Consider the following 72089-nt stretch of genomic DNA (forward strand, 5'->3'; position numbering starts at 1 on the left):
TTTCACTAATTAAACAAAAAACTTGCCCCAAACATGCGGAAATAATAACGAAACGACCTCAGAACAATAACGAAATGAATACAATAACGAAATACGAAGCATTTACAAAACGTGTTTAAAAATTCGTTTTTTTAAAAAATTGCTCCAGAATGGTTCGTTATCGTTTTGTAATTGAAAAAATTAACAAATTATTAACGAATTACGAATTAACGAAACGAAACCGCCCAGCCCTACTAAAGATTTTTTGGGGGGATGGGGGAGTTACTGACATTTTCAGTAGCAGCATGTACAACACTGGATGTTTGTACAAGTAAGGGGGACAAATTACATGAAGCCAACTATGTGGCAATAGAGACCTCACACTTTTTGTGGCAATTTATGAATTTGGCAAAACATATTACAAAGACCTACCATGTACGTACTTTTTAAAATCATCTAATATCAACTAGTACAGATGCTGAGGGTACATAGGTGGAGGATGTAAAACTCTTTAAGCTTACAGGAACATGCACTAGTTAGGTGGACCCACCCAATTCCCAGTTACAAGGTTGGAAGCTGGCTTCTGAGTCATGCCAACACTTAGCACCTTAATGTCTTGGGTGACTTACTGACCTCTTTCCCAGTAGTTCTGTCCAGCTGGATTCTCTACCTGCTAGATGAGCATAGAATTCACCAGACTTTCCATTTTGAATTGGTTTTTGCCCAGTGCTTTCCATGGCATCATCATCATCATCATCACTTTATTTCTTAATTAGTCGCTCTCTACCAAGGTGCTCCGAGCGACTTACAATTTAAAACAGTTTATACACTATATAAAACATTCAATATAAAAACATTCAATATAAAAACATTCAACATAAAAACATTCAGCAGTGACTATGGCAAAATTTGATCCAGTTACTTAAATGCATAGCCAAACAGCCAAGTCTTGAGCGCCTTTGCAAAAGATCACAACTCTGACATTGCTCTAATATATGGAGCAATGAGTTCCACAGAATTGGAGCATTGATCGAAAAAGCTCTATGCCTTGTAGCTTCCAAATGTGCCTCCCTAGGACCCGGTATGTAGAGGAGATTTTCCTGGGTGGATCGAGGTGACCACTGATGGGGAAAAGGAATGAGGCGGTCCCTAAGATATAAAGGTCCTTGGCCATTTTGAGCTCTAAATGTCAGGATCAGTATGACACCTGAAGTATGTGACATGTTTAACCAAACTACTCATGTGGCAATAAATATTTACATCAAAATAAAGATAAAAGATGCATTCAACTGTAATGAAGAGAGCAAAAACCTTGGTCAGTGATCCCTACCTAGCCCTATCAAGTGATAGCTAGCATTAATCCACAGCAAGGAACTGGGGCATGGTAATGGAAAAGAAAAAAAAAGTGGATTTCACATTTTATTCCTTCAGATATATTAGGGAGAGAAGGAGACATACAGAAATGATGTACAACCTCAAGAACCTAATTAGGACTCTGATTAATCCAGTCATTCCCATACTTCTTGGTAGCTAGTGAGGCTGTGGACCGAGTAACCTGTGATGTCGGAATCCTTTCTTTTTCATCCCTCCTTGCCAAAAAACAAGAGGGACACATAGAGAGCTTGTATTCAAAGAGTTTGCCTGTTTGGCGATACTATATTTGGACTGAGCATATGGTCAAAAACATTATCTTGTTAAATTTTGAGTATGTGTCCACCCAGCTGTGCTATTATTTTGCTCCTGCAGCTGTTTGATGGATTTCAGAAAAATAATAGATCTAGAATGTTGGTCACTGCACACATAAAACTATGTAATGGTCTCTACTTGATAGAATTCCTTGTGTAAAAATGTGTGTTCCAACATTTCTAGGGCTCTGGATAAGCTAATGTTGAGGTCTAGTCTGAGGAGGCTGACCTTTTAAGTGATGGGGTCTGAAACTCTTGAATTAGAGTCAGAATTGGAACCCATTGCTTTCTCCCTGTAGTCCTTCTCTGAATAATGGGAATTGCTCCACAGAAATATCTGAATATAGTGAGAATGTTTCCCATGAAACACAGCCAGAGTTTCAACCTGACCCTGGGAATGATATGAGGAAGGAGGGGGTGGCTGGTTTTTGCCTATCTCTCAGCACCTTGAATTAAGGTGAGATAACTCTAGGCAATTAAGGTTCTCACATCCTCTAAAAGATAAACAAAATAAATGCCAGTCAGTAGATTGTTAGTGTCCCTATGGAAACGAGTTGGTTTCTTAAGTCAGCTTTGTGAGATGTTCCTTATAAAGGCAACTGTGCATTTTCAAGAGAAGGTTATCCTGTAGTGATGTGCTCTAGGATAAAATATTTTAGGCCTTGCTTTCATGTCATGTTTCTTGGTTTGGAAGTACATTTTGTATATAGCTTTTAGTCTAAGTTCTATGGAGTTTTTGGCTTCATTTTCTATATTGATCTGTGTGGATTGCTGCATCAAAAATTTTATCATTGTAAACTGCATTTTGGAATGTTCCTTGAAACCAGTATTTGGGATATATTCATGCTTCTGCCTTTTATGTATACTTTGAAGAGTTTTTACTTCTTCTTTTCTAGTTTTTTTACTTTGGAATGTATTGTTGATCTAGCCATTATTATTATTATTATTATTATTATTATTATTATTATTATTATTATTCTTGCAATAACTCAGTTGACTGGTTTCTTGTTGGCCAAATGTTATTTTGGGTGCAGACATGCCACATCGCTGGCTGGTCTGCAACAGCTAGGATTGTCAAGGATTACATTAACTCTATATTTTAAAGCAAACCAAATGAATCCTTACTTCAGTAAAATAGTGGGATACATTGTTTAGGGCTCCTGATTTATGAGAAATCTTTCTCAACTGCAAGCCAGAGTGTGTATTTTTTCATGAAAACCTTTGTGAATCTTAAATATCCTTTTATTTGCAATCACTGGTCAGAAATGGAGCAGATGAAGCTAGATGCATATAGAGGAAACCCATAGGCTATTGCTCATTTATGTTCCTGCATATTTAAAAGAATGTCAGAAATTAAATGAGCACAAACATATTTATCAAAGGTTGCAAAGACATCAGTGACCTCTTTTTGTAAGTTATCTATACATCAATGTCATATGTAGATGATCAGTCTTACCAATTCCAGTAGTATCTTTTTAATCGGAGTTCATGTGTTTTCCCCCTCTTGAACAAAAACCTGAAATATTGTAACCATCAATTGCTTTCTGTGACTAAACCTCAGTATTATGAAGACCACCTTATGAGATGATGCTCTGACTCATTTCTCTACTGGGGAAACACATAAATAATATTTTATTTATAACTGATTTTTCTAGGAGTACTGTAGTTCAGAAATCTATTCTTTAGTGTAGCAAAGAAAAGAGATGGCTTTCCAATTTAAATTTTCTCTTCCCCCCCCCCCCCATGCCCCACTAAGTGTTTATACATTTTGTGCCACTGAAGATACATCTAACCATATTATAGAAGCACATAGAGAACTGTTGTAAAGAGTTGGCAATATAACCCATATCAATTGCTACTTTCTACTAAGCTGTGTTTTCTAAATAGTACCAAAGAGAAAGAGGTCAATTAACATCTTTTAAAAAAAAAAGAAAACAAAAAAACCAAGGCAAAATAAAACAGTAACATGAAAAGGCCAAATGTGAAATAAATCAGTGCCTCCTAGGAGAACAAATGCATAACAGAGAAGAAAGCTCACCCTTTGTCATCTGTAGCTTGAAGAGGTGCAAGTTTGCTATGGAAAAAAAATTATAATGTCTCTCAGCCGGCAAAAACAGTGGCCATCTGAGGATACAGCTGACATGACTTTTCCGCACGCACTTGACATGAGAGTGCTTGGTGCTATCACTTGGGAAAGGCAAGAAAGGCTCAACTTAGATCCACTGACAGTTTGCCTTCCTTGCATGCATACATACAACATTTTATGCTCCAAATTAATTGCATGAAGGGAGTGCTTGTTAAACAGCAAGTGGACATTTTGTAATTAACTCTCTATTCAAAGTCCTAAGGGTTTCCTTCCACTTCTGCCTTGGAAACAACCATAAAAAGTATTCTCTTTATCCTTCTGTTTGAATGTTTGTTTTACATAGAGGGATATATGTTGTTTTTAATAGGCTTGTAGGTTATTCAGTTTACAGAAGAGTAAAACAGTTTCTTTTTTGTGAAAAGGTAAAATAGGCAGGTGCCAAGAGTCAGTAACAATAAGAAGCAGTTGGAAACTACGGTTAAAAAGTGCACCCTTGTTTTCATCAGTGAATCATTGTTAATATAGACAGGATTTGACCTTGTCCATCTCAAATCCCATCCATTATACATCAAAGGAAAGTGTTATAATTAATTGGTGATTCACTGGATTTCATTTGCTTTATATTCACTCTAAAACCTAAACTGTAAAGATGTTAAAGTCCTGTTTTTGTTACTGACTCTTTAAACAGTAATATTTCTGTGACTCTCTTGCATATACATATTGATTATATCAGTATCAGCCATCCTCCATTCATAAATATTTGCCCAATCAATTAATGATGGCATTCTTTCTATTATCTGCTTAAAAACTTCATTGGGGAAGGGAAAATGCATTCCTTCATCAATCCCTCTCTCCCAAATTATACTCTGGCACCTCACTCTCTCACAGACTCCTATAGCAATACATCTTTAGTAGGAGGGCTTGTGTGCAGATGCTAGCCATCACAAAACCCATCAGTGAAACCTCTGCAGGAGAATGATATTAGACTCAAAGAATGCATGTCTTCTGAACCCATTTCTATCTAAGGATCTCATCACATTGAGGTCCTCAAGCTGGGTCATCCATGGGCCAAATTGGGTGGGCAGTGGGGGAAACTGTCGTCCCATATTGCTCGCATCACTCCCTTCCCTATCCCAATGGAAAAGTGTGGCTGCCCGGCTTCCCCCCACACTGTACCTGTTCTATACGAAGAGAACACAGGAAGCCTCCCGTGTTCTCAGGGCTCTCTCCTAGGACACTTCCAGGATAGATCCAGGACACAGGATAGATCCAGGACACACTTGTTGGAAGTATTCCTACATCATATGATCTGTTCGGACAACATTCTGGAAGCATCCTAGGATGGAGCTGGAGCCCAATGTGATGATGTCCTTAGATAACTTCTATAACAAACTATCCCCTGCCCCCAGAATGTCAAAAAATTTACAGGACTAATGGAAATAATTTGCTGTCATTCACAGATTTCCTATTGCATTTGCTCTTTTGAAACACAAGCAAAAAAAATTCAAACTTTCCCTATCACTAATCTTCCAAACACCCACTACACTGGCATTGGTTATTCACTTGAAGACAGGTTTATATTATGTCTGAAGTAAACACTTTTTCCATGCTGTATTACCTTAGGCTGTCTTTCTTTCTTTTATAAATCTACCAGCAACTGATTCATTGTTGTCATATTAGATTGGTTGTCCCTGGCAAATCACCTCAATTCTAGCCTGACTCTTTATCACAGTCTTTACTGTATTCGTAATATGATGAACCTGGTCCTGCCACTCCTGTTTCCCAATTTAGCTTCATCGTTCTGTATGTCAGTTAAGCATTGATCTACTTTAGTAGCTGTTGTGTATGCTATTGAATAAATTTCAAGATCTTAATCTCAGAGTATGGTTGGATATGAATTAGCCAACCGGATGGGAAGCATGTGTTAAAAATAGAATTGTGTGATGAGAATTTCTGTCTTAGAGTATATCTGGACCAGATCTTGTCAAATGGTGTGTCATGACACTTTCCTCTGTCAGCTGCAGTATGTAGGTATGCCACATGAACATAATTTAAAAAACCTCTAAAACTATGTGAAATAAGCAAGAAATCATTTATATTTAAAATATAAATAAAATAGTTTCATGAGACATGTTGTGTCCCCATACATTCAATTATTACAATTTATGCATTTTATTTCTGTTACTTATACCCCGCCCTTCTCACCCCCGAGGGGGGACTCAGGGCGGCTTACAAAAAAGGCAGAAATTCGATGCCCATGTCAAATACATACATATATAAACAATTAAAATAATTAAACAATTAACAGATTAAAACATCAGAATAAACACAAGGCACAATAGTAACAATTTCATGGTCAGTGTTTCGAGTTCCATAGGTCCATTACGTTTCGTCATTATTTGCCCATCATTGTGGTCTTTCTTCTAGCTGCCAGAGTTTCCAAACGCCTGGTCCCACATCCAAGTTTTCAGCTTTTTCCTGAATGAGAGAAGGGAAGTCGCTGATCTGATCTCCCCGGGGAGTGAGTTCCACAGGTGGGGGGCCACTACCGAGAAGGCCCTGCTCCTCGTCCCCGCCAGTCTCACTTGTGATAAAGGCGGGGTCGAGAGCAGGGCCTCCCCAGAAGATCTTAGGCTCCGAGGTGGGACGTAGAGGGAGATCCGTTCGGACAGATACACTGGGCCGGAACCGTATAGGGCTTTATAGGTCAAAACCAGCACCTTGAATTGTGCATGTGTCTATATCGCTTAGTTTAACCTCCAGTTTGCTAGTACCACCGAATTACTGTGTCACAAAATGATACATGTCTAAAAAGTGTGCCACCTGCATGAAATGTTTGGAAAGCTCTGATCTAAACTGTGCAGTAATACCACTTTCACACACTTGCGTATTGGAATCGCAAAGCCTTTCATATATTGTAGACTCTTGATTAAGGAAATTTCAAGAAATTAAAACTCTCTAGTCATTGGCAAAAAAATTCAAAGAAATAATAGACTCATAGAGTTGGAAGAGACCACATGGGCCATCTAATCCAACCACTTGTTATGCAGGAAAAGCACAATCCAAGTACCCCTGACAGATGGCTATCCAGGATCTGTTTAAAAACCTAAAAAAGGACCTTCTACCACACTCCATGGCAGTGAGTTCCAATGTTGAACAGCTCTTTCCAGTTCTTCCTAATGTCATTAAACTTAAATGACCAGAGGAATCTGACAAATCCTATCCCATGTGTTTTCCCCCTCTTTCTCTCATTTCTACACACACTGAGAGCTCAGAAGATTTATCCCTGACTCTTCCCCTCCCCCTCCCCTCCCCCTCCCCTCCCCCCCTCCCCCTCCCCCTCCCCCTCCCCCCAGTTTCTCTACACTTCAATTATATTCCAGGATGAAAGGCAAGGGATTAGAACTGGAAGTAGTTTCACACTATGTGAAGGTCTCTGGTAGTTCAACCCTGAAATTTCTGAGAAGTATTTGGAAATGGAAGACCTATGCCTGATAAGTTCTTATATCTCAAAACATAAATATCCTCTTATCTAAGGATTCAGTCCCCATGGTTTCATCTACCCATGCTCCAAAAAGAATTTTTGCCCCTGAAAGTATTTATGGGCCTCTTTATGTACCCACAACATGATTTTATATTATGTTTCTGAAATAAGTATAGTCAAAATATTGTGCTTGTTGCTTTCCATGGTTTCAGTTATCTACAGAGTGCTTAGAACATATCACTATAATTATGAGGGTTGCAGTTAGGGCCATAGCGAGTGGGGGTGGGGTTTAAGGGTTCAACCCGTCCCTCGAAATGTGTCAAATTAAAAAAAACTGGTTTACTTATGATTTTTAACTGATTAACCAATTTATGAGGAAATCCGGGTTTTTCTAACCTGACACATTTCTGGGGTGGGGGGTGACCCCTCAAAACCCCACTTTGATTATAGCCCTGGTTGCAATATCCTGTGATATTTTAACATCTTTTTTTCTTAATTTAAAACTACCACTTTAAAATGTCAATATTAAAATAATGTCAAAGCAGCAGCTCAGCTTATAAGAGCAATGCCAACTTTTACAAGAAGTCTTTCCACTTATTTAAATTACTTTACTAAAAATTTTTCCTCTCTTCCTTGTAATAACGAAATGATCATTCCCAGTGTCTAGTCATTCTAATTTCTTCATGTATAAAGGTTTCGTTTCTCAAGTTTTTATTGAAGGTGGTTACTTCTTGAACATGGAAATTGGAATATATGTTTGAATAGTTTTCCTTCCATACAAAATGGATGGATGGGGGCATATATAATCACAAACAAAAAGTACTTGGCAACAACTCTTCAAATAGAATTTTAAAAAGTACAAAATTGGGAATAAGTTACACACGAAGTTTTGTTCTGGCTGTTATCCCAAGTGAAAAACTACACCCTGTATGTGTAGAGGGAATCTCATACAGAAACCTGCACTAGAACCAGGAAATGAAATAACTGTAACTAAGACTTGTGCCTGGTGTTTTTCTGCAAACAGGTATTTGGGATGGCAGTGAGGGGAAAATGTTGGTTACTCTCTTGGAAAATGGAATTTTGCATAGCTTTTGAACTTAGATAAAATAAAGACCAAAGTTACCCAGTGACAGGAAAATACTAATTGTAGTCTAAAGATTAGTGGATTCAATTTTCAACTTGCAGCTAGTCTTCCACTAACCTTTCTAAATGTGATGGTTTAACTGTGCATGAATATTTTCTTTAATGCTGAATATTTTTTGTAATCCTTCTACTTAGGATCCTATTGCGTGGGGTGGGGTGGAATCTGTAAATATGATACTAGGTTTGTTTCTAGGACATTTTCAGATTATATTTCACTTTAAGAGATAAGAAAAGTTTTTTTTTCATTTTTCTTTTTAAAATATTGGCAGCAAAATTCAAATAAAAAGTGGAAATCTTGTTACTGCACAAGATTAGTAGTTTTTCAGGGGTTCTGCAGTAGTATCTAGGGTGGGTAGAAAAAAGAAAAAGCAGCTTAATTTTCAGCAGCTTACTTGTATTTACACAAACATAAGGCACCATCGAATGTAAAGTACACCACAATTCTGAAGGTGCACAGTATAAACAAATGGGTTTGCCATCAAAGGTAATATGCATAGCAGGACAAGCCTAGTGTGTCAGGGAAGCAGGAAGAATGAATGAAACTATTTGGGATGCTGTGCCCTTTTGTAATGCTAAGAATGCCGAGACTGTCAGCAAAATGCAGTTCCTAACTGGCCTCATTCATGATGCCTTCAAAATGGAGGGGGCCAGTTGAGAATTGTGTGGGACCGAATGTGGGGTGGTGGTGGTGATGGTAGTGGGGGCAAGATTAATGGCTGAACTCCCTATCTCCCCATCTGGCTTCTGGGGCTCTGGATCCTTCCAGGCCTTTTCACACAAGTGGGCTTATGTGTGCAATTCTAATGTGTCATTAAATCTAATGCACACCTCAATTCAGAAATTGTAATTTGGTCAAAAAAGGTGACTCGATTAAATATGGGACTCTCTTTGCAGCTTTATGCCAATAGACTTTTTTCTTCTGCTACCATTGCCTATTGTTATACTGATGTAGAGCACTAATAGAATTTCAGCCATATTTTTAATGAGGTCAAAAGGGGAAAATAATGGTAGTAGTGGATGGAGGGAAGATATCATCCTTTCTCGCAACAATAAGCTTTATAGTGCTGGTATCAAGTTTAATAGGAGCAATCATATCTCTTCCTACCCAAATGTCTCTTATCTGAGATTTTAAGCAACAATCAAGGTGAAAGCACCTTCCCAACTCCCCCCACAGGATACAGTGCTTTTTAAGGGTTACAATTGTACTCCAGCTTGAAGCTACAGAAAGTAGCTGCTTTGTTGATTGAAGGAATGTATAAATGTGGATTCTTAGTTTAATCCTTGGCATTCCAAATTAGAAGGTAAGTTATGGAGCTTCAGAAATATGCTACAAATATGATTTTTTTTCATGTCAGGGGCGACTTAAAAACATGACCCAAGTAATAGGGTGTCATAGATGTTGAACAGACATTAAGGTTGATTTTATACGTTCAGGAAAGCAGAAGTACTATAAACATTACATTCTGTAGAGAGGAAATGGAGACATTGAACTTTGCTATTGGTTGTTGGTTTTGATATATGTTTTATATACTGTTTAATGTTGTTATTTTTATTACTTTATATTACTTTTTGTTATTTTGTTGATATGCATTTTAATGTGTTATGTTTTAACTGTTCTGTTGGGCCTGGCCCCATGTAAGCCGCACCGAGTCCCTTCGGGGAGATAGAGGTGGGGTATAAAAATAAAGTTGTTGCTATTATTATTATTGTTGTTGTTGTTGTTTTCATGTGATACAGAAGCCATTATGAGGGAGGGGAGGGAGGGGAAGGAAAGCCTGTATTACTAGCAGATGTTTGCTCCTGTAATGACAGATTTAAGCCATTGGCTACAAAGCCATTTATCTAGTTTTTATCATTGTTTTTATTAAAGAGGTGGTTGAAATAACAAACATTCACCTTAGGGTTACCATAGGTCAGAAATGTCTTGAAGGCACACAATAAGAACAGCAACAGCAACCTGATAATTAAGTGCCATGAGGTGGAGAAAAAAGGGAGGCACTGCAAAATGATAATCTATTTCTGTGAGCATTAGGAAGACAATTATAAAAATCAAGAAATTTTTCTTAAAGGTAACATAGAACTGACCAGAGAAGTGGGACCTCATATCTATTAAGGTGAGTCCTTGAATACAATAAGCTTGAATACAGAGCCAGATGGCTCTGATGTCAGTGGAATGATGAGTCCACAATGGGGTTTACTCTTTTAATTTTTTTATTCATACTTCTGTAGCCTATCACCAAAGTAATAATAATTACTTTGAGTGAGTCAATCTCTTAAAGGAAGCCTGCAGTTACCCTATATACACAGCAGCTCCTCCTCCATCGGGAGTTCAATAAGCCTCTCCTCCAAACCAGCAATTTGGTTTCTGCCTGGTCCTTGGGGGAATACCATAGAGGATTTGTTGCATACACCCAACAATAACTTTGGTTTCCCTTGAAACTCGGGATGCCTATACAGCAGAGCAGCTGCAGCTGAAAGCTGTCTCAAGGCGTGAGTCAATCTCTTAAAGAAGGCCATCAGTTATGCTAAAGCCTATAACTTTTGCTTTTCCCTGAAACTTTTGCTTTTCCCAGCCACTCTGTCCTTGACCTCCGGCCATCCTGGGGGTCTCCTCCTTCCTTCTCCCTCCCCTTTCCTTCTTTAGGGAACTGACTTGCTCTTTCAGGGGTAGGGTGCTGGCCAGCCAATCAACCACTCTGCCTCTGGGGGTCAGGATGCCTTAGGGCTCCTCCCTCCCCTCTCTCCTCTTTCCTTCTTTAGGAGATTAATTTGCTCTTTCTTGGGTGGGGTGGCCAGCCGGGCCAAGACATGTCAGCAGAATACACCTGCCCCACCATGTCCCACCACCTGCTGCTACCTTTTACTTGTTTGGGAAGCTGTGGTTAATTTAAGCGGTGGGTGTCAGCAACCAGCCAGCAGCATCTAGCCACAACCTTAAGCCCCAGACTCTATCTTGCCAGCCACTTGCCTGCCTGACTTGAAGTCATCCTTCTCCCCTTGTCCCTGAGCCCCTCCATTGCCCTTTTTGGGGGCTGTTACCACCTTGTCTTTCTGAATCAGTAAAATTGATGATGACCAGCTCTGAACCACTATGACTTGAAATAATATAATATGATCCAAAGCCACTGTTTTTTGCTTGCATTGGATGGTGGGCTGCTGGCCTCTTCCAGTACGTTGTGAGAACAAAAATGCAAAAGCTTTGGAAGAAGTTGCTGTTGGCTTTTTTATTAGTAAAAAAGTATAATAGCAGACTGTGTGATGTGAAAGTGCATCTTTGACATTTGGTAGGAAGGAATGGTGCCTTGCTGCTGCTCCTGGGGAAGTTACAGGGTGGGGCCAGCAGAGGATACCTTTTTGGCAATTTTAAAAGGAGATTTTATTTCTAGAAAGAAAAGAAATTCATAAAAATCGGGGGATCACCCAAACATTACGAAACATGGTGGGACAGCAGTGGTAGGTGTGTTCTCCAAGCGTGGCCATTTTCATCATGATAAACTCTACAAATGACAGGAAGGGGAGCCCATTAAGCCCCCTCCCCATTGCCGCCAATGGGCCAGATCTAGACACATTTTCCAGATGCAGACCAAATATGTCCTTTTGGACATCTGCCCATTTTTGGGAGACATGCAAAAATGGTTATGTGGTTCCTGCAAAATTAGAATAGGAGAAATGGCTTGAGGTTCAGCCAAAATGCACAAGCCTATTAGAATGGTTTCAGTAAAGCTCCACTCTAATATTGTTCTCTTCTCATTTTTTTAAACTAGAAACTGGAAGTCTTTATTGCCCATCTATGAATCTCATTTATTAGCTTTTTATAAGCTCTTATAGTTGAAGTCTGTAAAAATATTTAGTACTCATTATGGATATGTTACATCATTCATGTATTGTGTGTCTGTAGGGTTTGTCTAGCAATAAGACTCTTGCAAGCTGTAATTTGCATCTAGCACTTTAATAGGCATTGATTTTCACTTCTCAGTTCCGAATGCAGCAATGGGACTTGAAATGTCAGTGCTGAGTATGATACTCCTTTTGGGATTCAGCTCATTGCTGCTGTTCTTTAAAGCAGGCATCTAATTTCTGGGAAGTAAGGCACAATTTATGGCACAATCTCCATATAGTGTTTGGTATAAAGTGACAGCTGGGTTCACAGTGGCCTTGTTGAGTAGTAGCCATACTAGTTATTAACAATGCTTATGAACTATGAATAAATAATGTTGCAAAACTGACTGTATTCTGGATATCCTTTGTATTAAGGAAGTCCCGGCATCCTAACCACATATATATGTCCCAAGCTGCCAATAAAAAAATAATTGAATTTCCCTAGTGTTAAACAACAATTGCTATTATTTTTGTGCTTAAAGTGTTTTTTACATACACCAGAGAAAGTAGTTACTGTGGCATCTACTCCTGCCACAGAATATGAGAGTGTGTTTGTATACAACTTCTTTACCATGGAAAGCTTTGCTACTCTGCTGCTGAGTACACATGCCCAGTGTGAATTATATCTTACCATGTTAAACAGTGGATATGGCTCTTAATGAGACATGCTGCATTACCACAGGATGTCTATAACCTGTACTGTTTAGCCAGTATTACACTACCTCATACAGCAGCCAGTAATGAAAGGACCAAGGCATTGACATCTCCAGTCAATCATCTGTTCGGATATCAACCAGCTTGCTAACGTCTTAAATCAAGAAATAGCTTTCTAAGATCTACCGATATACTCACAGGAACACCTCAGCAAGTGAGTGTCCAAAAGTGGCAGGCTAAAACTCAGAACCTCAATCAGTGATGATACCCGATGAGAAAATCCCTTCTGGGCACACAGAAGACAGGGCAACTTGGAAGGCACTGACCAGACTGCTCTCTGGTACCATAAGATGAAGAGCCAATCTTAAGAAATGGGGCATCAAAGTGGATTCCATGAGATACAAGTGTGGAGAAGAACAAACCACAGATCACCTACTACAATGCAGTCTGTATCCTGCCACATGCACAATGGAAGATCTTTTTACAGTGACACCAGAGGCACTGGAAGTGGCCAGCTTCTGGTCAAAGGAGATTTAGTACAATGTCTTTCGTTGTGGTTTTTTATGCATTAGAACTGTGTTCTCAATTTTCATCTGACACAATAAATAAAGAAAATACCATGGAAATGTGAAAAGCTTTACCTTGAAGCAACATACTGACACTCTTTTTTTAAACAGGGTATGACAAAAAGTAAAAATTAACATAGAGGAAACAATGATTTACCAGATACATTATGACCCACAAGGGATACCATGCAAGATCCCCCATGAATGCCTGAAACCATGGATAATAGCAAACACAATATTTTGACTATACATGAGCTGGAAAAATTGCATTAGAGGAGTTAGGAAGATCAAATTCCTGATTGTGATATTTTTGGGGAGTGCTGGTATCAAAAGTGGGGACATTAAATATGTGGTAAAGGGAATATACTGCACCAGGAGACATAGCAAATATAATTGTATAATGAGTCCTAATCTGATTGAATTCATTTTTGAAAAAATGAATTTTTGCTAAAGAACACCAATCCAGTTTTCTGGGCCAGTTTTTTTTGTGTGCAGCTTGGTATATGTATGCAATTTACCATTCTGTTTGGGTAGAGCCTTTTCTTTTCTTTTACCAGAGTAAAAGACAAATCAATTCTGCTTAATGAGAGTATGAAGGAATACAACTGTCTTACACCTGCAGCATTTGTTTTATTTTCCTGAGGTTGTAAAATAAGATTAAATGTGCATATGTGACTAATGGTCTAAAGGTCAAACATTTAGTTAAGATATAAAGGTCAGAAAGTTTAGCCTAGAAAACAGTTGAGTGAAAAGTTCAACCAAGGTCAAAAAGCCAGGCAAGAATGTAGAAGTTTTGGATGATTAACCAATGGGTAACAGCATTTTACTCAGAAAACATGAACTTAATTGGCAGGGCAAAATAAGAATCTACAGTCCAGATTGGTCACAACAGATGAGAGAAGTTAAAAGCCTGAGGCAGACAGGCAGATGATTAGCCTACCAGAAGACCAATGTGTTGGAGAAAAGAAAAAGGCATAGCAGCTGTGACTGGGGAATCCATTGAGAGGACTGACAAAAGAATGGTAATCTAATGGAACATGAAACATATTCTAGTTGTAACAGCCAAGTATGTATTACTGTTTGTTTTTGCTCTCTGACTAGAAATAAAGATAAGGGAATTTATTTTCAAATGGACACACACTTATTGAGTAGAATAACCTACCGTAAAGATGTTTGCTATGCCAACTTCAAATACTTTAGCAGTGAGTTCAAATATCCCCAGGTCTAGAATGTGAAAAGGAGAAGTGTTGTTGTTCTTAAGCAGGTTGTGATGACCCCAACACACTTTGCAAAACTCAATTGGGGATGTAGATTATTGGATTGATCAGAGTGAGCATAGAACAACTACTGGCTTCTGTATGTTTGCCAGTACCAGGAATATTTGCCCACCCATCTCCTAGTTTGCAGGAACAGTCTTGTAACTGGTATATAAATTCCTTGAAGTGTCACCAGAAATTCCAGCTGCACAACAATTGGTTAGGTTAGATGTTATATTAAAGCAAGCAGATTAAGTTGAGTAATAGCCAAATGATTAAATGAGGATCAAACTTATCCCTTAGATATCCAGCTAGCCAAAGACAAAAACTGAATTTCCCTCTTGGACTCAGACATTATGTAATGAAATCTGGAATAGAAAATGTGGTCCAGAATCCAAGGTCTGAGCTAACTCCTATGAGAATGGGTAGGAGAATAGGCTACCAACAAGCATGAAACATCCCAGCAGATGACTGAGTGAGGAGCAGCAACCCGATTCATCTCTTTTCCCTCATAATAGGAAATCAAACAATTATCTTTCTGGGCAATACAGTGATAGCAAAATGCTCTCACCTTGAAACAAGGGAAAGGTACAGTGTGTGTGTGTGTGTTCATTCAGATTTTGTTTCTCTGACTTATTTTCCCCCAGTAAACTTTAAGCTCCTCTCTCTTTGTCTCACTTTTATTTATTTATTTATTTATTTACTTTATTTGTATACCGCAGTTTCTCAGCCCATAGGCGACTCAACGCGGTTAACAACAAGAGTAAAAATTCAATGCCAACAACATACACTATTTAAAAACAATTAACACCGTAATATACTAAGTAATTACATATCAATAAACAACACATTAACATCTCGTAACTAGAATCATGATCCAACTCGTCATCCGTAATTCCGTTTTCCTATATTCATTATATTCATTGCACTGTTTATCCAAACGCCTGTTCAAATAGCCAGGTTTTCAGTTTTCTTCGAAACACCATTAACGAGGGGGCCGATGTAATGTCCATGGGAAGGGCATTCCACAGCCGAGGGGCCACCACTGAGAAGGCCCTGTCCCTCGTCCCTGCCAAACGTGCCTGTGATGCAGGCGGGATCGAGAGCAGCCCCCCCCCCCCCAGAAGATCTCAAAGTCCTGGTGGGTTCATAGGTGGAGATGCATTAGGATAGGTAACTTGGGCCAGAACCGTTTAGGGCTTTATAGGCCAACGCCAGCACTTTGAATTGTGCCCGGTAGCAAATTGGTAGTCAGTGGAGCTGGCGCAGCAGAGGAGTTGTATGCTCCCTGAGTGCCGCTTCTATTAGTATCAATTATCTTTCTGCCCACCATACTTTTCCTGCCCACCATACATCTGATAGTTACCCTGTATTATCTAGATGCCTAGACCTGGAGAATATTGAGCCTGCTTTGATGGAGGTGCTAAGAGAAATAAAATCTTCTACCTAATAGATGCAAAAAAAGGCCACAGAGTTGAAGAAAACAGATTGACAGATTAGAGAGATGGGCCAAAACTAAAAAAATGAAGCCCACCCTCACAAATGCAAGATGTACCACTTAGGCAGAAAAAACGAAATGCAAAGATACAGAATGGGGGACGCCTAGCTCGAGAGCAGTGTGTGTGAAAATGTCTTGGAGTCCTCGTAGACAAGAAGTTAAACATGAGCCAACAATGTGATGTGGCGGCAAAAAAACCAATGGGATTTTGGCCTGCATCAATAGGAGCATAGTGTCTAGATCTAGGGAAGTAATGCTACCCCTCTATTCCGCCTTGGTTAGATCACACCTGGAATATTGTGTCCATCCTGGGCAACACAATTGAAGAGAGATGTTGACAAGCTGGAATGTGTCCAGAAGAGGGCAACTAAAATGATCAAGGGTCTGGAGAACAAACCCTATGAGGAGCGGCTTAAGGAGCTGGGCATGTTTAGCCTGAAGAAGAGAAGACTGAGAAGAGATATGATAGCCATGTATAAATATGTGAGAGGAACTCATAGGGAGGAGGGAGCAAACTTGTTTTCTGCTGCCCTGGAGACTAGGACACGGAACAATGGCTTCAAACTACAAGAAAAGAGATTGCATCTGAACATGAGGAAGAACTTCCTGGCTGTGAGAGCTGTTCAGCAGTGGAACTCTCTGCCCCGGAGTGTGGTAGAGGCTCCTTCTTTGCAGGTTTTTAAACATAGGCTAGATGGCCATCTGTCAGGGGTGCTTTGAATGCAATATTCCTGCTTCTTGGCAGGGGGTTGGACTGGATGGCCCATGAGGTCTCTTCCAACTCTATGATTCTATGATTCTTAAAACACAATGAGAAAAAAGCCTATTTTACTTGTTTTCCCTTCCATTCAAGAGGCAGACATTGCTAGTCCATGACAAGGATAATGCCTTGTATTTTAAAACTCTAATATCTTTAAAGAATTACTACATTGCAACAGTAAACATTTTGGTTGAACAGAAAGGAAAGCAATCTAAGTGAAGTTCACCTGATTTTTTTCCCCCATGCAATTTTCTCCAGAGCATAACTCTCTGAAAAATACTACTTGGAAGCATATTTGTGAAAGCATACTGATTGTGCCTATGCTGTGATGTGGAAACAAAATAAGCCAGCAAGAGTGTGACCCAAGTATTTCTAAATCATTTTTAAATGTTTCTGAATGGGTGTTTTAAACTTTTAAACTGCTTAAACAAACGTAAGCAGACAGACAAGGATTTAATATAACTTCTAATGGAAAATCTTGGGAGCATGGATTCTAATCCATATATAATCTGCAAAGAGCCACAACTCATTGTTGCTTATAGAGCTGGCTTCCCAGAGGGATAAATAAACAAGTGAGTGTTAATATAAGTTGCTAAAGATCCTGTGCCAAAGAAGGAAGTATAATACAAATACACACACATCAGCCAGATGGAATTCAAAAGGCCATTTTTTCACACTTTGTTTCTTAGACAGCTAACCTCAAAGCAATAAACTATTTATTTCTTTAAAAGGTAATTGAATTTATTCAGATTTATGTGCATGGGAGGCCCACAGGATTTAAAAATTTATACTCATTGGAGGAAGTTACAAGATTGAAATTAGAGGTATGTCAGATAGGCAGAAAGTAGTGTATAAGATTTTACTAAATGTGCATTAGAAAGGATCTTAGAAAATGAAAAACCAAAATGGGTTGCATAAAATAATCAATTTAAAAATGAAATAAAAACATCTATCATCATCAAGTGCATTACACAAACACACACACTATACAGGGAAATGAATATAATGAACAATGTGAACCTAAAGCTGTTTGTATGACTCCATCTAGATCCCTTTCAATCTGGTTTCAGGCCTAGTTATAGGACAAAGACAGCTTTGGTTGCCATAGTGAAAGACCTACACAGAGAACTGGACAAGAAGAATGTGTCCCTGCTGGTTCTCCTGGACCTTTCAGTGGCTTTTGATACCATCAATGATGGTATCATTCTGAGTTGCCTTTCTGGGATAGGGCTTAAATTAAAAATTCCTGAAATCACATTAATGTATTTTATTCCCCCCCCCCTCTCCCCATACCCCGCCTTCACAAAAGCAGCTGAAAATAGAAATCAGTGTGATATAGCATGTGTCTTGGCCCCTGAAAATGTGCCAGTTTTGCCATTGAGAGGTGTACAGGGAAGAAAATGGATCCACAAATTAAATAAATGTTTTTTACAATCCGCCAAGAATTACTGTTCAGTTTACTCTAGCCTGACAAACTATTCTATTCTATTCGTACAAAGAACACACATTTCATATAATAATACTAAAATACGTTTTAATACAGAACCCACATAAAAGTATTTCCTTTTCGCCAATCTGTATTCTAACCTTTTCCCTTTTCCAATAATAAATGAAATAATGGACATTCTGAGGGACACCTCTATCGCTCAAGTTTGCTCATGAAACAAAACTTGAGAGGAGCTTCACTAGAAATACGAAGGATCCAGTTATGTAATTTCTTATCTTTAGGGCTCAAATACAGAAACCAGTGCAGAGCAGTATTTAAGTATGAATAAGATCAAGGAGATCAAAGCTCAAATTCCTGTCCAACATCAAAGACTTTGAATAACCTTTAGCTAGAGATTCTTTCTCAGCCTAACCTACTGATATGGTAGCTTCCATATCAGATTTTCAAGATTTTAGTTTTGACTTTCTAAAAGCTATCCAAGGTGCTGAATCATATCTGGTAAAACCTTGGATAGCTCCTTTAAAGTTTCAAACATGTGTGGCAGCGATTGTTCATTCCAAGGTGATCCTAGGTGTTTTTTTTCCCACTTACCAATATGAATTCTTTGTTTGGAAATGTCAACAGCAAAACAGACATTTTATCATATGTGGTAGTTTAGTGAGAAGGCAAAAACGTTCTGGGTTCAAAAACATACTTCAATTCAGGGATATTAAAAGTTAACATATGGCAGAACTCCCCCCACTCCCACACACACACATGTATAGACGAACTACTGGAGAGGAGTCATTGAAGACTTCTTCCATACGGTTGCACAATTGTGTATGTTCAGAATTAGAGGAATGTACTAAAAATATGGAAGAATAAAACTTTATGAGCTAGCAGAAATGGATAAATTAACTATTTTGATTAGAGAAAAATCAATATAGTTTTTTAAAAAAAACAATGTGGAAATTGTTCATAGATTATTTGAAGAAACAAAATATGATAATTGCTGGTTATGAAAACTAATAGGATGTATGGTGGTTATTAGAAGAAGTGAATTTGGTGGCAAATTCAACTGACTGTTGTCAGCATTTTATAGGTAAGGCAAATGCAAAAAGACAGATATGGTTGTGATGTCTACAAGAGATATTTTATTAAATATAATGCTTTGTGTAATGCTAAAATCATAATTCATAATGCATAAATTGAGGTGTTAACATGAGCTTCGCTTAATGCAATAATTATTGCAATTAGAACACTGAAACCATCCACCAGCAGGATAAAATTAAAACTGTGTCCTACTTTCACCTTTAATTATTTCAAAAGGAAAACTGTAATTCCTCAAAATCCATTTTCACTAATTCACCAATTAGGAATATATTCAAGAACAATTACTACTTAACATGCTGTGGAATATTATGTAACAACCCTGTTTGTCTTTTTGTTGTTAAGTACATTCTGATTTTGGTACCCAGATCTCTCTCTCCTTTTTTGTATTTTCCTCTTCTGCTCCCTTAAAAACCTTTCCTCCCATCTCCTCATTTTTCTCTTTACACCTTATGCTTTTTTAAAACTTCAGATTTTCTTTTCAATTTATTTTTGTCTAAGAAATATATTTTCATTAATATACTTTCAAAAGTTAATACATAACTTTTATATGAAGCTGAACTACAACAGAATTCATATAGCCTATTCCCAGAGGACAGGAAAAAGTTCTTTCAGATATATTATGACAAAAATATTGTTAAACAGGTATACTCAGCACCAGGCCCTTAGCCAGGATTTTGTTTCGGGGGGGGGGGGGGTGAGTTTGGTTTGGGAGGGGGGCTGAGTCTGAGTGAAAGAGGGTCTACCCTAGCAAACATTTTGTATTGTTACCCCAATACCCCCATGCAAATAGGATATATTGAGAATGGTATTCAGATCATGATATGAATAAACATAACAGTTTAAATAATGTACCAGTAAGGCCTTCTCGCAGACCACCATCAGAATTTTGGGGGGAGCTGAAGCCCCCAAGCTGCCGCCCCCCTGGCTACATGCCTGCTCAGCACTCCAATCTCATTAGACTGAGTCAAGGAGTCCTTTGCCATTTATCAACTAGTCTGTTTCTTTCTGGGATCCCTTTAGTTGTGATCCCTTTATCACATTTTTTTGCCACCTGAGCATCCAACTTGTGATCCAGCATAATCTGGGCTTTGACCTTGGCAGTTAAGCATTCTTAGCTATCGACTTTCCAAGATATTCACATGGTAGAATGGGCAGGATCTCTGTAAATCTCTCTCTCTCTCTCTCTCTCTCTACACAAACACACGTGCGTGCGTGTGTGTATGAGCATGTGCACGCTTCTCTTATGGTATAAACAAAGAGAAATGTATCCAGACAAAGCCTGGATAAACTGATTCCATTTCAGGAACTCAGAAGGCTAATATCCATAGCATTGCTTTATCTAGCAGCACCCACTACAGTTGTAATGGAAAAGATATCTATTTATCAAGGCCTATTTGAGAGAAAATATTTGCTGTGTTATCGACCTTTGTTTTTGTTGATCAGCATGTCTGGATTATCAGTTCAGAATGGCATAGTTGTTGTCAACAGTGCTCTGCATATATTGGAAGTAGACTTCAGTCACTTGACTTATTTCTCTTCTTGGCTTTTTATAATATCATTTCAGACTATGAACTGACATGTGTAGGCCAATGAAAACAAGAGACCACTTGCTGTACTCCATTTATGTAAACAATATTTCTCACCTAGAGGTGATATTATTATGATGCAGTGTTGGATCTTGCCTTCCATACACCAGCTGATTCCATGCACATATATTCTCCAAAAAGAAGGATACATCCTAGCAATGTTTCAGCTATTCCAAAATTAATTACAAGACACAATTCATCGAGAATTATGAACTACTTGGTGTTGGTGGGCTTATCTCTTGGGTATCTTAATAGATTTGTGCAAGGGTAGGTACTGGTAGCAGAAAGATAATTACTGAGTAGTTCAACACCTGATTAGTTGTGCTTTAATTATCAATTAATAACCAGATAGCTTCTGTATTAAGTATTGCAGGCCTAGTTTAGTGGATGCAGAACTTCTTTGTATGCATATTCTTCATAATGTTATAGCCCTAGATTGCCCACAGAGTATCTATTGCTTTATTGCTAGATCTGACAGCAGACATATATTTCCACCTTGTACTTATACAACATTTGCAACATCTCAGTGCTATTAACTACTGGAACATCCCAATTCCTCCAGCAGACATACTATTCAGCCCACTTACTTCTAAACCTTTTTGATAAACATACAGTGCCAATATCTCCTAATCTAATTTCACATTCTTTTGGATTTTGAGATAACTCTTAACATTAAATATCTGGCACTATGTTAATTCAGTAAGTGGGGGCTAAATAAGTTACAGCAAATAGCTTAGAAATATATTTTTCTTTCAATTTGAAATACACAATTCTAGGCTGCAGTCCAGAGCCATTAGGAAGTAGTTCAAAATATCTAAAAGTGATTCTGTCAATCATTTTTATGACTAACAATTGAACTAAGAGAATGTTGGAAAAACTGTACTCACACAACTAAGACATTATTAGTGTAGCATATATTTTCCTGTAAGAATAGAAACTGCATGGTCTGCCTACAGAATATACCAATTTAGTTCTCAAATAGAGGCTGGAATGACCCCAGCTGGAAACTATAGAGCTGCTACCACTCAAGATAGGCCAGTTGGTGGGAATCTGTCTTGATCACTGATTAGTCAGTTGAGGACTATTTCCCAGATGTAGATTGATCTAGAAATTCAAAGAAATAACGGAGAGGCATAAAGTAAAGAATTCCTGGAAATCCTTACTATCTGAAATTCTTACTATTTTATAACCAAATAAGGATGAAATTTATCCCAACTCTTATAGGCTGATGAACTTTTGTAATGGGGATTCCAAAATATTTACCAAAATACTTGCAAACAGGTTGAAGGAAATAATACCAAAAATAATTTAGGAAGACCAATATGGATTTTTAAATAAAATGAAAATAGCTGACACCATAAGGAATACTCTGAACATCTTGAATCATGCCATGGGGGAAAAAAACCTATAGTAGTCATATTAAATTTGGATTTCTGTAAAGTGTTCAAAGCATTAGATCATAAATATATAACAGACTCTGTGAGGAAAGCAATATGAGGAAGGGAGAGAAGTGTGCAAGGTAATAAAAGAACTATATAGTGGAAATAAAGCAACCATCACAGTAAAGAGGGCACACTTGAGACAAATAAATATCAAAAGGGGAACCAAACAGGATGCCCCCTTTCCCTAGCCCTCTTTGCATTAAGCCATTAATAAATTTAAAAAGGAATGACCCTGTCATTAAATGCTATAAGGTGGGCAAGGAAGAAATTAGGATCAATCTTTATGCAGATGATGCTGTGATAATCTTAGGGGAGGTGGGGGAGTAATTAAAATCAATAGTTAAAATAGCTAAGGATTTTGGAAAAACATTGGGCCTCACAATTAATTTAAGAGCTACTACGTAAGAATCTAACATGGGAAGAACTCAAGAAGTTTCAAAATATTATGAGAGTGAAATGGGGGGGGGGGGGAGAGATAAAATACCTGGGGATAGATAGCCCAAATAACTTAATAACAAATAAACCTTAACCATCTATGGAAAAATATAAGCAAACAAATTAACACATGGGGAGAGAAATTTTGAGATATATCCACAAGGTTTAAAATTTATAAGATGATGCATTTTTTTTACTTTGTATTGTTTTTGTATTATTATTTTCAGCATATTTTATTGCTGTACTTCCTACATTGTATACTTGCTTTGCTGTAATTGTTGGGCTTGGCCTCATGCAAGCCTCCCCGAGTCCCCTTGGGGAGATGATGACAGGGTATAAAATAAAGTTTTTATTTTTATCATTATTATTATTTTACCCAAATTTTTATATTTGTTCCAAACTCTCTCAGTGAATATTTTTAACAATTTCTTTAGGAAGTTGGCTAATTCTATCAAAAAATGGGTAGTGGGAGGAAACAAAAACAGAATTTCCAAATTTTGATATTATGGTAAACAAGAAATGGGTGGTTGAGGGGGCTTTTCTGGGAATATACTATGAGGCAAGTCAGTTAGCCAGGTTATTAGAATTCAAAGTGGAAGGGTTAAAAAGATGGGTGCAAACAGAAAAGGAAGCAAATACTTGGAAACGGGAAATGTGTATGAGATCAAGTATAACTAGAAAGACTAAAGAACTTATCGATGTTGTTACTTTGGAAAAAATGGCAAAATAAATTACAAATAAATAAAATTGACCCTTTCCCATTATAAAGAAACCTTAGAAAATAAGGACAAGACATTCAGGAACCTAATAAGGGCCCTGAAAGAAAATGGAATTAAAAAGGTAGGGGATCTCATTGAACCCAATGGAGAAATAACAAATTGGGACAAGATAAAAGACAAAGGTGGACAAGGGAAATGGATAGCATGGTTAGGCCTGTCCAGTAGAGCTCTGGCCATGAAAAAAGAGAGGTAGCAGAAACTCCACTAGAAAGAATAATTAAAAAGAAGCAGAAAAAGATAAAGGAATTATTGGGTTATTGTACAAGGAATTAATCACCTTATCTTACAACACTCTTACAATAGAGAGTTGGAATCAAGAAAAAAAGCTTTAGCAAGAAATTAATCATGTTTTAGATTGGCAACATTCAGAAAATTAAACATATGATGATCAAAGAAACCCAACCGAAAATAATCTCTAAATGATATAGAACCACCTTCAAATAGCTCATATAATGGGAAATATTTCAACAAATGTTGGCAAAATTGTGGGGGAATAAGTTCATTTCTCCATGTGGTGGGATTGCAGAAAAATTCAGAACTATTACAGTAAAATACGAAGAAATGGAAGAAATAATAGGAAAAAAATAAAAGTGGGATTAAGTCAGATTCATGTCTCTGGCTACAGAGGCAAAGGAAGTTAACAATAACTAGGGAAGAAATCCTAAAATCCTAAAATTCCAGAGCCAGGATTTTAGCTGCTTCCTGAAGGACAGGAGGGGGCAGGCCTAATCTCACTAGGGAGGGAGTTCCATAGCGGGGGGGGGGGGGGGACTACAGAGAAGGCCGTCTCTCATCCCCACCAAATGCGACTTAATCTTAATGTCCTTGATGGTTTATAGGAGGAGATGAGTTCGGACAGGTAAACCAGGCCAGAACCGTATAGGGTTTTGTAGGTTAAAACCAGCACTTTGAATTGTGCTCAGAAGCTGATTGGCAGCCAGTGGAGCTAGTGTAAAAAGGGAGTTGTAAGCTCCATGTACCCCACTCCTATAAGCAACCGGGCTGCCAATCATTGGACTAATTGAAGCTTCCAGGCAGTCTTCAGAGGCAACCCCATGTAGAGTGCATTGCAGTAGTCTATACATGATGTAACCAGAGTGTGGACCACTGTGGCCAAGTCAGACTTCCCAAGGTACGGGTGCAGCTGGCGCACAAGTTTTAATTGTGCAAAAAACTCCCCTGGACACCACCAAAACCTGGGGTTCCAGGCTCAGCGATGAGTGCAGTATCACTCCCAAGCTGCGAACCTGCGTCTTCAGGGGGAGTGTAACCCCATCCAACACAGGCTGTAACCCTATGTCCTGTTCAGCCTTATGACTGACCAGGAGCACCTCTGTCTTGTCTGGATTAAGTTTCAATTTGTTTGCTCTCATCCAGTCTGTTACAGCTGCCAAGCACCGGTTCAGGACTTGAACAGCTTCCTTAGTAGCAGGTGGGAAGGAGTGACAGAGTTGGATATCATCTGTGTACAGATGACACCGCACCCTGAAACCCCAGATGATCTCTCCCAATGGCCTCATGTAGATGTTAAACAACATAGGGGACAGTACTGAACCCTGCGGGACTCCACAGTACAATGGCCGTGGGACCGAGCAAGTGTCCCCTAGTAGCACCTTCTGGGAGTGACCTTCCAGGAAGGACTGGAGCCACTTTGTGTTGTTATATATGTTATTATTTTATTGTATGTAGATTTTACGTGTGCGCGCGTGTGTGTAAGAAAGGAATAAAATAGGGAAGGGTTGGGAAACACTTTATACATTTTCAAACATCACTTATAAAGTACTACATAAATAAATGATTGTGATTATCCAAAAAAAAAAGATACTAGAAACAAAGATACTAGATACTAGGGAAAGATACTAGAGACAAAGTTGAAGTACTTTGGCCACATCATGAGGAGACAGGAAAGCCTAGAGAAGACAATTATGCTGGGGAAAGTGGAAGGCAAAAGGAAGAGGGGCCGACCAAGGGCAAGATGGATGGATGGCATCCTTGAAGTGACTGGACTGACCTTGAGGGAGCTGGGGGTGGTAACGGCCGACAGGGAGCTCTGGCGTAGGCTGGTCCATGAGGTCACAAAGAGTCGGAGACGACTGAACGAATGAACAACAACAATCCATGTATTTGATGTGAGAAGCAATGAACAGGATTTTAGAAGGATACATAAGAATAATCTATCATATGTGGAGCATGATATCATAGGGGAGCAATGATGGAGAATGAAAAGATCAAATGAAAACATTCAATGTGATTTCCATAGCCAAAGATTTCATATACCAATAATTATTCCATAATTCTGTATTCACTTGCTTTAAACCCCCCCCCCCCAAAATCCAAATTTTAAACTATTTTTTATGTAATGTGGTATCTTTTGATATTTCCAAGTCTGCTTTGACTTGAGATTTTTAATGCCTATTAAAAGGAAAGCCAACAAGGATTGCCGGCTTCAGTATTCTCACTACGCCAACTTGTATTTCATTATTGCTAAATTCAGTTCTAATCAAAAAGTTAATAAAATGATGATCATCACTTGCTTTTCAAACACAGCATGTTGCTTACAATGTAAATTTAAACAACTTGATGACTACCTAAGATTTCTCTTTTTAATCCCTTGTGCAAGAGCAAAACTGTCCTCTAATGTTCACCTCCTCTTTTAAAATATTGCATTAAGATTTCAAACAAATAAATGTCAAAAGATTAAAAAATATGGACTTCTAAATTAAAAAATGCATCATTTTTTCTTTGCATATCATGTCTTCCACAAGTCAGGACAATGATATTGAAGTTATTTTCTGAAATGTAAATGATTCAGGTAATCGTATTAGAAAGGATATGAAGTCGTAAATTTATTATAAGATAAGAAGTGACAGCGAAGATAACTAGAGAGCTATTTTCACAGCTTCAGAAACAGATTAAACGAAGCAAACGGGCTAAGAAAATGAGTTATCTGAATTATTACTTAGGACTCCATTCAGTGTTAGCCCTAGACATTTTTCTTCTTTTTGTGGAGCTAAAATAACACCACAGTCCCCTAAGAAGCATTGTTGATACCATTTAGTCAACAGTTGCTGCTTTTATCTGTCCTCCTTCATAGTTCTGATTGAAGCAGGTCACTTCACTTTCATGCAGTCTGACTTTTATGAACCTTTCTTCTATTTTTTTCAAAACTATTTACATGCAATAAAATGTAAACAATGTTTTCAACTGTGGAGAAAAATATGGTGAAATTCTTGTGTGCGTGTTTCAGGGTTCTTTGGCTCACTTTAGTTACAAAGGGATTGAGATATGTGTATGAGCAACCTTTCTTTCATTGTTCAATTATCTCCCTGGTGATCTGCTAGCTCCTCAGCTTCTAATGCTTCACTTAGAGCCCAGGATAAGACATGAAGAGGTAACTAAGTATAAGCATCCAAGAAAGCCTGCAGAATAATAGAGGGAAATACAATAGAAAGGAAGGAAAAGGAAGGAGAGCTCCTAGGTTCCAGAGAAAGTTATCACATAAATAAAATATTATCTCACTTTATCTCTGTGTCATCATCCTCTTCATTATTCATTTATATAGCAGTGTATGTTACATCACAAGTAAAAGGATAACACAAATATAAAATTGTGCATTGCGATTGTAAAACAAATTTATGCACAGAGCAATAGAATAGTAAGAGAGTTTATTTGATGCTTAGACCATAGGTCTTTTACATACAAGGCAATAGAATAGTAAGCAAATGCATATAATAAAATATGTAAGACTATAAAACACTATTAAACTAAACTTTTAAAAGCTTCAGAAAACAAGTAAGTTTTTAGCTGATATTTAATTGGAAGGGGCAATATTAGATGTTTGAGAAGGCAGTAAAAAGGATGAGATTAACTTGGTTGGGTGAAAAATCCAGAGTTTCTAGAATACAACGTGCTAAATCTTAAAAGAAATGGTCAACAGAGATATCAACAACAGGCATCAAAATAATTGGACCGAAAAAATAATCTTGGCAGCAGAATGTTAAATGGGAACCAGAGAAGTCCAAAGAAGTTTATTGTAATCAAGGCAGGAAATATCCAAGAAAGTTGTGTTCATAGAAAGCATTTTCAGATTGATTGAAAAGTCCCAAATACTTTTACCCTTTTTCTGATTTTTATACAAAGTTAAACTGACTTGGGAAGATGCTCTAAAAAGTCACTGATCATACTAGGAGTTAACACAAAATATTCCAGCATAAATAAAATGTAGAATTCCAGCATGATGTTAGAAACATGCTGGAGGCCTAGACAGAACATTTCTTTAGGTTCTCCTGCAGTATTCTATGGTGCACTTTCCTTTTGTGTAAGAAAAATTGGATTCCAGATTATATGTGAAAAATATATTACATGAAGAGTCCAAGGACTGATTCCTTGTGTAATATGCAGGCCCACTGTATTTTAATGTGAGAGTAAACCTAAATTTTAGGGAAATTTCTAGTGTAAACAAAGTTAATCATCATAATCCTTTTCATTTTCATTTTCCTCATCCCTAAAACATCATAATTGCCAGCAATATAAAGTAGTGTTTGTGATACAAGGTAAAAGAATCAAATTGCATTTAATTGCTGACATTTCATTGTTATTGCATAGAGCATTGTGCAGAATTTTTTCCTGACACATCTTCGAAACCAAGATTGAAGGCTGTGATTTGACCAGCAAGCACAATGTCTGTGTATATAACATAAAGAAAGAAAGGGAGAGCTATGCGCGTTTTCAAGATCTACCCACACAATCTAATCACCATTTTTGTCTCCATGAGAGGTAGCATGAGGGCACCAGTGTTTAACAGTCCTTTGCATAGTGATGTTTAGCAGGGATGCCTTCTGTTCTTTGCTGCCAGATAATTCTGTCCTCAGTTAATAGGGCAGAACAAACACATTGAGGGACTCTCTATGGGATTGCAGCAGCTGAACTTGTGAATCTATTCTAATGACCTGCAACTAACCTTGGTGGATTTTTCATGGGGTTAACTTTCCTTTTAATGCTGGCAATGCCCTTTAAACCTTTCACACTCGTCTATGCAGATAAATAATCACCACAAGGCGATTTTCCTGGTGGACATACACAATGAGGTTAATTTTGGGGAAAGCAAAGCTCAGTGAAGCAACCAATTTGAGAACACTAACTCTATAGCATACTGTAATGAAAACTGTAAAAAAAAAACCTGCAAGAACATTCTCACGTTTCTGGCCAGGTGGGGTTATGTAAAGCATGTGGAATGCTAGCTTTCAAAAGAAATATAATATTGTTCTGGATTCAAAAATGTGAAAATATCTTTTTGCCTGCTAACCTGTATCATTGGGAGAGGTTTTTTCTGCTCCTTTACTTGGAGGAAGAAAATGGATGTTGGGAAAACTTCCTTGTAGTGTATGAATAATTGGCCCTGCTGCTTGAAGATCTAGTTTGCATACTTGCTCTTTTTCCCCCATAGAAGTTTAAATTGTAAAAGATAGAAGTTTAAATTCATATGGCTAGTATGTTTGGCTGGGAATCTGCCTTTCTATTTTTTACCTTTACATGGTTCTACATTGCTGAATTGTTTTCACAAGATACATGATCTCCGATTCACCAGGCAGCTGAAATTGAAGCTTGGGGTGGAAGAGGAGCCATGGTGCTATGTTTCTTGGCAACCTCCTCTGGCCCAGGACCTTGCTTTGGGTGCAGTAGAGCCGCCTGTGCTGACAGTGATCCTGCCAGCTTTCATTGGTTGGAGGCTTCCCCAACTATGGGCTGGAGTGAATGGGTTGCCAAGGTTTTATTCCAGTCAGCTAGGCAGTACTCGGAGCCCCCGGTGGTGCAGTGGGTTAAAGCACTGAGCTGCAGAGCTTGTTGACTGAAAGGTTGCAGGTTTGAATCCGGGAGTGGCGTAAGCTTCTGCTGTCAGCCCAGCTTCTGCCAACCTAGCAGTCTGAAAACATGCAAATGTGAGCAGATTAATAGGTAACGGCACTCCGGGAAGGTAACGGCACTCCGTTCAGTCATGTCGATCACATGACCTTGGAGGTGTCTATGGACAATGCTGGCTCTTTGGCTTAGAAATGGAGATGAGCACCACACCCCAGAGTTGGACACAACTGGACTAAATGTCAGGGGAAAACCTTTACCTTTACCTTTAGGTAGTACTCTCAGCTTGAGAATAGAAAATGGAATGTCAATTGACAGCAAAAGAGATTTAAAGATAGGTTTAAAGCTAACCTTTAAAAATATAGAATAAATACCAAGAACTGAGAAGCCCTGGCCCTCAAGCATTCTAACTGGAGGTCAGCTATTACCAACTGCGTTACAGATTTTGAAGAGGCACAAATAGAGGTCAAAAAGGATAAGCGTGCCAAAAGGAAGGCATATCAAGCAAACCGTTGTTGGGATCACCTTCCCTCTGGAAATGTATGTCCACACTACAAAAGATCATGCAAATCCAGAATAGGTCTCTACAGTCACTGGTGGACAAGCCACCAAAACTCTACCATGGAAGACAATCATACTTGGTCACACGTGAGAGCCTATGATTCATGAATGTCAAGCCAGCTAGAAAGGCAGTTCTCTCTAAATCTCATAGAATCATACAGTTGGAAGAGACCACATAGGCCATCTAGTACAAACTCCACCACACATGAAAAGCACAATTTAAAGTACCCCGACAGATGGCTATCCAGCCTTTGTTGAAAAGCCTCCAAGGAAAAACTTCCACCACACTCTGAGGCCCTTTTCACACAGCTGAAAAAATCCCACATCATCTGCTTTGAACTGGGATATATGGCAGTGTGGACTCAGATATCCCACTTGAAAGCAGAAATTATGGGATTTTCTGCCTTAATATTATGGGTTATATGGCTGAGTGAAAGGGCCCTGAGGCAGAGAGTTACACTGTTGAACAGATCTTAAGGTCAGTTCTTCCTAATGTTCAGGTGGAATCTCCTTTCCTGTAATTTGAATCCATTGCTTTGAGTCCTAGGGCCTTTCATGAAGCCCTATATCCTAGAATATCAAGGAAGAAAATCCCACAATATCTGCTTTGAACTGAGTTATCTAAGTCCACATTCAGATAATGTGGAATTTTCTGACTTGATATTCTGGAATAACAAGCTGTGTGGAAGGGCCCCTAATCCCCAGGAGAGCAGAAAACAAGTCAACTCTCTCTCCTTATAAGACATAAGGGATATTGTCTAATATGGGGGGATAAAAAAGATTTTGCATTGTCCCAGCCCACATTTTCTCACTCAAAGATCACATCCTTGGATACATCCAAATTATTGCTTGGCCATTTAGTGTTGCAGAGATTGGAGCAGCCATCAGCTGATTGGGCCTTTCCTAAAAGAATCATAAAACAGTAGGGGGTTTGGCATCTGGGTCACAGGGGATATATTAAGCTGGAATTAAGATGGCTACTTGGAAAATCATTTGGTTTAGTTATACAAAATGGGTGGTTGAGACAATAAAAAGGTGCAAGCAACACAAGGTGGTTGGGAGTGATAGGAAGAGAGTGGTGGCAGGCAATATCAGTGAAACAGATAACTGAGGGCCCTTCCACACAGCCCATCCCATAATATCAAGGCAGGAAATCCCACAATCTCTGCTTTGAACTGGGTTATCTGAGTCCACACTCAGATAATGCAGAATTTTCTGCCTTGATATTCTGGCATATAGAACTGTGTGGAAGGGACTAGAGACAACAAGCTGAAACAGAATGGAAATTCTAGAAGTGTGAAAGACATGGATTGGTTGAAAGTGAGCTGAAGTTTGGGAACTGGCAGGCTCTGGGGCCTCAGTCTGCCACATGATAGACCAGTGTTTCTCAAACTATGCTCCCTAGGGTGTTTTGGGCCCATTCCACATAGCTGGATAAAATCCCACATTATCTCCTTTGAACTAGAATATATAGCAGTGTGGACTCAAATAACCCAGTTCAAAGCAGATATTGTGGGATTTTCTGCCTTGATATTCTGGGTCATATGATTGTGTGGAAGAGCCCTTGGACTTCAGTTCCCAGAAATCCCAGTCAGCTTACCAGCTGTTAGGAATTGTGGGAGCTGAATTCCAAAATATCTAGAGTAGCAGAGTTTGAGAAACACTGTGATACATGCATGTTTTGATTTCTGTTGCTGTCGACTTGGCTGAAGGCAGGCCTAAGAGCATGCCCTATCAGGTACATCTTTTGTGCTCCTTGGCATAACTAATGGATCCAAGAGTGAGTGAGCAGTGGCTATGTGTCATGGGAATCGAATGGCTTTCCCTCCTTAGTATTCAGGGTGTATGACAGGGAGCCGACTGTGCTCAACCAAGGGTGGACGTTTTGCCCACATCCCCTAGTGACTGTGATTACATTGGGGTTCTTCCCAGCTGGCAGTTTGTGAGCCATCCCATGGGATCTGGCAATGGGCCAGATCGGCAGGGTCATCAATCAACATGCACGTTGGTCAATGCCTGGATCCAAATCTATATAGGCATCAATCCTATTTACAGCTAGAAATCAGGATAAAAAGGGGATGATGGCTAAATGACATCTTGCAAAATTAATGCACCTTGACACTACTTTCACTTCCATAGCTCAATATTGTGTGTGTGTGTGGGGGGGGGGGGAATCTGAAGTTAATGAAATTTTACTCCAGAGTGAACTGGAGCTTATTGATATGGTTTATGGGTTTCAGATCAGAGCTGCTGGTGGCAATTAACGGTATTTGGTCATTTCCTAGTTTAGTCTGTCTTGTAGTAGATTGTTCCACCAATATGTTGATGGTGTCTTGTTGTTTGTGAAATACCAGTTCCTACAGTACCTGATGTTATATGTGTGAAAAGGAAATGTACTTTAATTGACTAGGTTTTATGTTTATTTTTTCCTAAGCATAATGGTTTGATGCATTTTTAATACTCTAGATATAACCAGTTAGCTACCCAGACTTAAAATATGTTAAGTGAGATAAAATAGTAAGATTATATTTATGTTCCTTATCAAGTCTGAAGTGATGATAATTCAGCAGTGCTCTGCTGTGTGCCTTCCCCTTTGATTATAAGTATAATTGCTGTAACCTTGATGAATAAAGCTTGGGCTTCTCTCTCTCTCTCTCTCCCATATAACTCTGGCACATGCTGACATATCTAAAGAATATAATTTAGATGTATTTTTCCCTCCTCCCTTATCAGTGGATATGCACCATAAATTTTAGGGTAAAATTCTAATGCAGTAAGTCTTTGTCCTTAGTAAGGACAAGAAAAACATGGTGGGAGGACTTTAAAAATTAGTTAGGAATCAAAAGAATTGCATATCATTATGTTACTTGTCTTTGAACTTAGCTAGTTTACTACCAATTATGTTTTCATTCCCTTTTTTTGGAGAACAAAAAATCATTCCAGCCTAAACATAGATGTGAGGTTCTTTATATCCCCTTTTTAACTTACATCTTTCTTCTTTTTTAAAGGAAGTTATTCTGGCATGGTATTTAGCACATGAGAAAACATAACTGTGGTTGAGATGGGGTGTGAGGCTCAGGGATTGCCCTGCTGTCCCACTGAATCACCATGGAGGCTGGCGAACCGCCCCAGGGAACCTCATCAATGTGATTAGGTCTTTTGTCCCAGGTGTCTCTTTTGCCGAATCAAGGTAAGGCCTAATTAAAAGCATAATTTTCAAATAAATTTTTAAGATGGTTTACATAACCTCCAACAACCTACAGATGAAAACCAGGACATATCTGTTCCAGTAGCATCAGAGAATAATCATGTTGACAGATGTTTTGAGGAATATACTAGCTGTTTGAAGCTACAACAGTAAATCTTTGCCTAAGCCTGATGAATGGGGCATTTCCACCCCACCTTTACTCTTCCCTTTCTAATTAACTTTCAGTTTGTAACAATTTGAATATGCAGAGGAGAAAGGGGAGAAAATGGTATGAGGAGAAAGAAATTTAAATATTTTAAAACAATATATTTCTCCTACATTAAGTTTGCTAAATTCTGACCAAAAGGTAATTGAAATCAAATTCCAATAAATCTATATTACCATCAAACATGATGTCTGACTAACTGGGCAATAGTAGATGTGATTTGGAGTGGGAGTAGTACACAAGTGCTGTTCCCATGGACATAGTTCTCTTCTCTCCAAGGAACCCTGCAGCCCAGAAACACAGCTCTATGTCCCCATTAGGTGCCATACAATAAGTTTAGACAAGCTTGGTGCAAAGTGGCTTTCCCCACCTTGGCCATACTCACCTGAAAGCTAAGACTTTGCTCAAGTCAGCTGGTGGAGCATTTTAATAAGTGCTCAGTGGAGCCGTTTATCTATGAGCATCATCCCACTTTCCCTTCCTATGTTTGGACTAATTTATTTTGCAGTCTGTCACAAAATGGGGAAATGGTTGGCATGGTTCATAGATCCAGCATTGAGATAACAACAACAACAACAACAACAACAACAACAACTTTATTTATATCCCACTCCATCTCCCCCAAGGAGACTCGGTGCGGCTAACATGATGCCAAGCCCATCACTACATTACACAAACAATATAACACAAGAACATAATAAAACCGAAAAATAAAATACATAAATGCAAAACAATATAATAGCAACACAACAATATAAAATCAGACATTAAAACACAAAACATTTCGCTGGGCGGGGCCAAAAGTTAACAAAGGCTATCAGACACTAGAATCATATGGGGACCCCCCCTTTGGGAACTCAGGGGGTATGGCATGGAGGATGTTTTACCCAGTGGACAATTTGCCCACACCTATTGATGGCTGTGAAAAGATGCTGAAGTTTTTGCCAAACTGAAACATCTCAGGCAGCAGGTTCGTTTGGTGGACTCATTAATCAACAGTGATTGATTCCAGGATACAGACCCATTTGTACCAGCCCTATCTACAGTTTTTATCAAACAAAGGTGTGGCTGATTTCTTTCCATTTATTGGTGTCTATCTGGTCTGTGATTAACCATGTGTAAAGGAACTCTAAATTGTGCATGTGTACAGGCCCTTTTCTGTTTTCTGGAATGCACAAAGAATACTCATATGATCATCCTCATTCCAATAAAATACCCAGCACTAGAGTGTAAGGTCTCACTAGTACCATTTTGAAAACAATGTGGTTTTCAAAACACTGATGGCAGTGTAGAGAAGGTAGGTTAAGAGACATTCACGCTGTTGGCAATGTAGGGAAGGTAAGTTACTTACAAGATCTCCTTCTCCTGTACAATCCACCCTACAAACTTAGGTCCTCTGGGGGTGGGGGTGTTTAAGCCAGCCTGCCAGAATCTGACTTACAGCCATCACCCAGAGGACCTTTTCATTCCCAAAACTGAAATGACTTATCTGAAGAGATTTGACAGCTAGATCAGCTGTTGAAATTGAAGAGACAATTGAATACCCGTCTCTTCTGGCAGGCCTACTTAGTCAATATTAAGCTGTGAATTTTAATTTATGTTTCATCAGTGGATTTTAACTTATAGTTTAATTTTGTGTCTCTTGTTGCATGTCTTCTAATAGTGTGTTATCTCTTATTTTAATGATGTTGTATCCCGCCTCAAGCTGCAGGGAGAGGCTGGTAATAAATTTATCATCATCATCAGACCAAAAGATGGGCTGGCATTAGTATGATTGGTGTAGTGTTTATTTATTTATTTACGTCATTTTTAGTTAGAACAATTATGCTAAGGGTTAGACCCCTGCTTGCCCATGGAAATGCACTAGGTGACCTTGAGCAAATCATACTCTCTCAGCTTGAGAGGAAGGAAAAACATCCTATAAATACATTTTGCAAAAATAAAACTAAACGAAGTCAAGACAATACCTATGAACCACCCACCATAAGTTGGTGTTGTCTTGAAGGCTCACAACAACAAGTGTTGTCAAGTCAGCCTTAGGATCTTCCTGCCAAATTATAAAGAGAATTTCACTACACATCACTGCCCATTTTAATTGGAACAGCTGTGACAAACCCACAAGCCAAATGTGTATTTGATATTCCCATTCTTTTTCATGGGAGCACGAGATTTGTGCTGGATCAGAACAAAGTGATTTCAGCCAAATGCCTCTGGAAAGCAAGCAGTAGGGTAAAAGGCAATAGTATTCTACTAAAGCTAACATCATTTTTAATAATTTGACTTATTCAGTCTTTGATTTTGATGACAATAACACACACCTTCCACATAAATATCTGATGCCCATTATAACTGTAGCTGTAGAAATTGATATAAGAAGGATTTGGAAGTTGGCAGAACCATTTGGACAAACTATGGTGGACAGCTACAGATTCTTCAGATGCTTGGTCAAAGATGAAATCTTTGTGGCAATTAGCATTTTATACATGTTAGTATTCAGCCAACGTTCTTTCTGGATTTCACATTAACTTTGGATAAAATATATTTTGAATGAACCTGGTTTGATTATTTATAATCCCACTTTTTAAATCTTTATTTTCTTTTCTAACCATGGGATGTTTTTCTTCCCCTCCATCAGGAGTTGGCCATCCAGTTGCCATTGTGTCAAAGAGATACAACAGGCACCTATAATGACAAAGATATCCTGGGACCATTTTCACCCAATGAGACACACTGTCTCATAGACCCCCATCCCACAGCAGGCTAGCTTGCTGTGGTGTGGGACATCAGTTCCTATCCCCACCGAAGGCATCTACAAGGAGAAGGGGAATTGGCTCAAACGTGATATGCAGCTCACCAAAGTCAGGCATTTTAGTTTAATATTGTTTTATAATCATGTATATTTTATTACATGTATTGGTCTATTCGTTATATATTATATTGCACTTGAAGATTCTTAAAATGGTATGTGGAAAAACTACTGCCAGTCTTGCTCAATTATAGTCTGTTCTCAAAAATTTGCATTTCTAACTAAGTCTGTGCTACATTTACTTGTATTAATCCATGTGTGTGTGTGTGTGTGTGTGTGAGAGAGAGAGAGAGAGAGAGCACCTGCTTAGTGCTAGAAAAATACTGTCTTTCTGCAATGCAAGGATTTTTTATTCTTATCTTCAACCAGCTATCAATGAGATGTCCTGTTTCCTATCCCAGTTCTACAGAGGGGCTGCCTTTATCTGCAGTTTTAAGTAGGATTTCCATGGGCCAGAGGAATCCCACTCCTTTCAGGGTGTAGAATGGTTGCCCCATCCATGCTATAGCCATTATACTATACCAGACTGTGTGCTGCTTTCATGGAGTTAGAATAGAGACCACAAGGGCTATCCAGTTCAACCCACAGTGATGCAGGAAATCAATATCATCTAGACTCTTAAAAACGCCCAGAGAAGAAGATTCTACCACTCTCTGAGGCAGTGTACAGACAGTCCACAAGTTACAAACAAGATAGATTCTGTAGGATTGTTCTTAAGTTATACACATACACACACACACACAATGTAGCTTTGGATAGCATAGGGAAGGTGTTTGTTTTGCTGTCTGTGTCCCTGTTCAGAAGATTTCATCTCACTCTATATCCCTATCATAATAAGATTTTGAAAACCTTGGTTTGTTATGGAAATAAGGTTTGGTGAGATAGCTTTTCCCCTTGATGACTTTAAAGAGTGAATTTCCCTTCTGTGGAATCAATTTCTCTCCTTTCTGTTGTCTGTTCTTAACTATGAGTCATTTATAAGTTTGATGTTTGTTACTTGTGGACTGCCTGTATTCGTGTCAGGAAGTTATTCCTAATGTCCATAATATTTCTTTCCAGCAATTAGAATCCATTATTCCATGTCCTACTCTTCAGATTAGTAGAAAAAAAGCTTCCCCCCTCCTCAATGTGACATCCTTTCAAATATTTAAACAAGTTAAAATACCTAACTCCCTAAACCCGATCTCAAAAGACTTTGCTTCCAGGCATTTCTTTGCAGTTAACATTAGTACAATAGTTTAAATTAGTATAACTTAGGTTGCTCCATGTTAATGGCATCCTCAGGGCCAAGTGTAATTCTACCGTTCGGCAGTGGAACTCTCTGCCCCGGAGTGTGGTGGAGGCTCCTTCTTTGGAAGCTTTTAAGCAGAGGCTGGATGGCCATTTGTCAGGGGTGATTTGAATGCAATATTCCTGCTTCTTGGCAGGGGGTTGGACTGGATGGCCCATGAGGTCTCTTCCAACTCTTTGATTCTATGATTCTACCTCTCACCTGTATATGCTGTGTTGCTGTTGTTGAGGTTGATATTCTCTTCCACAATGACAGAAGCACTTCCTATACTGGAGACTTACTTGACCATTCTGTGGCCTGTATGGTAGAGATACTGAGAAGCATATGTGTACATTTCAATAATTAGTATGAATGCATTACCTCCAGAGTTCTCCAGAGGATCCCATTGGATCTTAGCAGATAGTATAATCATTCTGTGTCTAGCAATGAGAACACAATCAGCTATTTCTTTAGAACTCCTCCCACTTTCACCAGCTATGGAATTGATCTAGCTGGTGGCTGAAGTAACTGAACAGTGATTATGAGAACGTTGAGAAGAAATACGTAGTGTAGTGCATGCTCAGCTATTTTGATACATCATTTATTTATTTATTATTTATTTACTGTGCTTATATACCACTGTTCTCAGCCCGGGGGCGACTCACAACATAGAGAGGACAGGGTGCAAATTACAAGACACAATCTAAAATCAATCCAGCAATAAGAAAAGCATCGTCATCAACAACATCTACAATATCAATATCAATAATATCATCATGTCCTTCAGGATATTGACTATTAGACTTGTGCATGGATTTGTTTTGGCCATTTATTTGCCTTTGGCTTCTTCAGCTTCTTCAGATGCCCATAATGGCAAGGGGTCTGCCACCATGGTTTTTTTTTTAACCAAGCTGGACCGCGTGGCTGCCGGTCATGGCTACCTTATGCTCTATATGGGATCACAGGGCTTGTGGAGAGACTGCCATGTGCTTGCATGGGGTTTCCCTGTGTGAGCCCTGCCTGTTGGGCCAATCAGAATAGAAGAAAGCCATGGCATGTTTTACAAAAGCAGTGTCTATTTAATGGGGTGAGCACCTCCATTGCTCAGTTGTGTCCTGGTTCTAGAAAGAGATGCCTTGTTACTCGCTCTCAACTTTAACTTTTGGCTTGGCACTGAATCTTTTTGATTTTCCTTTATTTTCCTTGCTGGGTGTGCTTTTTTTTAGGGTGGTTCTGAGCTTTGAGTCCACCAACACATAAAATATTGTTATTGTTATTTCTACTATATTCATAAGAATTGTACTAGCAAAACACAGCCAGTCCAAGTTCCACTAGCCTTCTTCTAACAATAGTAACAATTCTATCCTTTGCAATCTGTCTACCTTCTTAATTTTTTTTTTTTAGTGGATCATACAGGAGTGTTTTTCTAATAAGGAACATGCTGCTTTCTTGCTTGCTTTCTTGCTTGCTTGCCTGTGGATGATGGGCTGCTGGCCTCTTCTAGTAAGTTGTAGGAACAAGAAATGTGAAAGCTTTGGAAGAAGTTGCTGTTCTTTTTGTTTTTTTATTAGTAAAGAAAGTTTAATAATGGGCTCTGTGATACGGAAGTGCATCTTTGACATTGGCAGGAAGGAATGGTGTCCTGCTGCTGTTCCTTGAAAAGTTACAGGGCAGGGCCAGTGGGGGATACCTTTCTGGGAATTTTTAAAGGAAATTTTATTTCTCCTTCTTCTCCTTCTTCTCCTTCTTCTCCTTCTTCTCCTTCTTCTCCTTCTTCTCCTTCTTCTCCTTCTTCTCCTTCTTCTCCTTCTCCTCCTCCTTCTTCTTCTTCTTCTATTTATATCTCACCCCCTCTCCCCAAGGGGACTCAGATTGGCTTAGAAAACGAAAGACAATATAACTAATAATAATCATGTGACAATTCAGGAAAATTAAATCAACAAAAGTAAAAACAAAATCATAATACACAGGAAAGATTAAATAACAGTAAGCATGTTAAGTATGTCAAAAATAAATGAAAATAAATTTCTAAAAATCAGGAAATGATCAAAACGTTATGATACTTGGTGGGCCAAAAGTAGTAGATGTTTCCTCCAAGTGTGGTCATTTTCATACTGCTAACCCTACAAATGATGGAAAGGGGAGCCTGGGAAGTCCCTCATTGCTGCCAATGGGCTGGATCTAGATGCATTTTCCGGCTGTGGACCAAAAACGTTCATTCGGACACCCGCTTGTTTTTGGGAAGCATGTGAAAATGGAGCCATAGGTCCCTCAAAATCCAGATAGCATAAATGGCTTGAGATTCAGCTGAAATGCACATGCTTATTGACTATTATCAATATATGTATGCCTTAGCTTTCCTCAAATGAGTTCAAGGCAATGCAGATTATTCCTTTATCATTGGCTCTCTCTGTTGATCTTCAGAACAATCATGCAGGTTTTGTTGTAATATGAAAAAAAAAACTTGCCCAAGGGAGATGTTTGCTTCTTCTGCCCTAGTCCTGGCCTATGTGACCATTATGCTACACTAAATTAATTGAAACAAAATTATTTTACAAACACAGTTCCACAATTTATTTTCAAATAGTTCATACCAGAAGGTTATTCTAAAGTTAAGCAATTTGCCATCTGAATTTGGGGAAACCTTGGGTATCCTGAAGTTGAAATTTTATGACTCCTGAAGTATTTATCAAGTAGATATCTTCTGCAAGAAATTTAGTATTCAAACCTATTCTTCAACCTACCTCAGGGATACTATTCTAAAAAAAATGCTATTTGATCCTTAAGAGAAGAGAGAGAGAGAGAGAGAGAAAGGATACACAAAAAAAAGGGGGGGGGGGAGAAAGGTATAATGGCTTGACCCTCTACATGAAACCATAAAGCAGAAATCTGGGTTGCTGCCATTCAAATGAATGGAAACCGGCAGCAATTCTAACACCTTTGCAGTTTCAATTTTGTAACATCTGCAGGCACCACACTGGAATGGTAAACATTTTAATGGTCAGATTTTGTCCATTTTACCATTACTATTTCCCTTATTATCCCCTGGTTTTTGTGTGTGAGTGAAATGAAAAGGTGACAGATTGCTGCAAATCAAATGAATGGAAGATGTCATTTGCATTCATTTCAGTTGCAGCAAACACCCTACTTTCCTATTCTTTTGTTGTCCTTCTGAGATACCTTTTCACGGTGTCTAGAAATTCAAGTGTCAGCCACTCTATTTTGATAATGCAGCTGGAACCTTAGGCATTGGCCTGTGAATTGATTCAGTAACACCAACTTACTTTATAATTACAGTTTATCTCTTCGTTATAAATCCAAATTGATTGAGATTAATAGGAAGATTTAAAACCTACATTCTCTGAAAAGGAAGATTTTCAGAAATGTAATTCTTCAACCAAGTATACAAAAGGCCATTCTCAGAGTTAAACGCTTCATCTTCCTGAATATTTATTTAAAATTACTTGGCAGTGACTCTTATACTACCAGCCCGGGTTTCTTATAAAAAGAAAGATAATTTTAGGGGTTCTGATTCTCTGCAAAGTAATAAGTATGCTTCAGGTGGTTTCCCCCTTTCTTTTCTAAGTTTCCTTTGTGATGAAACCTTTATAGAAACCTTCCCTATTCTTATTCCAAATCCTACTTGCTATCTTTCAGAAAATCACTGAAAAGCGATAAGAGAGTCTTGGAATCCATCAGTACTGACATAATGGTTTCATGAGGCAGAAGGAAATCAGATCTCCAATTTATAAACAAAACTATTTCAAATTAGAACATTTGGCAGGTGTAGCTCTTCAGAGGAAGAAGGTGATTGGGAGTAAGGAAATTAACCGAAACACACCAATAAAAATGTCAATCTGAAAACACATCTAGTTGGGAAGAAATCCAATTAATTTTATAGAAACTTTACCTCTAAGCATCTGTGCTTTAAATCACAACTTCAGATCAAAGCCCTATGCTTTATTCTGTAGCAGGAGGAAAAAGGCTATCCATTACTACTAGTCTTGATGACTCTGTACATAAATGAGTATTACTTCAATTTTAAGATGGAGTGTGCTGTTACTATTACTTGCTGGAGAGCATGAGTAGGAACCTGCAAAAATCCCCAAAAAGTTGGATTTCGATAGGCATATAGTTGGCAACTCTGAGCAAACAATGCTGAATCAGATATGTCTTTGAGATGATTGAACATAGTTCTTCTGCACTTACTATTTTGCTCCCAAGGGATTATGCATAGACTTTCAGAAACAGACTGTCAGTAATTTATTAAGATTCTTCCAACTGTGTTATTTATTCTGCACAAATACATGTAAAACTTGTACCTACATTTTGTACTTTAAGGCTCAGTGCTCTTGGAGATCTACAGAATTAAACATCCTTTCTTTAGAAACCACAAACATTATCAGATCCAAATTCCAATGTGCATCTAAAATGAAAATTATGTCTGGTTATTGCATTCCTTTCTTTAGATGGCACATGTCACTGTATGTGTTACTTTCTTCCTTCATAGCTTTTGTTGAACATTTTAACTGTATATATTTCTTACCAGATTAGTTAATGGCAAAGTCATCTCAATATGAATTTGTTCATAAATATTATATACCCATGGATAAAATAACTGGAACCATAAGTATACTTGCTTTACTGGTCTTAGCAGTGTTGAAACATATATCACATTTCACTGTCCAGTTTAAGGTAAGTTGCAGAAGAAGTTGTTTATTAGAAGACAGAGTTACAGAAGTATAAGTATGTCCTGCCAAACCTAGTTTAGAGCAACTAGGAGTCATTGAACATCTCACATCCAAATAATCACCAGAGTTCATCCTGCTAAGCTTCCAAAATCAATAAGTAACTGCTGCCTTTAGGATATTTAAGCTACCAAAAAGACTGTAGTCCTAAATAATTTCCAAAATTTCTAGACTTGAATATTACGTAATATTGGGCTTTAACATTATTAGAATGCTTAATAAATATAATATGACTCAAATTTAATCAGTATTCAGTCATCTCCATATTAAACAGTGGATACCATACAGTGACAAATACAATTGTTGCACCTCAGCCAGAGTTCATCACCAACCTTATCACCAACCAGGAATTCAAAAGTAGTAGTAAAACAATTTATTGAAGAGAGTCAGGGGCAGCTCAACCCATTACGCAAAGTAAGCATTTGCAGTATAGTTGATTTTGCCCAGGGGTGCTCTTGAGGCACTCTTGGGGAAAAATAGACCTTGACATATGCGAGTTGTAGTTACTGGGATGTATAGTTCACCTACAATCAAAGAGCATTCTGAACTCCACCAATGATGGAATTGAACCAAATATGACACACAGAACTCCCACGATGAACAGAAAATATATATCAGTGATTGGTTTGGGGGGGGGGGGCAAAATACTTTATGTAAATGTACTGTATATGTATTTACAAAATACATACAAACCACTTATAGACCCACCAAGAAAATCCAACAAATGCTACGTTCAGCAAAGGACAAGAGGGATCCACTCACCTCTGCAGGAGTCTACCGTGTACCATGCAGCTGTGGACAAGTCTACATAGGGACCACCAAATGCAGCACCCAGACACGCATCAAGGAACATGAAAGGCACTGCAAACTACTCCAACCAGAGAAATCAGCCATAGCAGAGCACCTGATGAACCAACCTGGACACAGCATATTATTTGAGAATATTATTATTTGAGCATATTATTTGAGAACACAGAAGTGCTGGACCACTCTCACAACTACCATGTCAGACTACACAGAGAAGCCATTGAAATCCACAAGCATGTGGACAATTTCAACAGAAAGGAAGAAACCATGAAAATGAACAAAATCTGGCTACCAGTATTAAAGGACTCAAAAATCACAACAGCAAAACAACAGAGGGGAAACAAACAGGCACATAAAATCACTCTCAACAAGGGATTCCCCCCAGGCACTTCCAAGCCATTGAATTCTAATCAAGGTGATCAGCTGAAACATTCACATCTAGCCCCAGCAGACAAAAGTCCTTTGTCTCACCCTGGTCATTCCACAGATATATAAACCCATTTTTCCTACTTCCAACAGACCTCACTACCTCTGAGGATGCTTGCCATAGATGCAGGTGAAACGTCAGGAGAAAAATTTCCTCCAGAACATGGCCATATAGCCCGGAAAAACCTACAAGAACCCAGTGATTCCAGCCATGAAAGCCTGAAGCAAAATAGTGTTTGCTTACCGTTGAAAATTACCTAGGGAATTGGAAAAATCACCAATAGGAAAAGGAAAGGCAAAGTCCAACAGGTAATCAGAAAAGGTAGTCAATATGTAAAAACCCAACCAAGCTGGTGAGGAGTAAAACACTTCAAAGGCAATAATCCAAATAATCCAAATGATATGGGAAAACAAGAATCGTAACATGAGCATAGTCCAAGGAAACAAGAATCAAAACATGACCATGAATCCAGGAAAACCTTGGCTATAATAACATCTTAAAACATGAATCAAAACTCCCAGGAACTTGAACTGGAAACAGGACTTGATATCCTTGCTATTAAGCCTGATCTGAAATCTCAACAAGACGCTTTCTAATTTAAGGGCTGCAAAACATGAAGGCATTTCTTTGACCTTGAGGTTCTGTCTTGTGAAACTTTCTATGTGCTTCTTTCTCACAGATTCTTTTGGATTTCCTGCACCTGATGTCTTTTTCTCTCCTCATATCCAGCCTGATATCCCTGTCTAACCCAGCTGTTCCCTCAGATGAGGTATCTTGGTCCGCCAGGTCTTTATCAGGGGTTGCTCACCCTCAGGTCATTTCCCTGTCTGCTGGACTCCAAAACAGTTTCACTTTCAAACTCCATCTCAGAGATGGAATCTTGCTCTGAAATCCCCTCATTTCCCTCATCAATAGAACCCTGCACGACTCTCCCAGGCTCTGAAACTCCAATCCCCTCATCTTCATCTGTGTGAACCAAAACAACAATGATAATTCATCTGACCATATGAAGATTACATGCCCTCATCATATGATAAGTTATTACAAAAAGCCCTTATGCAATGAGGCAATAATGTCTGTGTTTTCAGGCTTAAAGTTTTCTCTTTTCTTTCATTTTAAAAATTAACAGCTGGGTGTTATATGAACTGGAAAAATCTAGTATTGAATGAGAGTAGCACCTCAAACTATATACTGTATTGGTTGATGAAGAAATTGGACAAGGATATTAATCAAGCCACCTTGGTGTACTGTTTGGGGTGCTGAATTGAGTGTCTTGAAGACCAGCATTGATTCCCTAGTTAGCTATAGATGAACTTGGGCAAGTCATACATTCTCAGCCGAAAATAGCAAAGGAAATGTCCTATGAAAATCTCTTTCCAGCTAACCATATGATTGGGTCATCATAAGCCAGGATTTATTAAAAGGCACATAACAGTACGAAGCATCAAACAGAAAGTGGAGTGGGATTGTCTAGTGCCTCTATGTGTCTGTGTAAAAGCGTTTGTTTTGATAAATTTCAATTTATTTAGTTCTGATTTGTAGTCTTAGATTGCAGTGAATTGATGCAGAGAGATTGAAAGAAAGAGGGATGAAGAAATGGAAACCAACATGTTAAGGGAGAATAAAAGGAAGGAATAAAGGTCCATTGTTTCTTTTAATAATTTCAATAATAAAACCAGATATTAATAATTTTGAATAATTTCATATGTTTACTCCAAATTTCCACTTTAACAGGAAGAAAAATCTTGTCAACAAATGTTCTCAAGTGGATGCTTTAGCAGTTGGATTGAAAAGGTCTTAAATTTTGTGGGTCTCCACAAATGAACATTTCAGGAAAGAAAGAGAGAGATCAAGCAAGCTAGTTCTAAAATACTATCAAATGTGATAACTGCTTTTAATTATGGTTTTGTATATTATGTGTAATTTGCATAGGCATCGAATTGTGCCTTTTTTGTAAGCCGCCCTGAGTCCTCCTTCGTGGGTTGAGAAGGGTGGGGTAAAAGTACCCGAAATAAATAAATAAATAAATAAATAAATGCCTTTTTGCAATCTCTGCATGTACAGGAACATTTTTTTCCGATATCAGTCAATTTTGCAAAAAGAAGAAAAGAAAATAATCTCCAACATAAAACTCGATCATAATTTTAGAGAAATATTTGTGTAAGAACCTTGACAGAGCTTCTGTTATTCTTCAATACAATTGTCAGTTGTCTTGCTCCCTTGTTTGCACTTATAGTCACTGTCTGTGTGCACTGACAGTAAGGCCCACAAATCAGAACTGTTAGCAAGGCAAGCATGACCAATAAATACTTCACCACTCTATCGATGCTTTAATAAAGTTGGAAGATCTATTTGATTCCAAGGCTTTCACAGAGAAATCTTGCCCCAGAAGATACAGAATGATGAATGCTGATCTCTCGAAATCACTAAGCTATGAAGTGTTACCAAAGTCAGCCCCCCCCCCCCCCCGCCCCAAGATCTCTCTTTAAATACAGCTGTGTGATAAAGCATTCCTGGGTTGATGAATCACAGGGATGAGACTGTCCTAAAGCTTATCTATGGCACTGAAAAATGAGGTCATTAGGAAAAAATAAAATGCAAATATTATCAGGTGCTGGCTCATTTTTCTTCACACATTTTAGCCAGAACCTCATCATAATATGCAAGGATGTAGACACATAAATAAAGAACGTGGTGGTAGGTTGTTTTTTTTTTTTTTTAAAAAACTCTATATCTTTTTAAACAAGACTACACCTTTCTCTCACTCTCTCACAAACTGCTCAATTAGCTTTTTGTCAGCTCATGGGCTATTAGAGAGCAGATTTTCTCTTTACAAAGGGATATTTTCTATCTTGCTTTCTTTGCTTTGCTGGAGAGCTCCACTCTCTCAGTAAAAATATGTTTAAATATAACCAACTTTGAATGTATTGAAAAAAGAGAAATGTATTGTTCAGTTCCTGGATTGGTAAAATGAGTCTTGTCAGTGGCACGGAGCCTCTCCCACACCTTGGTTGTATCCACACTACAGAATTATAGCATTGATCCATGACACAATGCTATGCAATTCTGGGATTTGTTCTTATTTGACATATTTAACCCTTCTCTGTCACAGAGCTCTGGTGCCACAATGAAATACAAATCTTCTTTAAAGAAGCTGTTCAAGGCAGGGGAAGATTGGATAGCTATGTGAAAGATCAGATTGGAACCCAGAGCAGATTTACTGCCCCAATGACATAGGTGCTACAAGTCCTTTCACATTTTAGATCCTGGTAGTCCTAGGAGTACAAGTTTCCTTGGCTAAAAAATCAATGTCTTACTCATGGACATTGGATTATGACTAGGGATATGCATTATAGATAGAATCCCAATAAGTGCATGAGCCTTGTGATCATAGATGTTTAACTTCAATGCAGAGTGAGATATGTATCCCTAAAGAAGACAATTTTCCTAGAAAAGAGTGGAGATTAGCAGAGTAGATGATTTTATTGCACCAAGCTTCTGAAAAACATATTTACATTTTGTTGGTATGTTGGCTTCTAGGAAGCTTGGGCTATTTATCAGGCAAATGACACAATACTGAGATATCACTTTATAATATGAAGTGGGTGTGGAAGAGACAGAGCAGAATGTCCCAGGACCATGAAGGAACCAAGAAAATTAGAAGAAATATTAAGAATATTTCCTTGAAACACTTGTCCTTGCTATCTAGAGAAGTAGGATCGTCCCTATGCTCTAGGGATGTGGGAAAATTCCATTTTAAAAAAACTGCAAATACTTTGAGTGATCTTGACAACTAGACAACCAAGATGGCCCACCAAGTCCCATTAGATGGCCTGCCAGTCAGCAAACCAGTTACTTGATGGCTTTTGTGTCTCAGGTGTTTTTCCCCCAGGGAAAGCTGAAGAGGAAAACAAGTGTTGACACTTGGCTTCAGCTGATCCTGAACTAGGTTGCTCCTTTCTCCTTTCCAGGTTCAATAAAGTCTAAAAGGGTTTCAGGTTAAATAAAATGGCAATTATTTAACCCACTTATCTCTATCTGGGCTTGTTATTACATGTTTGGCCATCAAATACTATTTATTTTTTCATGCATGTTGTTGGTGAAAATGCTCAATAAATCCGCGTATACTATTGTGGAGTGTATATTTTTATTCTTCTTTTGAATCTTCTCAGACAGATGGAATCAAAATGATTGTGTGCCTTGGCCTTTTGCTCAGCTCATCATGATTGCATTTACAGTGAGAAGACAGAAAAAAGTAAGTAAGAAAGGGAGGAAGGTGCCAGTTATAAGTGTTTCCCAAGGAGAGAAAAAGAGTCCCTATAAACACACACACACACACACATTGTCTCCCTCACCGCTTTTCATCTAGTAAAAACATGCTTTTTCCTTAAATGAGGCCAATATACCAGATAGTTTGAATCCCATTAAAATAAACCTTGGAAGAAAAATGAAGCAAATCAGAATGCAAGTATGTTGATTTTTTTCCTCTTTTCTCTCCTACAATTCTGTGAACAACAGGGAATCACAAAATTTACATGATTAGAGACTTTTGTTCCTTTGAACTAAAATGAACCATCACAAAGAGGCCAACAAGATAGGCAGCAACAAGGAGCAATACTAGCTTTGAAACTACCATATTTCGCCAAATGTAAGGCACTATTGAATCTCAGCCACATGTTTTTGAACCCTCAATTGGGGGAGGGGGGCATTTTCCTAGAATATCTTTCAGATTTCCTAAGGATTTATTTTAAGAATAAAATAACATATTGAAATATGTATAACAAATATTTTAATAATATAATTCAATTTACTAACAACAATAAGAGAAAACAGTAAATGAAGAGAAACAAAAGAGTTGTGGGTTTTTTTTGTTCAGAATCCGTATTACAGTCAAATTAATCAGAATCCAGTTCATCAGAGTCTGATTCTTGTGAGCTATCTTTATCATCATTATCCCATAGTAGCATGTTTCCCTGATCTATTTAGGACCTGGTCGATGAAAGGCATCAAGGCCTAGCACACTAGGTGGGTTTTCAGTTCAATCTTTTTGCCATTTTGAGATGCAAGGCTTCAAGTATGTCCTAAATACTCTAAAGGCACCCAATCCCATCTCTTCATGGAAGAAAAGCAGGTGGCTTTCATGAGTACTTGGATGGGAGGCTTTTAGCGCTACCAGGTGCTGTAGGCTATATTTCAGGACAAAGCCACCTCTAAGTATTTTTTTGCTACCTCCTTCTTCCTGGTCATGCACATCTCCTGATAGCAGAATAAGATGTATGCAATGGCCAGGAGCTCAAACAGAGCTTTGTGCCCATATGAGAGTTTTCCATGGTGAGAGAAGAATCCAGTAGAGCCAGCTCAGTTGGACCCTGTGGATGGCAATATGATGCACCAGTGGGCATTGCCAGATGCATCTGACTGCCTCCAGGGCCAGTCTAGAACATTTAGGGTATGGAGTACCCTGAAGAAACATTCTTTTTCAGGTGTGAACAAAACTCATGAATACCCAGTGCTCATGTGTGCACAATCCCACTGCAAACTTTGTGCAGAGATCAACAAATAGGTAGTACTGGCATTAACATGTTCATAATTTTGTAATATTTAAAAGATGTATTTGTTACTGGGGGGGGGGGGATGGAACTCATCTATTGCCATTGGAATCGGGTTCCTATTCCCCACTCCACTTTTCATGTAGCAACCAACCTTGTCTATGCAAGTTCAGTATACTATCTGCAGAGGTTTCATGTGAAATCAATGTTGTGAAACTGCATTTGTATGTATGTGTGTCGGCAGGCATAGTGGAATGAAAAAAAATCTATTCTGAAAATTCTAAAAATGAAAGAAAGATGCAGCAGAGTAGTGTTGTGGGAAGCCAAAGCACAGCACTTCAGTCCCTGAGGACACCCTCTCCCTGACCTCAAAGTGGCTATTATGGAAGACCAGATAGTCTAGAAGGGGAAATTCAGTGTGCTGAAATAGAATTCCTTAACGCACCACATGACTCCCTTGGGTTTCTTCAGCTGCAAACAGACAAACTGGAGCCTCTTTATTGCTTTAAAATCTGATTAAACTTTGAAAGTAAGAGAAGAGAAACAGGATTCACAACAGAGGGAAAATGGAAAATAAAAGGAGAAAATTATATGGATAAACTACCCTTGTGCATATAACATTCAATCCTATGCTTTTCCCACATATTTTCTGTTTGTTATGTGAACATTTCAGCACATAGTCTGTATATAATTTGTGAATAATAACAACAAGATGTTTCACAGGCAAACATTAACAAAAAATTATGTTAAAAAGTATTGTCCAAGAAAAACATTTGCTTCATTAACTGAAGTATATGTGGAATTTGAATGTACACAGACATGTGTTTTCAGCAATGTATATTAAAGGGCTGAGTTGCCAACATCACATTTCATACAGCACAATTTCACAAATGTACCCCTATGTGGTGAACTGGTGGTCCTGGAGAATGCACTATTAGCTTTAAAGACTTGTCTCCACTGTGTATAGTTATTTTCAATCTAAGTTCTAAAAGTGACACAGACATATGAATTATATGTTTATATGGCATTGGAGAAGCTATAGCCTTAACATAGATGGGTAGCATGAGACTAATTCTGTATTTAGTTCATTATAAATTCCTTAATAATCAATCAGTCATTTGGTATGCTTATTGTGCTAGCCAAAGTTTGTGACAGAGCTATAAAATTTATATAACATTCAAAATAAAAAAGTCAAAAGACAGTAACCAAAGTTATTATTAAATTCTTATAAAGAATAAAAGCAATTAAAATTATAAGTTGATTTCTAACATGAAACTCAAAGTAATGCTTTGAGACTGCATGAGAATGTTACCCAGGTTTTCATGGTGAAGTAGTGATTGTGTAGTGATTTGCATGTTGGACAATGTCTCCGGAAGCCCAGAGTTTGATTTCTAGCTTGGCTATGGAAATCCACTGTGTGCCATACTTTCAGCCCTGAAAAACCCATGATAGTTCATATTAAGGTTGTCGTAAGTCGGAAATGACACAATAACAAGTGATTGCAGTACATTTGTGGTGTTACATATCTTTATGTAGTTTGGACAAAATAATATTCCAGAACCTTGGAACAAGCTTGGGACCCAATGACCAATACAAGGTATGCTGAAAAACAAGATTTTGTATAAACTTGGTTATCTCATTGGTCATTGTCATAAAAAAGTAAAATGACTGCCCTAGGAAAAGTTCATTTTCTTTTTGATTGGGCTTTTTCTTGTCACTCTGCTTTGAGTTTCCAGTGTGTTTGAGGAAACCTAGTCCTAATAGTCTGAGCTGCTACATTTCTAAACACAGTGCAAAAGCTCACTGCCTTCATTGTTGGGGTTTTGGATTCTCATTGATATTATTGGATTCTGTACAAAAATCTGAGAATCAGTCAGTGGATAATATGGCATGTTCCAAACAGTGTAGCATTTTTGTAATTTTGCTATTGTGATCCTATCAATGGCAATTTTATTCAAATATTTTGTCAGTCCATTTGGAATTTCTCCCAAAGCATCTATCACTACTGGAATCCAGAGACACGGCATTGGTGTCGCTGCTGCTGTTGTTATAGGAAACACAGTAGATTGGACGGATAGTGCTTCTTTGAAGGAAGATGCTTTGAGAAGATCCATAATTTGTGAACATTTTAAAAAAGTAATAACTTTAAAATGTTAGCAATTGATTGAAGTTTAAACTCTATAGAACTCTGCAAAGGGACTAAGTCAAGTTGTACAAGATCTCTTTACATACTGATAATATTCTGGTTTAACATTGCTATCTCACTGTATTCTTGTACTGCATGAATATTGTCCTCTATATCCACCTGCAGAACTTCTAAAATCTGCCCCCCCCCCCCCAATAACTTTGATCTGTCGTGTCAAATGTTGAAGCATAAGTGGTACAAAGGCCAGAGACATTGTCCTTATTCTAGTTACCTAGTAGTTACACAGACAAAAGTAGTTTCACTACCTGATGGTGGTGGTGATGGTGGTGATCATAGCTGACATATATCCTTTTAGATAAGCTTAGTAATATTCTAAAATTCTGGTCTATATGAATCAAGAAGGAAGCACAAATTTGTAAGAACTCTGAAGAATCAGGTCACTTACATCAACTTCTAGTCAAAAAGAACTATCAGATGAATTGGCCTGGGTCTCTATGGTGCGCCAGTCAGACTAATGAGCATACACTTCATCCTTACAGACTTTGTTACACCATGTTTCACTTTTATAGCTTACATTTTCCCTTCATTTCAGGGTCTGGTTTAGAAGAAATAGAGAAACCAACCAAGTCAGTGAAAAAATGAGACTTATGAAGTTATATTCTGAAGAGACCACATGAATTCAGGGTAGAATTCCTCATGCTAGGAATACCTCCCCAAAGAACAGCAGTAAACTTTATACATTTCTGGAATAGCAAATGTTTCATGACCAAAAGAACAGCAGGCTAAGCAAATTAGTGACAGCTGAAGAACAGGGGGAATGATATGCCCCATGTGAAGAAAGATGCTCCAGACTCCACTTTCTAACTTGGTGTGCAATTTCAAGGGAACAACATCTGCTGCTTGTTATTCAGCAGACCACAAGAGTTGCAGGAAGCTAAGTTGGAAAAGGGGAAATCAGAAGTTGGATGGCATTGGGGGATGGAGAAAGTACTGCAAAGAAAGAATGCAATCCCACTAAATGGCATGACCTCTATTATCACCCTCCAAGTTCCTTACACCCACTCCTTAATTTAAAGTATCACATTCACAGAGAAAGCACTGGAAAAGGGGCAAGTGACACAAGCAAGCAAGAACAAGAGTAAATTGCCCATCAGATGGCAATTTGCAACAGCTAAGTACATTCCAGGGCTCATGAAATAAACCATTCTGAAGTGGCAAGAACATTTATATGAACCAGGGAATAGCACTGCATGTGGCATTTCAATGCCTACAAAATCCTTAATGCCAAAGCATGAATACTGTGACAAACAAGTAAAAACAATTTATTGTATAACAGTTTGTCCCATTCAAGCATGGATGAGAAGGGTGATGCCAAAGACAATGCATAAGAATCAATTTGTGACTAATAGCACATATTATGAGGGAATGGAAATTCAAAAATAAGGAAAAAGTGCTACTGCCTCAGGTACCCATATACTATCTTTAGTTTTTGCATGGTTCTTCAATTTAGTGAAATACATTTAGTTTTTTAAAGGCTCACTGGCCTGGATAGGATACCGTAAATTACAGTAAAGGGGTTATGACATACATGTGCTTATGTGATTTCCCCAAAGATAGTGATTTGAGAGGAATTTTATCATTAAGCTACTGCTACTTGACAACATTTTAAATGATTAGTTGAAAATTGATTTTCTATGACTGAATTAATTGCCATCCACACATCTATAGAACTTCTGTTTAATCTTGCTCTTCATTCTCTCTGATTCTACCTTGTCATTCAGTTGGATCTGTGCATTCTTATACTGACTTGTATCCCACTGGTTTTAATGTATCTTCTCTACATGGCTAAATATGGATCCAAACAGTTTCTCCCCCCTCCTCCTTCAAATAATTGTCTCCTTTTACTATTTACTCCTTAATATATTATTTGTTTTCCTTCTTGCCTCCTCACAGATTGCAATTAAAGATAATAACAAGTCAAGGAAAGAGTTTTTGTCTTTCTACAGATTTGTAACTCTCTCAATAAGACTCATTCAACAACTCTTTATTTCCACACATCCTTTCTCTCACCCTGAGTCTTCCCACAACATTCAGTCTACTGACAGCTGCTGTTATATTATCATCACTGTCATATCACTGTGTGATAAAAAAAATTCATTTTCATTGTTCAAATCATATATTTTGAAATCATTATTTTGCATGTTTAAACTTGACAAGAAGGGAAACATGATCATTTGTCAATTGTGTTTTGTTTTAAGACTGCCTCTGTTTATTAGCTATTTTCAACATTTCTAAAGATGGCTGTATTTGTCTACAGCTGGCATATGCATATAATATACACATATGTTTTCTATTGCTGCTCTGTTTTAGTGAAATAGTTTTGTCAAATCAAAAAAGTTCAAATTATAGCTTTATTAGCAATCAAAAATATCTATTTTAATAAAATATTATTTTATGGCCAACATTGATAAAGATGGTTAAAATGTTTACTCTGACAACTACCCTTATATACTCAAGTATAAGCCAACCCGAATATAAGTCGAGACATTTTACCACAAAAACTGGGAAAACTTATTGACTCAAGTATAAGTCGAGGGTGGGAAATGCAGCAGCTATTGGTAAATTTCAAAATAAAATAGATAGCAAATAAATTATGTTAATTGAGGCATCAGTAGGTTAAATGTTTTCGAATATTTACATAAAACTGTAATTTAAGATCAGACTGACCAACTCTGATTAAATGATTATTCTAACCTTTTTCAATGTAAATGTGCGTACATATCCTTCCAATAATTACCATAGTTTATTTTAGCTGTACATTTGGGGGAAAATGCTGTGTGTAAGTGAATAAGAAAAAAAGTGGGAAGACTGTCACCGAGGGAGGGGAGAGGAAGGCACACACGTCACCGAGAGAGGAGGATAGGAAGGTATGTGTTGCATGAGAGAAGAGGAGGAGAAGGAGAGCTGGGTTGCTGTGCAGAGAGGTGAAAATCCTGGCAGTAAGGCAGTAGGAATCCTGGCAGTAAGAAGCCCTTCTTTCAACCCCATGCCTTCCCGCCAGGACTCTCACCCAAGCACAAGCCAAGGGCTGAAAAAAGGGCCTATACTCAAGTATATACTGTATATTCCTACAATTTGTCAATCTTTCCAAAAGGTAAAACTACAGTGTGTGTGTAAGAGACAAAAATATATAAATTATAAAGTCATCATGTCCAACATCCTGCTTAATGCGGGATCTTCAACTAAAGTATATCCAAGAGGTAGCTGCCAAGTTTCTTTTTAAGTCATCCAGAGACATCCACCATCTCTCTATACAATAGATTCCATTGCTAAACCACTCTTACTGTCTATTTTTTATATTGAATTTCATTTTTTACCCATTTTTTTTTAGTTTATCTAGGTCAATTTGAATTATGTTTCTATCTTCAAATGTGATAGCCACCTCTTTTTTTTATCACCTGTAAATTTTATAATGTTTCCTCGCATCCTCTCATCTAAGTCACTAATAAAATTTTTGAAGAGTAATGGCCCTTGTACTTGAACCCTGAAGCACACAACTTGATTCCCGTATCTCACTGGCTATCGTATTTTGCAATTCAGATCCCTTACCAAGGCCTTTGCTACTGCATGGAAGTGCACAGTTCTCTTGGAAGAAAACTGAAGCAAAAAATGTACTGGGTATTTCTGCCTTTTTGTTCTGATCTTTTAGCATTTTCCTATCCTTACTGAACAGCTGCCCCACGGTTGAACTCCTTGGACTTTCCTTTGCCTCAGATGTATCTGGAAAAACATCTTTTGGCTGTTTGCTTAGACATTCTCAGTTAATTTTGAGTTTTAGCTTTTCTTATGCTAATCCTATAAACTTGGGCCACACATTTTCTTTGGTGATTCATCCTTCCTTCCACTCTTTTATCTTTTCTTTTCACTTTCTCCTTTAGTTTGTTATGTAGTCATATTGGCTTTTTCAGATTTTTTGCCTTTTCTTTTTCTCCATGGGATTGTTTATGGTTTTGCTTTTTTTCATTTTTTTTTTGAGAATCCAAAAAGTATTTCTGGGTGTCTTTTTTCTTTTGCATGTTTGGCCTTTGGATTCTACTCAGTATTTCCCCAAACTTGTTAAAATCATGTTTCATTCTTTGAAGTTTCCCACACTGAGAATTCTGGAATTAATATAGTAATTTTCCCCTAAAGTACTGACTACTTTGATTCTAGTGACCAACTCATTCCTATTTATTAGAATGAAGTCCAGGATTACCTATTTTTTGTTCCTTTATCTAACTTTTATATAGAAAAATATATTCAGGGCACACTAGGAGCGTATGTGCTTAAGGTATTGGTTCCCCAGTAGATATCAGTATATTTGAAGTCCTCTGTTATGATTAATTCTTACTTCTTTGAGATTTCTGAAAAACATAATCACACAATCTGGTGGCCTATCACAATGTTGCATTCATTTCTTTCAATTATTCTTACCTGAATGATCTCAATTGATCCACTGATCACTCATAGATTTCTGTACAAGTGAAATTGTCTTTGGCTGTATCTGTACTACAGAATTAATGTAGTTTAACGCTAATTTAACTGCCAAGGCTCATTGCTATGGAATCCTCGGATTTGTAGTTTGGCACCAGTACTTTGGAGGAGAAGATGGAGGACCTTGTAAAACAATTCCCATGATTCTATAGTACTGAACCATCACAGTTTAAGTGCTGTGCATCCTTTTGGGGAAAACCTTCATTATGAAAGGAGATTCAGTAGTCAATTTGGCTATGTGACTCAGAGACAAGAAATGGAATAGTTTGCTATGGCCTCATAAAATGTTAAGTGTAGAGATGAAGAAAAATCTTCCATAGGACACATCTACATGGGCTGATCCAGGGCCATGTAGATGTGGGGCTGATCCAGAGGGCTGACCATTCTGAGTGTCCAGTGTAAAATAGTCATGACTGTCCATGGGGCCAGACCCTTATTCTTTATATGTGATATGACAATAAAAGTGTCATCCCCATACTCATGATGCTAAGTCCAGGAAAAGCAGAATGGCAATGTGAATAGTGGGGCCACTTCCAGCCCAACTATTCACACCACCCAAAAGTGGAGAAGCTCTGGTTCACTCCTTGACTTTGCCTAATGTAGGACAAGATTTTGTTAAGTGGTCTTATCCCATGTCAGGGGCAATAAAGGCATATGCATCATGTCGATGCAATGGAGCTGTTTCTTGCCTGCTCCAGGTTAAAATGTCCATGTAGATATGCCTTTAGACATTAGGTGGCCAGCTAGAAATAAGTTGAAAATATGCAGCTTGTACTAGGGATAGGCATGGACACCCACAATATGCAATGTCTCAGTCCATTCTCAGTTAATTGGTCTCACTGCAGATCTTGTACCAAATCTCAAACTATAATGTTAAGTTGTACTCTTAGTTTGTGTCATATCTATGTTTCACCTCTTTATTTCAAGAGAACATTTATATTTCACCTCTCCTTCTGTAGCAACATAAAGTTGAGAAGTCTATATCATATGGAATGCAGTCATCATGTATTAAATATTTATGCCCTTGCTAGTCTATAGGGATAGACTTATAATTATAGCCCTGTTCAAACATTTTCCCTCACATGCCCTAGTTTCCCCCATTCCTTCATATAGCTATAATATTGTTTCTGTTATAGAAATATTCTACATGGTAATTATTTTAAAATATTACTTCATACATCATCAGAATAAAATGTATGTTCTAATTTTTATGACTTCAAATATTGCTAATTTGATTGTGAGCATGATGCTTTGTGCCATTTCACGGATCTCAGTATCCACTTTAGACCTAGATAGGAGAAACAAGCAAAAGTAAAATAAAATAATTGCATGGTGCCCATGTAGCCTGTTCATGGGCAATTGATTTGGATGTTAGAATTTGTATCATGGAAATGGGAAATGAAGAAACTCAATAAACATACAACAACAAATACTGCTGCACTGATCAACAAACATTGACCAATATGGGAACAATAAATCACAGTATATTTACTGTATTATAGTCCTTCTATATCATGTCTAGTGTAACAATTAGATATGTTACCATGGAGAAAGATAAAGAAGCAAGAAGCTATTCCCCTGTTCTACTACAAAATTATCTTCCTGATGAAGCAAGCTTTTACAGCATCTGAAGAGTGCAGGTAAGAATTTGAATATTGTTTAATTCCCTCCCTCTGACAATGAGGTCAAATACAATTTCTTAACAGCTGCAACATGACTAGCATAAGAACACTCTATATATGTACTTCTATTGAAATCAGCCTGTGAGCTTATATTCATAATAACAGCTGCATATTTGGTACTTGTACATGTTTTACAAGTACCTTTTGAAATCTAGCAGTAAATGTGCATGTTTACTAGTGTCTTTTTGTATCAAGACACTTGTCTTCTTCAAAAGCATAACTTTCTAGACTCAACATCCATTTAATCACAATCCTGAAAAATCCCATTTTAAACATAGCCTTTTTATCAGTATTTGCAATTACTATATCTTACCATATAACAGCCAACCCCCCCCCCCCCTTTTCTTGGCTATTACATGTTGGCAACTATTACATGGTGAATTTTTTTCCAGCTACAAGGTAGTCAAGTGAATTCCCCATAGCTGGAAAAGGGACAGGTGTACAGGGGAGTGATTTTAATTCACCCATGCAACTCTGCCTCCTTGGAATGACAGGGTTTCATTTGGCTGCCAGCTGAGTAAAGCCCCAAAGCTGGACATTTTTTTTCGCTGAGTAATAGTCACCACCACATAATTGTCATTACAACATAATAGTCACACACACCCTTTTTGGGCCAAAAGGAGGGTGAGCATGACTATTATGAAATCATAATCCATAAACCATTGTTTCATTGTAAATTATTATTTTTGGTAGATCCTTCAATTTATTATCTTATGCGACTCTATAAATTACACTACTATAGCAGCAGTTTTAAATTATTATTTATTGCTAGTATAATCATGGATTTTTTTTGCATGGATGGACAAAATTTTCCCCTAAAATTTTACTTTCCTATTCATGCAGATTCTTCCGTCTGACAAGCAGTCAAAAGTATGATAACTTTCCCACCTCAGGGAGGAATAGTTGTGGGAGAAACATTTGGGCTTATTCTGACTCAATTTGGCAACAATGTGTTAAACACTCATACACCATCAGAGCCATGGAGTGAGGCAATATATTTCCAAATCTCAGGTATACCTTGGATTTTCTTGTTCTAGTTTAGTTTCGGTGTCTAATTACATCAGTGAAGTGAATTTTGAAAATTATGCCCTAAGCATTACAGCTAGGTTTTATACTATGTTAGTCTAATAGATAGGAAATGTCATTTGCCATGTATATAATGAGTTTTTTGTTTGTTTTTTGTTTTGACTTATTGACCTAAATCTTATTGGCTCATCTGTTTTGACTCATTGTCCTAAAACTAATTATTAGTACAGTAGACTCATAACTATAGCATTTTGCCTACCAACCCCCGAAATAAGAGACACAACAACAATATGGGGTAAACTAGGGCAACTTTATTAAATGTTACCTAATTAAACTTGAACTTGTAATTTAACAATCTAAAGTGACCTATAAATTTGGTGAGGAATAAAGCCGAGGGAGTGTTCCTTCCCGTCCTAACCCTCGGCTGCAATTGGGCGATAACACCAGGTCCTCGGGTGATGTAATCCTGGATGACCCTGTATGTCAACGTAGCGACCATTCTGCCCCAATGAGTTTGAGGTCAGAATATCCCGTTACTAAGTCATTTGCTTATGCCCTCCTTGGCTTAAGAACCACAAGTGAGGGTTTCGGCTCCTGACTTAAACAAAAGTTGACTTGGTGTGCGCCAAAGTGTGCTTATTTTTCTAATTTTGGCCATTGCCTATTTAACCACCCTCCAAAGCCAATCTGCCTGTCAACAGTATAGGGTAGGCAAAAAAAAACCCTATCAACTAGGGGGGGGGGAATTCCTACCCGGCCCCTGATGGCGACCTGAGTTATACTGTATAGTGGCGGGAGGGTGGGTTGCCGTCTTCTTCAGAATGAAGGAGAGGGGGCGGATGCCTCTTCTTTTGGCTCCGCCCCATCTGGAAAGTAGATCCGGCCGGATCTACTTTCCAAGTCTCCTTCGTGGGAGGAGGCAAATTTCCTTACTCTGGCCCAGCTGCACCGGACCAGGTAAGTCCTGTTACATATATCTTGACTTATCTTTTTTGCAGGTGAGTACTAAAAATTAGATTTAAGGCCTGTCTACATGTGCCACAAACACTAAATAAGGCTAGAAGTCACTCCCAGAAACTCTGGAGCGGCCTTTCATTTTGGGTTTGGAATGAATTGCTGGGCAGGAAAAATAGGATGGCACTTACATGGGCTGTTGTTTGTTGCTGTGACAGCAGCCATGGATCTGCAGATTGCTCCTAGCCATTGCTGGACAATTTTGTTGATGTTAACAATGATGCTTATGTAACTTAGCCATTTCCCCCCTGAAACAAAGAAATATGTTCAGCTAGATATTCCCTTTCTCTCAGTCTCTTTTACTCTCTCTCATATACACAATCTCAGGGTAGTTCCACACAGCCACATATTTTTCCTCCGAAACACTGGTTCCAGCCTACATCGTGGTGTGGAGATAACACTCAATGACACCCTGGTGCACCTAAACCAGTTTGATACTGCTAGACAGAGTACCAAATACTACCCTCTCTCCATTCCTGCAACTGCCAGGGGCAGTGGTGAAAGGGGGACCTAGCTGCCTGTAAATGATCTTCCTTCTTGCTACTATATCATCTGACTGGCAAAGGAGCCTGCGAAGGGTGAGAGGGGACAACCTTCTAAACACACATACCAAACAAAACACATTTTCGCTGTCTACCTCCATAAGTGAGGAATTTATCCCTGCCTTTCCACCCACAAGGGTCAGGAGAAAATATGTATATGTTATAAATAACATGTATATGTATATGTATATGTTATTTAGGGGATGCACTAGGAGTAAGGAGAAAGAGTAAGCATATAGAGTACACTAATAAATGGCATGTGATTGTAGACTGTGAGAAGGTGAAGGCACTAAAAACCCTGTGAAGCCTCAGGCGTGAGAAGCTGCCTAGTCTTCTTTCCTTAGACTTCCATACAAATGTATGGCAATCCTCTACTTGAAAAGGCTTTAAAATCTATTCAGTAATCTAATTGTACCTTGTCCATAACTAGTTAATTCACACCAGAATCTGTTTCCATCTAAATACAGAACACAAGAACAAGTGCTGTTTCTGAGCATGCTCCATCTGCATAAAAAATTATATTTAACTAACAAGAAACAGGCACATTGTTTATGTTTATTCATAACAAGTTAGATATTGCTTCTGAAGATAAAGAAACATTTTGATTATATATAATATCAGTTATGCATTTTAACTCTGATAGGGAACTTTAGCAATCAAGAGGAGATAAAAAGACTTCAGAGAATTTAATCACATACTTCAAAGTAGACTTAAGAACATATATTTCAGAAACCAAGATAAAATATGAATGTTTAATTTACCATCTTTCTTTCTTATCACAAGTGTTTCTGATTCCAATGCTAATAACCTAGTTGAGTTTGACAGCTAACAGTGTTCATCTTTTTAAACAAATCTGAAAAAGTTTTATTGCAGGGAGAAACTACTAATTAGCTTTTCTTTTTCATAAGGATTTGAATCAAGGCTTAACATTGCTCATGCAAAGGTCAACATATATTCAGAAGCATTCACAGACTGAAGGGAAAAGATGAATGAAGACTATGCTGCTACACAATCCATGTCCAACATAATTTGTCCTTAAAGTCATAGTTGTGGTATTTTCCCCCTCTTTCTAGTATCATACAATCTCTAATGATGGGGTAGCAGAAAGCAATGGTATGATATTCTAAACACTGCAACACTTTGGAAACACAAAAAGTGTTTTCTGACAAAACAATGGCTTGTGTCCTATCTTTCTCAACTATACACATATATCTACAATATGAACCCCTTATTATGGACTCAATATGCACAGTTTCACATACCCATACTTAAATATATTCCCTCTTGAATTGTCTGGGGGCTTCTCTACAGTGCTATTTCCTGATATTCTGTTAAAATATATGGTTCACTATTATCCATGGTTTCGGGTATTGTTGGGGAATATAATAATAATAATAATAATAATAATAATAATAATAATAATAATAATAGTGTTTGTGTGTCAGTAATATAATACTTTATTTGAAATCCACCCTATCTCCCAAAAGGGAGCTAGGGTGGTTTCCAATTAGTATCAAAAATGGCAAACATTGAGTGTCAAAAACAAACAACAAATCAAATCAAAAACAATGGATAAAACAATCTCAATATGACTTATCAAACTAATTTAAGAATAAACTTAAACTTAAATAAACATAATATAACACATAAATGCATACAAATTACACTAAATGCATTAAAAGCATAAAATGATTTATGACATCCAGCGAGCTGAGATTGGTGTCCGATATCTAGGTGAGGATATATATAAAGATGCACTAGTCTTCCATGGATACTGGGTCATACTATATATATGCAAAACCCTGCTTTTTCCTCGCCATCTGACATAGCAACATTTCTCAATGTTTTCCAGCTACCAATACATTTTTGTGAATGTAGGGGTATATGCAACAGTGAAAAGTGAGACTTGGTTAGAATGCAAGTTAGTGTTATATTCTAGCTATTATCTCTTATTCCTTCCTAGAAGTTCCTTGTCTTAAAAATTTCTATGACAGACTGGTATACTACAAAGTACATACTGAATTTGGGTGTATATGAAGGAGAATTTCATTTCAGTTTCTTTCTTCCGATTTAAATAACTTACCGACTTCACATTTATAATTTTTGTGAGGGGAGGAAGGTAAACTAAAGAAGTAAACAAAATGGTGACACCCCCCCCCCCTCCCTCGATTCCTGGTTCCATGCTTGCATTGCTGCATTTTCATTGCCTTCAAATGCTCCGAAAAGTGACAAATGTTAAATAAATAGAGATATGTACTCTCTAACATATCTATACAGATTATAGTAACTTTAATATCCTAGCCCCATTATGTGTGTGCTCCCTCCCCTTCTCTATATATATAATATCTATTGTCATTGCACAAACATCTGATTTCTATGATTAACTAGTGTTTTGAAGTACATACAATCCTAGTGACATCCTTAAATTCAATTAGCAAGCCTTTTAACATTTGTATGGATCATTAAACACTATAAAGAAAATAGGATCAAGCACAGAACCCTAAAGGAATATCTGTCAAACTACAATGAAATTATTAATGTTGATCATGTGGGTTTGTTTGTTTCTCATTTATGCTGTATTGAAGTGAGAAACATTATATTTCAAAGACGTTGTACTAGAATTCCTTGAATGTGCCAAGGACAGTGGATAATATCACCTTTGGGAACAGATGGAATGAGAAAACCACTTCAGTGACAATGTCATTAAATATATGTTGAGTGTATGTGTGTAAATTCCTCAACTAAATGTGAACTGGGTGGACTGAACTGTCCTATCTAATTGTGTAACACGTAATATACCCAATTAATAGTGTAAACAGTTCTATAAGAGAACAAAAATTCACTGGATTGAAATTATTATAAGAAAATATATTACCTTTAGGTCAATGCTTTTCAACCTGTCTGATGAGGTACACATATCTTTTTTCAGTGTCTCAGAGACTGGTAGCCATATGATTGTATTTTCATGATTTGTTTAAACTCACCTCAGATGGGTAGCTGATGGCTCAAAGACTGACATTAGCCAACAGAAAGTACTGATACAGATGGATTGAAAAACTACAGTACTTATAAATAACAGAGACAGTTCTCTTGTACTTCAGTACCTGGGGTGGGAATCATTTTATTGAATTTTAGTTTTCAGGACTACTGGGATGTCCAGCAGAACAATGTTTGAGGGTTGATGATTCATACCTCACCTAAATCTAATTTCCATTCCCAAATTCATTGTTTTAATGGGTCTACTCAAAGTGGTTCCTATCCTACCTAATTTTAGGATCATGATAATATAGCTAGACCAGCATGTTATTGTATGTTCCAACTTGAATAGACCTATTGAATTTATGAGGTTTACATGGCATTTCTATCCACAAACAACAAGGAAGTATCAGGGGAAGGGGGATTACAGAACTTAATATCTGAAATTTATTTTATTTATTGTGTCAGAAATGAATTGAGGGTACAGTTAACATGTATTTAAAAACCCAAACAAAGTTTAAGAACTTGGCATTATACTAAATGTCCTTTGACCAGAAGCTGGTCACTTGGAGTGCCAGAATGACTTTTTGCTTCTTTCATTGCTATGGAAGATAATACAACACAAGTGAAGAGTGACAACTAAATTATTTCAATGAGTTGCAGGTTGACTAAATATTGCCATAATAATGCCAATAATTTTTTCAGTTTCTGAAAAAAAAAATCAGCCACCAAAGTCTTAGATGCTTTATATAAATTGAGATTTTCTCTTGAGTGCCCTTTGGTATAAGTTAATAGAATCATTAACAATGAGATGTTGGCATCACCCTCTGAAAACATTTCAAAAGCAGAAAAAATGGATCTAAAGGATCTTCAGATGTTAACAGATGCTGCCATGAAGACTGCTGACAAAAGGGGCATCATCATGATACTAAGCACTGAATGCCATATAGCAGCGGACAAAAGATAACTGAAGAATTTAAAAAAAAAAAAACCCTGAGAACTTTGATAAAGACAGTGTCACAAGCTTATATGAACCTATAATTAAAAGCATGCAAATCCTAACATATAGGAAACTATTTATTAAAAGCATTTATTAATAAAAAAACGAATCTATTTTCTAGCCTAACCACTTCTGAACTCTTAGTAGGTCACTAAACTACCACTGGATTTATTGTTTTCATTTTATTTCAGTTTATTGTTTTCATTTAACACTGTCAAAATCGGCAAAATCTGTGGTTGAACATTGTACTTGACTGCTAATATCCATTAGGAAATTCCACACAATTGCATGTTTTTCTTATGTTCATTGAAGAAGTTATAAACAGTTCTGGCCCACACTACCTGTCCAAACGTATCTCTTGTTACAAACCACTACAAAGTTTAAGATCATCTCGAAAGGTCCTGCTCTTGATCCCACTGCCGTTGCTAACACGATTGGTGGTGATGAGGGACAGGGACTTCTCAACAGTGGCCCACCACCTGTGGAATTCCCTCCTCAGGGACATCAGATTGGCTACCTCCTTCTTGTTCTTTGGAAGGAAACTCAAGACTTGGTTGTGGGACCAAGCGTTTGATCACTGTATAGCGGCAAGTGAGAAGAAGACATAAGCAATTTGAAGTGACAATGAACTGACCCGGACTTTGGTTCTAACTGACATGTTTTTAACAACTGTTTATTTAATGTTGTTTTAATGAATTTGTTGAATGTTTTTATGATTGGGATGGCACCAAATATGCTTGCTGTCAGGCCACCCTGAGTCCCCCCTCGGGGTTGAGAAGGCCAGGGGACAACTGTATGAAATAAATAAATAAATAAATTTCAAGAACATGTGAACCAAAAATACGTTACATCTTATAAGCAATGCAGTCCCTCCCCCCAACATGTTCTCAAAAAGTGGTAGATAAAGAGGGACATGTATCGCTTTTTTTCTTCTGTTCAGCATGTCCATTTACAAGAAAACAGCTAAGCATGTCTTTGCTGATTTTATTGCTCTCCAGCAACATTTTCAGGGGATGCATTGCATACATGGTGGGGGTATTAACATTAACATTGAGACATAAAACTATTGATATGTAACTAATACATGTGTCTCCTCATGCATATTAGGATCATAACTTTTGAGAGCCTCTCCAATAATTTATTGTTCTTTGTACAACAGACTAAGGACCAGATTGCATATGATAATACTGTAATCAAAAGATTTGCATAGATACAATTATTTTCCCACATAAATAATCAAGCAGGTTAAACAGTATATGGTAATCAGTTTGTTAGTTTTCCTATGGTTTCTACGTTTTTAAGCATTATTATACTTTCTAGAAAGTCATGTCTTCTCATGATTTGGCCAAAGTACAGCAGTGCCAGTTTTGCCACCTCGACTTCTAAGGAGAATTCAGGCTTGATGTGCATTAGGATATAATAGTATTTTTAGAACCCTACATTATCTTTTCCAGTACCACATTTCAAAGGTTATTGTCAAGTTTCTTCAGAACCCCCCTTCCAAATAGCACCTTAAGCATCATTTTACTTGCATGGGAGATTATGACAATGATCTTATGGTTACTGCAATCCTTGTCATCTGTTCCTTGGGAACTGGAATGCATATTGGGTGGTTTTGAACCTGTGGGCCTTTGTTTTGTTTTCCATATTTGTTGATATATTTTAATTAGAACTAGAGTAGATACTGCCTCTGAAGCTTGAAGCAGCTGCATTGGTCTTGGTGATTTATTTCTCTCAAGTTCTCCAAGTATAGCTTCTACTTTACTTTCAAAAATTGGAGATTGATCTTCATAAGGTTCTTCCTTGAATGAATGTTATCCTTTCATCTGATTGCAAGCTATGAAAACCAAAAGTTGACTGGTTTTATAGCATGGAAAGATACTATTTCCTGCTACCAAGGGAGAATATCCTTTTAAAACTATAAAAGATCATTCTGCCCAGAGGCCTAAGACCTGGTCACTTTTAACAGCATTTGAGTTTTCAGTTATAAAGGATCTCAGTGATCATAAAGCCATTCAACCTTTTAAAAATACAACCACTGTATTAGACTCACTGACCTCATATGACAATAAAATCTATGAGTATTCTGAAACAGTACAGATCTTGGATCACATTTCTAAATATTATTTTATTAACTAGAAAGTCAATGTTTCTGTTATTTTTTTCTTTCAGCTAATTATTTTCTGATTTTTCATTTTCATGGAAAGATGAAAGCTGTACTGCCTGCAGCTATCATATTTACTGATAAACACATTCCACTGCGTTCAGTGTGGTTTGTTTTAAAGTAAATGTGCATAGAACTGAACCTGACGAGCAAATGAAAAATGCACTAGGAACATGTATATTGAAAATGCCATTTCACAAGCTGCTTCACTTTCATTAATAGAATCTAATTAGGTTCTGATACTAAGTACCTTGAAGATTTTGATCTATCATTCAGATAACTAGTAGAATAAATTAAAACCTACAGAGATGTGTTTAGAAGAGATATAGATTATGATTCACATAAAAATATATGTGTACCAATCTTATTGCTACAATAATACTTCAGCATTCATAACTATATAGGATTATGAACATCTGTCCTTCAAGAAACAAAAATGGAGCGCTAATATGCATGTGCTATTTTTCATTACTATGAGCACTGCTGATATTCATCATCATTCCTGATTTGTGACTGTAACAATAAAATTCATTTATCAACTTTTTGCTGTCAGTTGGATAGCCAGCAATGGCAAAAGGGAGGGGATAAATGGTTTAGTAAATAATATCAAGGATGGGGTTTTGGAGATTAAAGTGGAAGCACACAGCATTTTAACAGCACAGAAAAGTGGAAGTGTTCCCCGATATCAGAAGGTTAGCCAATGCATTTTTGAATGTTTCTTAAAAGTATTCCTTTAAATGAAGTGTGTTTTTTCTTTCTCTCTCTCTTTCTTATCATGCCTGGAGACACCTCTGTGATACTTCAGAAAGCTAACTTCAAAAGGACAAGAACACAATGAGAAGTTAATTGTTACAGGGCAAAAGTTATCGGAAGGCTTGATGTGCCGATTGACAACAGATAGGTTTAAACAGAGTCTCATAAAAAGTTTTGTACTGAATTAATAAATCCCTTAACTAAAATCCAAATACATTATTGTACTGGATTATATCAGATGGAATGTGGGGTTAAAATTGGTGGCATATGCCGATCCAGCCAATCTAACCATGGAGCCGGCCAGCTCCCATCAGATGATGTCTTGTTGCCTCCCTGAGTGAAGGAGGGCGGAACCAGCATGCTGCCATCTCCCATGATGTCATTGACTTTAATGGGGGAGCCACGTGCTCCACATGTACACCACACTTCCCCCATGGGATCAGCTGCTGGAGAAGCACAGCAAAGGGGGTGTGGGGTGGTGGCTTCCCCACAACCTGTGGCAAAGCAGAGTGAGGTGGGACACTTTTGACAGCTGTGTGATGAGGTCAATAATGTGTGTTTTCTATTGTTTGCATTGACAGATGCTTGCAGATGTATTTATTTAAATTGAAATTTAAAACTGAAAATATTAAAATGTGCAATGGTAAAACAAAATTTTATCTAATGAAGCAAAGATTTAAGCTAGCCATCATATCTGCTTCATTGAGAACACAGAAGAAATAATCTATTTAATTACTTTTCAATACACATGTTCCTAGTACAAATGAGGAAATGCATTTAAGACACACGTAACTTGATATGTGCTCAAATATGTTTAGATTTTATATTTTAAGAAAAACTGGAAAAGGAAAATTATCATCATCATCATTATTATGTTTATTTATACCCCACTTTCTCTCTCTACAAATGAGACCCAAAGTGGCTTACAATACAAGTAATTTGATACAATTTAAAACCCAAAAATTTCCAATTGAACATAATTAAATATTAATGTTATTAAAATTAAGGCTTTAATAATATTATTAGTAATATAAAAGAACAACAACAACAACAACAATAATGTTTATATTTTGGGAAGAACTGGAAAAGGAAGAAGTTCAATCTCATCTAACAAACAAGCTAAACAAATCCAATAGAAATGGGTGTGGAATAGATGCAGAGACAAGAAATAAAGGATGTCTGAAGCTTTCTTGGTAACATGTTGATGTTGTGTTTGTGTTTACTTTTTCTTTCTAAAAAGTCATAACTTTATCTGTGTATTATTCTAGTTCAGTGGAGCAATCAATTGACCAATATTTCTATCAGAATTCAATTCTAACTGGAAATGATAGTCTCACTGGAGGAGGAAATATAGAGAAGAACATCTTTCCTCCTCCACAACAGACCTCTGGACTGCCAGAGAGAATCCATCAGCATATCCAGAAGATAATAAACAACTAAATGTTCAATGGGATATGAATCTGAATATACATATGTCTCTAGATACATAAATGTATATGCTTTCAAGTTATTTGTTGTTATGGAGATTCCATTAATTTCACCGGTTTTCTTGAAAAGGTATAGTTAGTAGGCCTGTGCGGTTTTGTTTCGTTAATTCGTAATTCGTTAATAATTCGTTAATTTTTCCAATTACAAAACTATACCGAACCATTCTGGAGCAATCATTTAAAAAAACGAATTTTTAAACACGTTTTGTAAATGCTTCGTATTTCGTTATTGTATTCGTTTCGTTATTGTTCTGAGGTCGTTTCGTTATTATTTCCGCATGTCTGGGCCAGTTTTATGGTTTAATTAGTGAAAAAAAATTATAATATCACACCAACAGTCAAGAACAGAGGGAGAGGGAAGCTTCAGAAGTTTTTGGAGGTTTTTTAGCGTATTTCGCGGTCGCGTCCGCCATTAACGAATCGATTCGTTATTGTTTCGGAAATCGATTCATTAATTTTTTACCATTTACAAAATTTCGTAAATATCGAACTTTTTAAAAGGAAAATTTTGTAATTATTTTAAATATCGAAACAAAAAAAAAACCCAAATACAAATCGATTTTAGAAACAAATTTTTGCGTTGTTACCCAGGCCTAATAGTTAGAGATGACTTTTCCATTTCTTTCCTTTGAAATATAGCCTATAGAACCTTGTATTCATTGGTGGTCTCCCATCCAAGTAGTTGTCCCTACTTTGCTTCTAAGATCAGACATGTCCTGGTGTCTTTAGGGTGTCTGGTATATAGATATATATACAGTCTGACAGGGAGCTCTGGCGTAGGCTGGTCCATGAGGTCACGAAGAGTCGGAGACGACTGAACGAATGAACAACAGTCTAAATAGTGTAGTCTTAAAATATTGGAACCTACTAAAAAACACACCTATTTATATTCTGTGTTTCCAGAGTGCCTAATTAAAAATAATGGTTTTGGTTTTACTAGCATTATCCTCTACTAACTGAGTAACTGAGAGGACACCTGAGTAACAACTAGGCTAGCTGCAATTCTCAGTAGGTACTTTGGAAAATATTGTTCCTAGCTATTTGCCAACAAACTTGTAATAGGCTCATAAGGTCATTTTATTTTCAGATTCTATAAGTGCTGACCTTAGTATAAATATTTTATTTCAGACCAAGAACAATAGCTTTTATTCTACCCTTTTATATGCTCTTTCATCCATTTCTGCAGCCCACTGAACTTTCCAAGAGAAATACAACACACACAGAAACTCTCTCTCGCCACACAGTATATGTGGTGGATTTTAAAATGTATCTCAAAGAAAAACAAAAGGTCATGGATGAATTTTCACCCCTTATGTTTTGCATCTTTATAATAACTAATGAGCATCAGGGTTAAAGTCATTATCTAAAACTTTATAAAATCATTTTTCTTTCCCAAACTTCTACCATTAGATGTCATTTTCTTGCACCTTGCATTCTGCCACAAGAACATCCCATTCTCAAATGTAAGAAATCTAGAAAGAACTCAGTTGTGGTCATCCTTTAATGTCATTGTTATTCTATCAGATTTGGAGTGATTGCTTTGTACTCTGCCACAATGAGGAACTTAAAGATGTACAATACATCTTGTACATCAACAAAAGATATGTTTCTGAATTTACTATAGAAACAGGAAGCCATGGATAATAGTGCCTTCTGGTGGGGGTTGTTTGTTACCCTCTGATAACAAACAATCCCCACCAGAAGGCACCAAAGAGTCATACTGGAGGACTTAGAAAAGAGAGATGTCCTCCATCAGGAATCTACGGTAGCTTCTGATGAAAGCAGCATACCACAGAATCACTTAGGGTGATTCCACACAGCCCTTTAACCCAGGAGCAATTTGGTTCCTTAAACACGATTGTGCCTAGGTTAAAGTCCTCACACCTCCCCCAACATCCACGCTTTCCTGGGGGAAGGGGAAGTGCCCAGATGATCTGTCAGGCATTTTAGCAGGGCACCTGGGCATAAAAAAACCCCAGAAAAGCCTTAAAACACAAAAATAACTTACCCGACCACAACTTTCCCTTCTCCTGAACTCTCCTGGCTCTCCAGAAGAAGGGAGAGAAGTATTCTGGGCTGATTTAGCCTGGGAAACATGAGAGGGCTGTGAGGATAGCCCCTTCGGAAGTGCCAGAATTTCCAAGGGGGCAGTACAGACAGCAGCCATACTGGGTTCAACCTGAGTCTTTCAGGAAGACCTGGGTCTTTCCAGTGTCAAAGTACATTCATTTTTACATGGGGCATTGTTTGGATGCCCCATGCAAAAATCCTGGAGCTCACACTTTTAAGGGGCTACCTGGATGGGCCCTTAGATGACCTAAAAAATTCCTAGAGAGAAAATATCTTGTAAAATACGGTAGATGAAGCTACATGTACCAGGGTCATACTGTACTTTCTCTCTCTTAGTCACCGATTGTTAAGGGTATTTTATATGTGGATTATCTGCTTTGATAATCTGCATTATATGATACTTGCAAATTCTCAAAATATGAGGATCTCTGTGAAATGCATGCAATTGTGTGAAATGAAGGGTTTTGGTGAGCATTATGTCACTCTTTGATAAAGTTTTACAAATGGCTAGGCACAACAAATAGTTATCTTATTTTTAACAAATCAAATCTATTTTCTAGCCTAACCACTTCTGAACTCTTAGTAGTTCACTACCATGGAGCCCCCGGTGGCGCAGTGGGTTAAACCCCTGTGTCGGCAGTACTGAAGACCGACAGGTCGCAGGTTCGAATCCAGGGAGAGGCGGATGATCTCCCTCTATCAGCTCCAGCTCCTCATGCAGGGACATGAGAGAAGCCTCCCACAAGGATGATAAAAACAGGTGCCCAGGTGTCCCCTGGGCAACGTCCTTGCAGACGGCAAATTCTCTCACACCAGGAGTCACTCCTGACACGACAAAAAACAAAAAAACAAAACAAAAACTAAACTACCACGAGATAACTAGTTTATTGTTTGCATTTAACACTGTAAAAATCTGCAGAATCTGTGGTTAAACATTGTACTTGACTGCTAATATCCATTAGGAAATCTCTTCAATATGAGTTGAAAGCATCTCTGTCAGGTAAACACATCACCACTAAAAGCATCTATGGCTCTTGCAATGCTAGTCATGGGATTTCTTTTTCACCTATGATTAAGACCTTGCATTTCTTCTATTAACATTTGCAATGTTCCTCAATAATATTCTAGATGAGGTAGACCTAAGAAATCTAGTTGTTAGGGAACATGAGCAGTATGTTATTGCCCTCATTACATTCTTGTGACTCTTCTCATAGGTATAGTTTGGTCATGATGGGAAGAGAATGTTAGACAAACCATTGACCTGACAATAGGAATCAATACTGTGTGAACAGTAAAATTGATGACAGTGTTGAAACATTGTGTAGAGTAAGGAAAATGCCAATTATGAGCTCCTTCCATCCCATGGGTGGATTTTGTGGTCCCTAAACCCACTAGACCTGACACATTTTGAAAACACATAAAACCTGCCAAAAAGCATGAAAGTCCTTTCCTTGTCCCTCCCAAACCTTACACACACACACACAC

Source organism: Anolis sagrei, chromosome 5, assembly GCF_037176765.1.
Source record: "Anolis sagrei isolate rAnoSag1 chromosome 5, rAnoSag1.mat, whole genome shotgun sequence".
Taxonomy (NCBI): domain Eukaryota; kingdom Metazoa; phylum Chordata; class Lepidosauria; order Squamata; family Dactyloidae; genus Anolis; species Anolis sagrei.